A 63691-nucleotide genomic window follows, 5' to 3' on the forward strand; every position below is an offset into this window, starting at 1 on the left:
CATCGCTAGGCAGTTGAGGGAGGTGATTGTCCTGCTCTGCTCTGTGCTGGTGTGGCCTCACCTCGAGTACTGTGTGCAGTTCTGGGCACCACAGTACAAGAAGGACATTGAACTGTTGGAGAGTGTGCAGAGGAGGGCGACAAAGATGGTGAAGGGCCTAGAGGGGAAGACGTATGAGGAGTGGCTGAGGTCATAGGGCCTGTTCAGCCTAGGGAAGAGGAGGCTGAGGGGAGACCTCATCACAGTCTACAACTTCCTCCTGAGGGGGAGTGGAAAGGCAGGTGACCTATTCTCTGTAATCACCAGTGATAGGACCCGCGGGAACGCTGTTAAGCTGAGGCAGGGGAAGTTTAGGCTGGACAGCAGGAAGAGGTCCTTCACTGAGCGAGTGGTTGCGCATTGGAACAGGCTCCACAGGGATGTAGTCACTGCACCAAGCCTGTCTGAATTTAAGAAGAGATTGGACTGTGCGCTTAGTCACATGGTCTGAACTTCTGGGTAGACCTGTGTGGTGCCAGGAGTTGGACTTGATGATCCTTATGGGTCCCTTCCAACTCGGGATATTCTATGATTCTCTATATTGGTGGGGGGAAAACGTGATATGAATAAAAGCTGAAGAAAAGACACTGTGTGTGATCCATGATGCCTATCTGAAAGAGAACAATGAAGGAACAGAATCTTTATGACTTGCTCATCCACAGGACATCAGTGTGGATCCACTGATCACTGGAACCTGCCAAGGATTGTACCTTTCTCTCATAATGAGCAAGAAACAGAAATGCAGTAATATATCTCATTTAATCACCTTGAAAGGGATGTGAATAGAAACCCCGTGAATGTTACTACCATCTAGGCTTCATTTACAGAATCACCGAGTTGTCTAGGTTGGGAGAGACCTCCAAGATCACCTAGTCCAACCTCTGACCTAACACTAACAACTCCTCCACTAAACCATATCACTAAGCTCTATATCTAAATGTCTTTTAAAGACCTCCAGGGATGGTGACTCCACCACTTCCCTGGGCAGACCATTCCAATGTCTAACACCTCTTTCAGTAAAGAAGTTCTTCCTAAGATCCAACCTAAACCTCCCCTGGTGCAACTTTAGCCTGTTCCCCCTCGTCCTGTCGCCAGGCACACAGGAGAATAGACCAATCCCCACCTTGCGACAGCCTCCTTTAATATACCTATGGAGAGCAATAAGTGACTCAGAGTTGGCTGAAATCTGTTGACTCAGATTTAGTGACTCAGAGTTGGATGAAAGCTCATGTCGAAGTGTTATTTCAGGCTGGAATTGTTTGTTGGCTAAGTAGCAGTGTACTTAGAGAATGTTGTTGAAAACATGGAGTGTTCTCTCTCTCCCTCTCCTAGGGACATCTCTTTTGAACAGTGGAAGCTTCTACTAAATGTATACTGAAATGGTTATCACTTAAATGTGAATGCTCTTTGTTTGCAGAATGCAAACAAAGCATTTGAATGCAGAAACTGATGTGTCGCTTTCCATTTTCTTTGACCTGGAGTGATAGTTCAGGAGTGAACTAGTGAGAGTTCATGCTTTATAGAAAAAGAAAAAAAAAGGCTGGAAGACTATCAAATAATTCTTGACATAAATTTCTCTTGGAATCTAGATGTCGTTCTACTGAACAGAACACTGCTTTGTATGCCTTTATTAAAAAAAATAAAAAAATCTCTTTAACATGCTGCTGCTTTTTGAGACTGGAGATGATTGTTAGTAAAATTGTTTACAAGCTTTATCAGGGATTTAATGTTACTTGATGAAATCCTCTTGGAAAAACTATTGGAAGAAGCTTCATTGCCTTTAGTTATTTCATCTTTTGGGCCAATGATTTGTGGCAGTTATTCAAGCTCAGGACAGAGGAACAGGTGGTAATGGGGACTGAGATAGGGAACTGGCTAACTTTACTATGAAATTAGAGTTTAATTGCAGTACTAGACAATGCTTTTTTTTTTTTTTTTTTTTTTTTTTTTTAATACTATCTTGTCACTCTCTTGAAAATGTAGCTGGTAAATTACATGTTGTTTCTTTACATTGAGACTCATCTATTGTCAAATATCCAAAGGTTTCCTTTTCAGCTGGGACCAGAGATGTCGTCTTCAAAGATTGTATAGGCTTTTTTTTTTCTCTCTTTAACTGAAATGTAGATATTTACAAGAAACAGACTTCTGCAAATGTGAAACTTTAGTTTTGATTTGCAACCACTGTCATGTGTTTCTTTGAAGGCAGTACTGTTGGTTTGTCTTTTTTTCTTAAGGCTCTCAGGACAGCAGTACAGGTAATGTGCAATATGCTTTTACTGACATGGAACAATTTTTCAAAGTCATGTGTCAGTGCTGTTTTAAATTATATTTTTAGAGAATTGTTTTTAAAGGGTGTTTTAGGGTGGAGGGGAAAAGATTAGCCTGCATGCTAATGTGTGTTTAATTGTCTTCTGAGAATGCAGTGTTTGGTATCGGGTTAATAACTTCCTGCATTGATCAGGCTAGAGGAATCGTTACGTATTTAAAAAAACAACAACAACAACAACAAAAAAAAAAAACAATCGTAAATGGAGAAGCAGTACTATTCAGAAATGGCTCTAGAAGCTTAGATAACTTGGTTCATCTTCTATTCTGTTGGATTTGTATTTGTATTAAACTTTATTTTTAGAAGACTAATGTATTTTTTGTTACAATTTGTCATTAACAAACAACATATATCTAGCAGTACAGTTGTATATGTTTTCTTTGCTTTATCACCCTTCTAATTCAGGTCACGTGTGCTGTTATATTTTGGACTGCCATCATGCTTAATTGTGAAAATACTTGCAAAGTTTTCAGTGAAAGCTTACGATAAACAAGCATATACCTGAAGTGCCCTTCATTTTTTAGTATTTTCTCTTAAGCTTTTAAGAGATAACAAAAAATACATGTCTATACCTTAAAAATTGATCTGAACACTCATAATGTTTTACAGAACAGTGGTAGGACAAATGTGGTGGAAGGTCCTTTTCAAACTATAAATTGAAAGGACTAGATAGATTGGGAACTTGGTCATTGCACAGGAAGTGAGCTGTTATTCAAAGTCTGAAATGTTAGTGTATGTTAGTGTATGTACCAAGTGGGCTGAGGAGATGGCTGAAGAAACAAACAAGATAGGATATATGAGCTGGAATAATCATTTCTTGGGACCAGGTGCAAGCTTACCTACGAAAACTGAAAAGCCAAATGGTTGCACATTCAGTCTTTCTTCCATTGACTCTATTTTAAATGTGAATTGACCACTGACTTCCCCAGTTTGTGTTTGTGCCTTTGTATCATGGGTGGAGTTGAGGCAGATTAAGTCCAACAGCAGACTCTGAAAGGGATGGGAAATATTTCAGAATTTAGAGTTGGTCTCATACTGTTCGTATTAACTGTTCTCTCCAGAATTCTTTAAATGTGAGTGGGAGTTCCACTCACTCAGTTTCCAGATAACATTTTTCTTTTAACTGACTGTCACTTTTGTTTTCTTTTGTGAAAACTAAGAGAGAATGTAGAACAGTTCAGACAACCTAAAGACACTCTTGTAAAGCCTTTTTTTTTTGCAACAACTATTTTTGCAGAGAGCTGCAGAGGTGCATTCAAAGCTGAATTCATTTTTAAACAAATTGATACAAAAATTTCCACCCCATGACTATGCTGTTTGATGCTGTCAGTTGCTGTGTAGTCAGTCATAGATCAGAATTTTTTTCAGTCTGATTAACTCGAACTTTGCAGGCAGACTTTTACAAGTTAGTTCACAGAGAAACGTGGCTGGGGAATAGAAAGTGCTAAGCTTAAATTGCCAGAATGGGATATAGCACTAGTAACCTCCTCCCTGCATGGGAGGAGGATGCAGAACTAACCAAGCAAATAAGAAAGATGACATCTTTCATCATGTATTTGTGAGTCCTGACAAGGTTCTCTGCAAGGATGCAGGTGGGGAAAAAAGTCTGCTAATATTTATTCAGGCATTAAGGGTTAAAATGAACATACTTAAATCTTACAGCTGCAGCTTGATGCTATGCTGCTGTTTTAAATGAGGAATGAAATATACAATTTCAATTTTTGTTAGAAAGACACAGTTTTGTGTTTGCAGAACTGTCAAAGCCATGGCAAGTTTTACAGACTGTAGTGAACAATTTAAAGGTGATATAATGCTCTCTGAACAGTATAACTGGCTACTCAGTAAAGTGGCCAGATGTTGCTTAATATAATTTAGCTTCGTGTTATTTTTTTGAGAAGTCGAGGTGCTAGCAAGTGTGTTCCAGACAGAGAGGGATTCTTAGTAACTTTTTTTTTTTTCTAAGGCATGTTTATTTTGTTTTCTGTGCTGCCATTTCAAAACAGGTTTAAAGAATGTCCTCCTTTTGAAAAGGCAGCAATGCTTTCTTCCCCCTGAGAAAACATCTCTATGTGCTCTCCAGAGAACCTAGATAAATTACACCCTTCCTCTCAAGGCCCGTCCCATGGTGTCTAATAGGGAGTTACCTGATCACGTGCAGAATGCAAAACCAAAATGTGACAGTGGTGCAGCGCCAAGTGTACTCACTTCTAGAACTGAAGTCAATGTTGCCTGCTTTCACTCTGTTTTCAAAGCAGGTAATGACCAGGTACCAGCATTGGCACCTTCAGAGCTGATTCATATGGGTGTGAATTGTTCAGACAAAACACCACCATCCCATAGCTCTAGTATGAGCTCAAAAAAGAACTTTATAGTGGGAGTCTAAAAAATGAAATCTTTGTGGACCAGGTGTTGGCCAGAAGTGATTTGGAATGGTGAATCCAAAACCTGTTATATCTAATTCCTTATGTGGTCAGTAAAATGGGTTTTCACATGTTCTTTGTAAATAAGCAGCATTACATTGAAGAAGAATGACTCCACAGTTTTCCACAACAGTCTGTCTGGAAAGCCTTAGATGTCCTCCAAGAGTGTGGGTAAAGAAAAGATACTGATGTTAATGAAGTAACTCCAAGAACAATATGAAAGCACATCTTTCAATGAAATTTCTTTTAAATCTCCTACATTTCTGCCTTCCAACCAACAATATGATGTAAGCTTTGGGCAAAATACTGTCCTGTTTTCTAGACAGCAGAATAGAACTATTAAGTATGTGATAGACAACATTTGAATATGCCAAGTATGTATTATATCCTGAAATATTTATACTGGAGCAGCATCACTAAGTCCTTGTTGTGTCTTGTGCTTTTTATGAGGATTATTTCTCAGATCTTCAGGAATTATGGGATAATGTTACTGGGAATAATGTTACTCTGAAAAACAATCGTTCATCTTTATAAAGAAAAGAGAGAGCAAAATAGGTCAGAAGTGTATTTTATTTAATTGTATTGTTGCATATTTTTCAGTACACTGGAAAATGTGCTTTAATGCCTTAAGCAATCTTTTTGCTGGTTCTCTTGTAGGTTACACCAGAAGCAGTAGAGAGCTGGAATAAACAAACCAAAAATTTGGTTGAACAGACCAGTTAAAGCTTCAATGTCATAAATGAAAATCCCTGTTAGCTGGCTCACAGAACCCATCCTTTACTGAAGCACATGTACCCTTTAGTAGAACATATCTGAAAAATAAGCTGAATGGTTTAATCTACTCAGAAACACATTGTGTTGCTAGACTTAGCAATCACCAACTCCAAGTTAGTATTGGGTTTTAAGACAGATGATTATTCTCCAAAAGCAGTAAATGATTGACAGTATTTCTTTCAAGGATGGTGAGAGTCCTTTCCTGACTCAGACAGTAATTTACTTGTGGATAGCAGCTACTGAAAACGTACTCAGGCATATGTAGTTGACACAAATACAAGTCACAATTCCGGAAGAGTTATCAAGCATTATGATTTCTGATTCTCAAAAAGTCTATCTTTTACAAGTTTTACTAAATAAATATGGTCAAAAACACAGTAACTCAGGAATAGCTCAAGTTCAACACTCCAGTGTTTTACAGCTGGAACACTGTGTCTAGGAAACAAAACATATTACAAGTTTATTAAAAATATGTAATTTTTGTTCATCTAATTTTCAATTAAGCCTGCGTAAAACTTTAGATGATCTAGACTGAAAGGGAAAGTTCATTAACAGCTTTGCTGTATTTCTTCTATTTTTTTTTTCTGAACTCAAAATTTTGATGCTGTAGATCTTACCTAGATTATTTTGTTAAAAAAAAAAGTTGAGAACTCACCTCCACTAGTTTTCCTCCAGCAATCTCTGCAGTGTGATGATAGTTGGGAAAATCAGCTACTACTTTTCCCCCTTCCATTTTAACAGTTGCCTGTAATAGAGAGAAGTTTAATATTCTCTGGGCCTATTGGCATTTATTTTATCAGACACTGTAAGCGTCTGTGTACCTGATGGTTAAAGTTTTTCCTTTAATAAAAGTAAAACTTGTCTATTATATAAACAGCTTAATGATAAAGACTAAAATCCTTGTGCTTTAGTTCCTAAATATAAGCATCCATAATTTATTAAATAGAAAAATATTCAAGTAACAATACATTCAAGTTCCATATTTACACAATAAATCATAAATAATGTTCACTCATAGCTCTAAAGATAGTCTTACTGCAGACTGTGTTCTCAGTCAACATTTTACGTGGTTCTTCTGTTTTGTCAGTAAAAAGTGAAATTGTATGAGTTATTTTTAAAGTAATGTTTTCATATACTGATAACCTGCCTGCAAGCAGCACAAAAGTCACTGTGGGCTAGTGATGTTAATCTTCACCCTGGATCCTGAGTTTCATGCCTTTAACTACACTAGAGTTCACCTATATCATTTAAGTATAGATGAAGATGACTGTACAGTCTGCAGTCACACCTTTATACTGTAACGTGTCAGTTGCTATACTTTCAGCAAGTTCCTGAGGAAGGGAAATGGAGAAGGATGTGCTGGTCTCTTCTCCCTGGTAACTGATGGCAGAACACAAGGGAATGGCTCAAAAGTTGTGACAGGGTAAGTTTGGACTGAACATTAGGAATAAATTATTTATCATGAGGGTGGTCAAACACTGAAACAAGCTTCCTAGCAAGGTGGTTGATGCCCCATGCCTGTCCATGGTTAAGATGTATTTAGACAATGCCCTTGATGCTTTAACTTTTGGTTAGCCCTGAAGTGCTGAGGCGGTTGCACTTGATAATCTTTGAAGGTCCCTTCCAAGTGAACTACTCTATTCTAAGAGCTACTTCTGTATGGGAGGAGCATGCCAGGATGTTAATATGAAGATTACAAATGCTCCAGCATTTCATCTGACTACCAAAACTAGCTGTGCAGAACTAGCTATGCAGTTCCATCAGAAAGTTAGTCTTGCCTCTATAACTAGTCAGCCTTTCCTGTGCTTTTAGTAATAAAGACAGATCAGCCAGTCATATTTAGAAAGCAAAAAAGTAACGTGCAAAGTGAAGAGGAAACTTTTTTTTTTAATAATTGTGTTTTATCAGATACAAGGAAAGCCTTACTAATTTATATATTGGTTAGTGACTCTGTGCTGAAAGGCAGTGGTTTCTCTGCTGAGTCGTTTACCCTGCATTCATCTTTGGCTACTTAATAGGATTTGGGATGCCAAAGTGCTCAAGAAGAAGATAAAATTTATAATATTTCAAAATTGTGAAGTTTGCAATAAATTGACCAAATAGAATTATGTTTTCTTCCATACACTTCATAAAGGTTTCTCAAAGGCAATGACATTTATTTTTTTTCCTCTCAGAATCAGAAAGGTATGACTGATACAGCATTCTGGAAATCATGCAATACTATTACTGTACTCATTTTGTCACAGGTCCCTGAAAAAAATTGCTGGTTTTCATGTCTCTTCAATATAAAGCATTTATCCAGGAATCTGTTGTATGGTTCCGGACACCTCACAACTGCTGAGTTTAGTTGTCCCAAACTATCCCTTCTAACGGAAGAGACGTGAATAAGGTAATAAAAGAACTGTTTTACAGCAGGTTCTGTATCAAGATTTTTTTTGTCCATGATAGGATCAGCTCAAGGTTGCACAGTCTCCCTTATCACTAAAGACTGTTCATGTTGCAAGTTGCTCTGTACTTCCAATAGTACGGAGAATAGAGAGGTGTTTTTTTCCCCTTCACTTTATGCAGTCCTTTGTTTAAGGCTCAGCACAGGTGACTTTAAAAGGGAAGCACTGCTGTCAGGCACAGGCAGAGCTAAGGATCACAGCACTCCTCATAGAGTGTGCTCCAGTTGCTGCATGGTGCTGGACAATAAAGACAGCTGTCAACCAGCTTGTTAGAATTTTAATTAACATTATGATTGCTTCAGCTACAACACCAGTAGGATGCTCATCACTCTGCCCTTGGTCTTTACTAGTAAATACAATGTTGAAGCTCTAGTGCTCATTAAAATCAGCTTTAGATGTTTTACTAGGGTCATCAAGAAATGGGGAAAAAATATGCATCCTTGGGACAGATTTGATTTTCACCCTACATTCAAAACAAAACAAAAAGCAACTGGGACAGCATAGAACTCGAGAGAAATTAATTTACCTTAAACTTTTTACCACCCATTGTCTCCATGTCTGCTTCCTTGCCAATAGTGAATGTATTAGTTGTGGTGCGACCTCCTGGGAAATGCTGTGTCCAGGTGAAGTCATTTCCATTCTGCACCACCTCAGTGACTATTTTACAATTCCTTCCCATCTCAACCTTCTCACCGGGAAGACCTTAAGAAATAGAAAAATACAGTTTATCAAATAAAATATCCTATCTGTATTGGAATTGAAGCATGCTAATAGCGTGTTTGTTGTCAGACATTGATGTTTGAACATCTGATTTGTGTTTTTATTTTGTTGTTGTTGTTGCTGTTTGTTTTACAGCAGTATCAAAGCTGAGTTTAAATTATTTACATAAAGGAAGGTACAGGGACATCAATGCATTTGCTAAAAGAATAGGTTTTAGTCTGGCTTTCTTTTCCCTTAGAAAGGATACACAATAAACATATATCTGCATGATATAAATACGTTCACATCTTTCTTTCTACTTGGGCTACATGTGCAGTTACATGGAATTTCATGTCTATAAACTTCTGCCTCTGCTATACAACTGGGCATTTCTATTTACTATTGTATTTAGTAAAGTATATTTACTTTGTAAATAAATGAACACAAGCATTGAACTTTTGCACGCAGGTCATGGTGTTCCTAAGAGATTTTACAGGGGTGATCTATCTCTGAAATGGGCTTACACAGTCTTCTGAAAGGGTTCACAGAAACCTATTACTGTAAAAGATTTTGACAAGTACTTTCATACTTAAAACTTTGCTTCCACCAATGAATACTTAGAACAAAAAAGGTGATCTTCATGATTATTATACTGCAAACATCTCTGCCCTTCATTCTGCTGCCACAGAAGAGGAATAACTGCTTCTGTACAATGGGACTATTTCCTGTGGCTAATAGTGCTTCTTATAAGAATGAAAACTGAATCTTCTTGCTGAAATGCTGAACACTCCTACCAAGACTGGTATTTCCTGTTGATCTCTTGATATTTCAATAAAAAAGTTACCTTTTAAAAAAGTATTTCTAACTAATTTATAATCTTCAAGACTTACGCACCGAGACATACTTACCAATTGCCTTCACAAAGTCATCGTAGTTCTCATCGCTTTCAAATTCGTATTTGCCCGTGAATGCCATGTTGCCCTGGAGATGTGGCTGGTAGTGCAGGATAGCCACTGAAACAAAGAAGAATTGGTAAGTGCAGATGGCCTGAGGCCCTCATTTTTATAAGCCAACCCAAGCTGTTCAGCCCACCTGTACTCACGCCCCTAGGAAATATACTTTTATGATCTATGTGAGTCACTAACATGGATGCCGTTGACCTATCTGAAAAGGGCCATAATTCAATTAAAGATCCTTGACAGTAATCTGGAGATCAGCAGAAATGAAGGGCAAAAGCTGGGTTTTCTTTCTTGCATATTTGAAGAAAATGATATATATTTCCCTTAAAGATCCCACTGATTTTGCAGAGGTGATGGAATAATGGTAAAATATTTTATGATGAAACAGGGAGAAAACATCTTCAAAGCAGCATCCTTCAATCACAACCTCGCTTTATTTGGAAGCATATCCTATATTAGTTAATATGTGAAAATAGGAAACAGGCTGCCCAGATTCCTAAGTTATTCTGCTGGGACCTGGGCAATGCCAAGGTTCTGGGTAAATTACTGCACCTGCACATCCTTCATTATCGCCATATGAAGACAAGAATTATGAAATTTTTTACACTACTTGGACGTAAAGTACATTAGAAGCACTCATGGCACCATGTTCCCATATCTTATATCAGACATCAGGAGATATCAGGAGACAAATCTTGCTTCAAATTGCTTAGCGAATGTTTGCATAAAGTACAAACATTTCAGAAATATATACATGTACTTACTTGGAAAAAGTAGAATCAGCACTCTCATTTCTGTAATATGCTAAAAGTGAGAGTCCATGGGGTAATTTAGAACACATACAAGAGCAGGGTAAGAAATTCCCAGCTACAGTGTGTTGGCATTGCTCCACTGGCTGATGATATAGTCCAACAGTTTTTAATCTGAACAAAAGCCTTCCTAGAATTTATGTGCTAACAGTGTCATAACATTGGAATACACAGAGTATCTGAGGTTTGAGTCAGAAAACGTTACCTGTCTTAGAAAAATCTTTACAGTTTTGAAATGTTTCCTTCCAGGGGCAAAATAAGAGGGATTCCAGAACAACAAACTGACTGGTGGGTTAAGAGTCTGAATCAGGAGAGAAGGAGACTTCTAATAGAAAATAATTTTCTGACCACAAAAAGCTTCAGAATGTATTGAGTCAGTTTTGTAAGAGATCATACCTATGGACTTGCCTCATGTTTATTACTTGGAAATTTACATTGTTTATTTTTTTTTTCTCCCTAGTTCCTCTTCTAAGATCTGGCAGAAAGCAACTTCAAAATCTTACATCTTTGTAAAAATATCTAAAACTTTATCATGGAGATGTGTTTTTGAGGTTGACAGCAGTCCTGTCAAAACTACTGCTTTTGGTATGTGCTCATGGCGGGAAAGCAGTTTTATAGCACAGATGCAGATGCAGAAAGTGAACAAAAGGGAAGCATAAAAAATCATGGTCAATTTGTAAAATAAAAAATGTAACAAATGCCCTAGGAATTACTGCCTTCCCACCCCTAACCCTTCACTCCCCCGATATTTACTCAGCTTTTAATTGTCCCATGCTGTGCAGCGGCTGACTGTATTGTGCTAGCGTTTGTGACGCCACAAAAGCCATACCATCTGCTGTCTGCTTGCCATTAAAATGATGTCTCCTTACTTGAAATAGTAAAAAGCCATATATACCTTTCTTCTGCGAACATTCTCCCTGTTCCATGATCAGCATTCAAGTACTTTTCTCTCATGCCCCTGTGTTTTAACACTTGTTTTTTTATATCAGTTACAAATTCATAAGATTCAGGAAAGGAACAGAGAAACTTGCTTTGCAGTCAGTATTACCTTTGGACCTGATTTTAAAGTGCCTGTAAAATGATTTTGACCCTTCTGCCACCATATTTGACACTTATTTTCCTTTTTTTTTTTTTTTTAATTAGAACTATTTCTGAATAGTTCTTAATCTGAAACTTGTGCAGGAGCAGATAACTGAAAGGGAAACTTCCTTTATCAGCTAGACCCAGGTCCTCAGGCCTCATCTCCATAAAGTAAAATAGCATTAGCATGGAACACAACGAAGTGGCTGCACACGCAGAGACCTCTGTTCCTATTGCCAGGGTAAAGCTAAGTAGTTACCAGTTAAGCTACAACAGTGCTAAACTCTGTGCCATTACAGAGGCAAAAAAAACCCTAGTAATTTCACTCACATAAATTCAAAAATTCCATTTACAGGAAGGTATTATCAACCCCATTCCATACATGGACAAGCTGAAAACTGAAAAAAAAAAAGAAAAAAAAAAAAGTGACCTATCAGTGCTTATAGTATAGTGAAAAGATGATGTAGTCAGTAAGAAATCCTAGGTCTATGCATAAATCCTGTGTCCAAAGCATGGCACATTAATTTAAACATTCTTATAATAAACAAGCCCTTAGAAGCAAAGGGTGAGAGCTCTGAAGAGCCAATTACTTTCAGTCACCCAAGGGAATTCTGCAGTTGCTCTACTGATGGGCTGTGAGAATCTTTATTGCTGCTCAGCACAACTGGCTGTGCAAGTCTTTATGTAAGAGACTTGCCTCCTTCACGTGGCTCCGTCTGCTCCACATACTGAAAGGTAACCAGGGTCCTGCCACCGCTGTGCTTTTGGGGAGTGGGCAACCAGTGAGACCATCCTCAGGTTAGCTCAGTTTTGAAGGCCTCTGTCTTGCACTAGGCTCTCAACATTTCAGAGAGACATGCATAACGCCGTAAAGAAGGTAAATGAACTTGAGCCATAAACTCGTCTGTTTACACAGAACTTAATAGGGGACAATGCCATCAGCACAGTAACACCACACAGGCCTTGGAAGATAGATCAAACTGGATAAAGAAAACGGCACAGCTCTCTGAAACAGGAAAAAGATAATCAGATTATATGAACAGTACTTGGGCTTTTATGTTCCCTTTCTTTATAAAGATCAAATTATATTGATAATTATCTTGTGATGTGATATAAAAATGCTGACATATACACAGCTATACAACACTTAGAGCTTGTCTGCAGTGGGAATGTGGTGGGCATAGTGCTGGCATGTAGTACAGGAAATTACAGGTGAATAGTTACTTGGCTGGGTGGGTCATTCTTGCTACACTAAGGAGGAGTTTATTCACCTCCAAGGAGTTGTAATGCTATGCTGTACATGAGAGTTGCAGAATGTATTAAAAACATCCACATAAAAAATAAAGGTAAGACTGCACAGTGTCAATAACCGTGCTTACTCTGCCTGGCTGCTTGGGATCCAAATCAGTTTAGAACAAGTTGGGAGCAAACATACCATCTGTACCCATCTGTGCAGAGGAATTTCTAATGTGCATTTTGTATTTGCATCCATTTTCTGCTCACTCATTCTGAAATAAATCTCTACTTTAGTTCCTGCCTTTTTGTTATAAAATGTAATGAAATTCAAGACTGCATTGGAGAATGAAGAATTTCATTGAGTAGTCTTTCAAATATTGAGTCAGGACAATATTTATTCCAAGAGTAAAGGTATGGAGGCCTTCTGACTTTACTGAGGTGATGGTTACTTGCACAATTGTTAATGTTAGTCATCCAAGTTCCTCTCAGTTTCAGCTAAAAACTTCATTCATTTAATGACCTTACACTTTGTATTTACAATACTCATGAATTTCCTGCCTCTTCAGAGCTGTAAGCCTGTAAAGTTGCTTTTGCATTCCTCTACAGCAGTGCTTCAGCCTTGGTCGGCTGGGCACTTAGCTAAACGGTGCAGAATTACTTAGTTAAACAAACAAACAACAACAACAACACTAACCACAATAAATTAAACCAAAATTATCCACTTTTTTTTTCCAAAATGTATACATGTATATATACATGTATGCATACATGTATACATCATTACATATGTAATCCATTCCATCTACAGCAATGTGGGTAGCTGCACACCGCTGCAAACATCCTTGTTTATGTCATGTTTCTACTTAACAGAACTGAGTTGAAATTCAACTGAATTAACAGCTATAACTGAGACCAGTGGAAAAAATGAGAAGCAGTTCCCTCTACACATACAGGGGTGTAAGAAGAAGGCATGAGGTAAGAGCTGTAATGGAGAAAGACAAAAGAATAAAAAGCTCCAGGTGTAAAAATTAAAAACAGTTTTCAGAAAGGTTATTAACTTCAGGGTACCTGGCACTATCAATCATTTTCAGGAGGAAGATGCAGCTGCCCTTTATGTAGGTCAAAGAAAATACCATTATTCTATAGGGGACTGTGCCCTCTGGTGGCCAAATATCTGGTGGCCAAGGCCTGTACGCCAATCAGCGTGTCCTACAGCAAGTCCCTACCTCCCCCATAAATCCCCCTGACTTCAGTTAAAGCATACCAGGGTTTCTAACTAGCCCAGTGCCACAGCTGAAGCTCCAAGATCAGTCTCCAATCTCCTTGGTCTCTGACTGTTTGAAATGCAAAATCTCCTGCCTGAGCCAGACAATCAGTTCAGTAAGAGTATCAGTACAGTATCAGACAATCAGCTCAGTTAAGTGTATCAGTATTTATAAAAGCAATTATCTTCATGTTTCATTTTGGGACATATTTCTAAATGATAATGATTTCCTAAACACTGGATTATGGCAACACTGAAATACCATATATTATTAGCTTTTGCTTAAGTACATTTTATTGCTATCTGGGCAATCAATAATACGCAGGGCTGCTTCATATAGATTTAATTAAACATTATAGAACACAGGCCAAATGCTTGCTTCCCTGAATTCAGCCTGAGTTCTTCAGCTTCACCTACAGCAAAGCTACAACTTCAACACAAACAATTTAATGAATCTAACTTTATATGCAAATGTTATTTGTAGCAGACTAGCATTTATGAACCCCTCTGAGTGGATTCAGCTGTCACAGAAAAACACAAGGGTTTGCATACTAATTTGGAGCCCCACTGTCAGCAGACAGACTGCAAGGGAAGTGGTATAACCTTGTTCTGTGAGACTTAAGGCACACAGGCTTTTTATAATGAGTTTGTCTCATAGAATAAAAACAAACAAACAAAACACAAAAAGCACAACAAAACACTCACAGTAAAGCTTATCTAACTGATGGTTCTCTAAGGCACCTCTCTAACACCAGCACATAGCAAGCCTCCTATCTAAGTACACATTGACAGCACTATGGGAAGGAATCAAGCCACTAGGTACAATGAGAAGTTATGCAGAAAGGCTCAACAGTGCATTTAAATTTATTAGGATCATGTGAGTTGAAACTGTGTGGCTGTTGCAGACACATAGCATGAGTAAGTTTTCAGGGAAGTAAAACCCTCATTAAAGCTTATACCCAAAGGAAAAATTCATCTAAAGAGAGTAGTTAATTCCCTCTGCCTCCCAAATCAGCTACTTCTGATATGCAAAACAGCTGAGTCTTCAAATGCTGGTAGGAACAGAAGGAACTTTCAGGAACCAAATCAAAGGCCGAGGATACCTCTACTTTCAGAATTTACTTGCCACAGTCATAAATATAACGCCTTTGCATTCTTTTTGTCATGTTGGAGTCACCCTGCCCTTGAATGTCTCCCAACATGCTTTAAAGTTTATTAACCTTTCAGACGTGTAGTATAAAGCCAACTGAGATAATTTAAAGACAAAGTGGAGATAAGGAAAGTAATTCCATTAGTGAATGAACAAGGTTGAGTGACTATCTTTGAAGTGCTTTTAAAACTGGAATGCAGTTGAACAAGGAACAAGGATTCAGAATAAAAGTAGAAGCTCTCCCCTGAAAAGAAATGATCCTTTCAGAATTAATGCTGATCAGGAAAGCTTGTAAATTCCTAATACAGCTGTAGCTGGCAATTATTCAACAACTCTCCACAGAAATGGCTGATGATTATTAATTCCTTTGGTACTCAGAGTAATCATTCATAATAAATTCAGAATGAACTCATTTCGTATTAACGTAATGTGTAATTCCATGGGACTTGTATTATAATTTTGCCTTAATTAATGGGTAGTTAATAGTATCCATTTAGCGTAGTACTAGGTGTTATTATTCTAAACTCATAAGCAGTAGAAAAGTAATTACCAACAAGATGTGGCTGAATTATTGAAAAGCTAATGCTTGTACAGACTCCAAACATTTAACAGAAATGCCCTGGCCAGCTCTACAAGATTTCTATAGGTGACTCAGTACCGATGCTGCTCTTGCCCACAAGTGACATTCTGAAAGGTTGAATTTGCCTCACACACACACACAAAAAAAAAAAAAAAAAAAAGATCCTACTACTATTTGAGGAAGACTCAACTCCTTCAGAAAACTAGTATTTTGGGGACTTGCATAAAGGAAACTTGCATTATTTCCTGCCAAAGCACTGTTATCAGGAAAACCTTCAGTCTGTTTGGACCTCCAGTGAGCAAGATAATTAACTGGTTCAAGCTGGCATAGCTTCTGTAAGAAGTGGTTGGTTCTGCTGCCCCTGACTGGTGTTCCTGATCTCTGACTGTTATCTCAATAGGACTGCTGAGGTCTGGTTTTGGACAACTAAAAAGACAGAAAACTAAACTCACCCCCCCAAAAAAAAGTAAGAAAAAAATAACTGATTAGTTTTCAGGTGGTTTTACCAGTTTTCAGCTGATTTTGTTCCCTGAACTGTCTCAGGACGTGGTCATACCCTGCTAGTACAGCAGGAGGTACAAGAGGATGAGAAGACCAAGGGCACCAGCACAATGAACAACATTTAGCCCTTTCATTGGTCTAGAGATGTCTGCAAACCATGCAGTGATTGAGAGCAGCCTGAGGATATGAAGGCACTGTTTAAATTGTTCAAGAGTCACCTCTTGCCTTGTGGTGGCACAAGTGTTTATGCAGTAACACAGCAACCAGAGCAAGGGCCTGATCTGAATTAAAAATACCCCAAAATATAAAGCTGTTTTTCAGCTTAATTGGTGCTGTGATCCAGTTACTCAGATGATCACACCAATACCTGTGTTGGCAGAGTGGAAGTATTGGCATGGAGAAGGAAACAGCTGCTGGGGGAGTATCCACAAAAGGTACATATAGCCACCAAAAAATGTTCATTGCGATCGTGATCTGAGTTACACTTCATTATGCATATTAGGAGAAAAACGAAGGCCATGCTAACAGAGTTAGTGGTACATGTCTAGTCTGGCTTAACTGAACATTTTTTCTGCAAGCTTAAGGCTCAGTATAAATTCTCTGAACTTTGTACTACACATTGGCTTTTCAGAATCTAACACCTAAGCAAATTAAATCTGCACTCCTAAACTCAAAAGCACTCAAACAAGGAACTGGAAGGGATATTTCTGTTATCATTTCAGATTTTTAGAACTGATAGCACTCTATGAAGTGCTTGTCTTTGTTATTTTAGCAGGCAGTTTACTCCCTAGTATGTAAAATTTTTCTTTTAATTTATAGTTTAAATTAATTCATTGTTGTACTAAATCTGTACTTGTGCCAGAACTGCCCCTTCTTTCTCTGAGTTTATCCCAAATTTCTTTAGTGAGCACCTTTTTGTTTGTTTGTTTTAGTTAGACTAAAGCAATCAGGCTAAGCCATGCCAAACTCTGTTAAGACAATTCTGAAGTGACGGACTTTTTCTTATTCTTATCATCCTAGTACTCCACTTACCCCAATTTTACTAGGATCTCAAATGTTTTCCAGCTCAACAAGTTTCGCTAGTACACTACCCACCTTTAATAAAAGGCCATTAATGGATATACTAACATAACTTACATAACATACAGTAAGACTGATACTAGCGACTTCTTTTGAATCTAATTGTTCTTTTCTTTCTTCAGTATTCTTTCTTTTAATAGTTATCTTACATTTATTTTATCAATTGTATGCAAAACAATGGTAATGGGGACTGACAGTAGAAACAGGAAGGTATCTTTTTTTTAAGTTTTAGTAATGACTTCAACAAAAGACTTGAAGATTTTTGTTATGCCACTTTTGACATATAAAATTTGGAAGTGCACAGTAGAAAAATGACTGGCTCCCATCACTCTGGGTCACACAAACCTGTTAAGCTTCCTTTGAAATATCATATTTGGACTAAAAGCCACTATGGAACATTTTGTACCTCAACAGTTTTGGTCTATTACAGAGAAGTTTTTAAAAATTGCTAAAACAAGATTATAATTCAGCCTTATCTGCAGTCTTCTGGTAAAAGCAAACTGAGTTAAAGATACTACCTCTATATATTTTTTCGACATACTTATATTGAAAGTCCCTAACACACTGTAAGTATTATTCTAATAAATTAGTATCTGACATTCCTAAAGTCAGGAATCGTTGTAACTACCCCTTCTGACTTTTCTGACCAAAAAATAATAGTCATATCCCCTTTATCTACATAGTTTATATGATGTGTTATAAAGATTTTATTACTTGATAGTATCGATAGTATCTATATGATAGTACTTGCTGACACATCAGAACAACGTAACTTCAAATTGGAACTTATCTTCAAGGTAATCTAGTCTAATTTGGAGGCTTGTCACATGGCTGTGGTCTTCTAAACAATCCTCATTCAGCATCAAAAGGGGGAAAAATGTCTGTATCCCACTGCAAAATGAAGGTGCGCTGTGCCTGCAGTTAATGTTAGCAGGAACTGCTGGCAGGAGGGTAACTGGATGCAGGTTTCTGAAATAGGCTGTCACCACCATACAACACCACCAAAAATAACTTCTTCCTTAGTCACCACATGTTTCAAAGGCATCAGTAATGCCCTGGAATCCCTCTCTGGAGTTACAGTTACCCAATGAACTTCTTATGTGATTGTTCAAGTTTTATCAAATGAGGCTTAGGAGACAGTGGGATAAATGTGGGTTGAAACCAGGACCCAGATGTTTCATGAATTTACCCTGCTTCTAGAGTATACACTGGAGTTCTGCCTGAACTCTGTTGGCAGTGGGTTTCTCATGATAGCTGGACAACTTTCTGAAATCAGTCCTAGAACTTCTGCATTTTCACAGGCACTGAACCAGTTCGCTTATTTTACTGTCATTCCTTCTCTCACATCCCTTCTGCAGCTCCCTACATGCTCCACCTAAGAAACCAAGCAACTGACGATTTAGTCTATATGACATTGGTTTAGGTTTTCTTGAAGGCAAGCTCTGTGTAGCATTTCTTAAGTTTACTGAAGTCAATAAAAAACACTATGTAACAGCATGTTTTAATTTCTTCTTTCTGTAGGAAATCTGCTAAGAGCTTCTCTGGTTCTTCACAGACATCATAAAACAATGAATCAGTTTTTAAATGCTAGCTGCTGTATAGATGACAGATTTTCAAAATCTAAAAATTTAATATAATGAACACTAAGAACTGAAAATTCTTAAAAAATGAAAATTATGATGATTTGGCCTTTCTCAATTTCACTCACATTATTGGCTTATTAGCCATAGGCTACTAGCATGCAGCTATGGTTAATAAGGAAGTAAATGATGGACTTTTAACAACAAACGTTATGTAATTAACGTAAGGACACTACTAGTCTTCCTTGCAAGACAATGTATTTCCTTGTGTGAACTAAGAATCTGACAAGAACTGGAGGTGCTAAGTATTTTGCAGCACTTTATCTCTATTAGCTTCACTGCCATATTTACTTAATACAAAATGTTTATTTGCATTGGTAAGGAGATGTTTTTAAAAAGATCATATTTTGAAGCACAAGTGCATTTGATTTTTCCATTTGTATCTGTTTTGACTTTATACCATTTATACTCATTAATTCTAAGTAGCGTTTCGAGGAAGAACAAAGACATTAAGGACTGTCTTTTCCTTGTCTTTCCCTTGAATCAATGTGTTGAGAGAGAGTGATAGCAATCTGGAGAGACATGAAAGGATCTCAAATAACACCAGCGATGTCTAGTGTAAATTGCTGCCATATCCCTGGCTATCCTATTTTTACACAACACAGCTAAAGCTGCTGCCTTAGAAAATACCTGTAACAAAGTGTAGATGCTCAACCACATTATTTCATGCACGCTTCTACAAATCGTGTATATAAAAGTTTATATAAAGCTAGAAGTTTTTTTTTTGTTGTTGGAATTATTTTTTACAAGCAAAGCAACTTCTGAAAAATATTTACATGTATATATAATATCACAGTTAATATTGAAACAAACAAACAAACAAACAACACATTTATTTTGTCTTTGCTTTAAAACAAATCCAGTTTAAAAATGTGTGAAATGTCTGATTTCAAATCCATTAGTGATTTATATACAAATGCCATTTTAATAATTGTACCTTGATAATAGTCCCACTCCCTTCATCTTCCTCTAGCTTGGGACATCTGGAGCATTTTCTTTCATACGTAGCAGAGTTTGTTTCATGATATGCATGGTGAATAATGCAGGCTATCAATGAGTCCTGAGCAAGTGCTGAGGAAATAAATGGAAAGAAAAATCTTTTGACTTTGAAAAATGCTGTTTCTTTGGAAAATACCAACATGTTTTCATACTTCTGACATGAAAAAGACTGGTTTTATCTTCCTTATGATTTTGCAGTTTCACAGCTTCCTTATTTTTGTGCATCTTTACTTCTGTAACTTTAGCATTTCTGTATCTGTATCTGGATGGTTACTGAAGCCAATACAGAAAGCAGCTGAACTAAAGAAAGGCCAAATTCCCCACTTGGCCTGCCAGGGGAACTTCCATACTGCAAGGGTTACTCAGAGTTCAGTATGCATGGAATAAACACAGCATACTTTATTAAGCATCCTGCTTTCCAGACTGCTGTTCCCCAGCCCTTCATTATTAAAGCAATAGTACTGTATTTTAAATACAGATTATGTAGTTTGCCCCAGGTCATATGAGATGGGATTAATAGCCAGAAATCCTGATTCTCTGCTGTCTGTTAAAACACTAGGCATCCCTCCATCTTTTAGATATAATGGGTTCTCCAGCACATTGCCCTGTATCTCCACTGATTTTCCTGAAATGTATTAACCTCCACATACTGCACTTGAAAAGCCTGCTGCTTTAATGGTGCACATAAGCCCCATGCACAGTTAAATTTTGCTACTCCTTCAGCTGCGGTTTCTGAATCTGCTAAGGGGAACATGAAAATTAGATTATTATTTTTTTTGTAAGGTATATCTGCTTTGCAGTTCATCTTCCTTATATTTTAAAACCATGTTTACTTGTCCCCTCCCATCTCTTTCAGTCTCTCAAGCTTTTCCTCTATTCCCAATTCCTGCGGCTCATCTAAAGAGATGAGTTAGATGGAACAGACAGCTATCTGGTGATGTTATTTACTTCCCTATAAACCAGGCAAAAAAGGATTTTGTTTTAAAATAAAGAATCTCAAAGCCAGACAAGGGAAACCGATATTTGAATATATTTTTATTATGCTAGCATAGTGCTTACAGTGTGCCACAATGAAAAGACTGATGCAAGTTAACTGTGCAAGAACAGAAAGTTTTGAAAAAGTGATGCAGAGGATACATTTCTCTTCTGGAAAAATAAAAAATAATAATAATAATAAAAAAAAGCTATTAAAAAAGCTATTTTTCTTTGCCAGTAAGTACTTTTTTGGGCTTTAGTTTTGCATTGATGTGTCTGATACACCATAATATGGCACTCAATATTTTACAAAAAGCTAAAACACAGACAATGACATCAATGACATAGGCACAGCAGAGACGTTTAACGCCTTCTTCACCTCCATCTTCAATACTGATGATGGGCTTCAGGACCCAGGGTGTCTTGGACGGGAGGACCATGATGGTGGGAATGACAAACTCCCAACCAACCCTGAATGTGTGCAGGACTTGCTGCTCCACCTCGATTCATACAAGTCCATGGGTCCGGATGGGATCCATCCCAGGGTGCTTAAAGAGCTGGCTGATGTCATCACAGGACCTCTCTCAATTATTTATCAATGGTCTTGTGAATCTGGAGAGGTCCCAGTAGACTGGAAGCTGGCAAATGTTGTGCCTATTTTCAAGAAGGGTAAGGAAGAAGACCCTAGCAATTACAGGCCTGTCAGTCTCATGTAAGTGCTTGGTAAAATTATGGAGAAGATGATCCTTGAAGTTATTGAGGTGCACCTGGGGGACATTGCAGTCACTGGTCCCAGCCAACATGGGTTCACGAGGGGTAGGTGCTGCCTAACAAATTTGATTTCCTTTTATGATAAGGAAACCCATCTAGTTGACCAAGGGAAACCAGATGATGTGATCTTTTTGGACTTCAACAAGGCTTTTGACACGGTTTCCCATAGGATCCTACTGGACAAAATGTCCAGCATAAAACTTAGCAAAAACATCGTACGATGGGTGAGCAATTGGCTGATGGGCAGGGCTCAAAGGGTTGCGGTAAGTGGGGCCACATCTGGCTGGCGGATGGTCACTAGTGGGGTCCCTCAAGGCTCCATTTTAGGGTCAGTCCTCTTCAATGTCTTTACAAATGAATTAGATGTAGGATTAGAAAGTGTTTTGAGGAAATTTGCCAATGACACCAAACGTGGAGGAGTTGTGGACTCTGAGGGTCCAAGGAAAGGCCTTGCAGAGAGACCTGGACAGATTGGAGAGCTGGGTGATCACCAACCACATGAAGTTTAACAAAAGCAAGTGCCAGGTCCTGCACCTGGGTTGGGGCAACCCTGGCTTTACGTACAGACTGGGCGACGAGACGCTGGAGAGCAGCCCTGCAGGAAGGATACTGGGGGCTGTGGTTGACAGCAAGTTGAATATGAGCCAGCTGTGTGCCCTGGCAGCCAGGAAGGCCAACCGTATCCTGGGGTGCATCAAGCAACAGCATCGCTAGGCAGTTGAGGGAGGTGATTGTCCTGCTCTACTCTGCGCTGGTGCGGCCTCACCTTGAGTACTGTGTGCAGTTCTGGGCACCACAGTACAAGAAGGACATTGAACTGTTGGAGAGTGTCCAGAGGAGGGCGACAAAGATGGTGAAGGGCCTAGAGGGGACGACGTATGAGGAGTGGCTGAGGTCATAGGGCCTGTTCAGCCTGGAGAAGAGGAGGCTGAGGGGAGACCTCATCACAGTCTACAACTTCCTCCTGAGGGGGAGTGGGGAGGCAGGTGACCTATTCTCTGTAATCACCAGTGATAGGACCCGCTGGAACGGGGTTAAGCTGAGGCAGGGGAAGTTTAGGCTGGACAGCAGGAAGAGGTTCTTCACCGAGCGAGTGGTTGCACATTGGAACAGGCTCCGCAGGGATGTAGTCACTGCACCAAGCCTGTCTGAATTTAAGAAGAGATTGGACTGTGGGCTTAGTCACATGGTCTAAACTTCTGGGTAGACCTGTGCGGTGCCAGGAGTTGGACTTGATGATCCTTATGGGTCCCTTCCAACTCGGGATATTCTATGATTCTATGATATTTGTTTAGATACATTTAACAGAAGTAAGAAATATGCTTTTGTAACAGAGAAAATATCTCATGCCACTTCTTCACCATCTCCAAAAAAGGCAGTTCTTTACATTTGCTTTTTCTATTAGATCCTTATATTAAATCAAGCCTGTGGTGTCCCTCTTCCAACGGTTTTATCCTGGTTTTATTTATTCTTGGTCAGCAGTAAGTATGCTGCTATTACTCAAACAATGCTGATGTAATACTGAGAAAATGAGACCATATTGTTAACAACTGTGATTTTATTATTAAATCCTGGAATAAGACATATTTATCTTAAAGTTACCTTCTGGAATCAAGAGAAAAATCTGGACAAGAGTTGAAAATCTGAACTTCATGTCATAATACCATACCACAGCTTATAAACAAAACCTATTTTCTTCATAAATGATGAGAAAACATCAGGGAACATAGAAAGACAACTGATTAGTTTTTTAAAACTTCATTTTCAACCTAAATACACATTTTTGAATGGCTCAGTTAGGTAACACATACAGATCAGCTACTATTCTCAGGATGCTTAAAAATCTGGACACTTAGTTCAGTGACTGGAGAAGGTGTCAGCTTGCCAATATTCTGCTTCCTCAGACAGAAACAGACAAAATTTGGGTGAAGTTTACAAACCAGCTGCATGCACCAATAACGCAGGACTCTACCACCCAGGATTATCCTGGTGACTCCCTTGGTGAGCATGACAAAGTGGTTCTAAATCCACCACCTCTGAATTTCTCTGATTTTTTTTCCCCAGAGAAGAAAGGCATGGCCTTTCAGAGCAGCCTCTGACAATCAGGTAGAAAAGTCTGAGTCATAAACCACTCTGCCATCTAGTGATAACACTTTAATTCTGCTCCTCGGCTGAATAAACGTTCAAGTATGCTACAGATGGATTTCTGTGCAAAAATCTCTGGCTTACAAGGCTAGTTGCAGCTTGTGTCCTGAGAGACAGGAGACAAAGAACTACAAGACTTAAACTCTTATTGCACAATATTGGGATTTTTACACTATTTACAAAACCAGGATTCAGACAAATTATTAAATATATAGATTGAAGATGATGCACTACCCACGTTAAATCGCAAGTCTTCTGCACGTAAAGCTCTTTTTTCTTTTTCCTGGAAGCACCTGATGAGATTCTGTAATCAAGTCACTGTATCTTTGTTCTTGTTTACTCACTGAACACATAAGGGCTTCTGCCAAAGGTCTGCCTTGCAATACAATATTTATCAAAACTCTTGGTTTACCAGAAAATATAGCAATTACATAATGGCTTTATAACAGTGATTTGGTGTGGCAAAATCAACACAAATTTTCACTGAAAAAAAAAATATGTATATATTATTTTATATACATATCCACAAAGTCACAAAAAAAAGACCTTTCCCATTTAAAATAAAAAATATGTTTTTCTGAGAATGCACATCATCCTCTGAGATAGTATTTGTCTCAAAAGTCCTAATTTTTGAAAAGATGGTTTAAAGTTATTGCTATCTCCAGATACTGTGTTAGAAAAAAAAAAAAATGTTGCTAATCAAACATGCATGGACTGTGATACAGAATCTGGGTACCTAAGTGGATTTTAAAGCCAAGGAAAAATTATTTTCCTTGCTGATTTCCAAAACAAAAACCTGCACTTCTAATGCAGCTTTTCTACAAGCAATTTGTACTTTTAGGCCCAGATTATTCCTTTATTTTTTCCCACTGTCACCATACAGCATTACTATTTGCAACCCACGTGTCACTAAGAGCTCTGTAGCCGGAGGCATTTAGACCTTCTGTGCCCTGACTCTTTACAGCTGCATCGCCGCTTCCAGCTTCCTCTCCTGAAAGAAATGCTTATTAGATTACCGTTCCATGTCAGTATTCTGGCACTTGCACAAAGGCTGACCACAGGGCTGGGCAGAAGATCTGCTTTCCTTCCCCTCTTCGGGCTACTCAAAGCTCAGAAAAGATGGACTGTGTAGATCCCTGCAGAAAGGAGTCATTCTTGCAAAGCAGCACAGAATCACTACAGCAGCTATTTACCCTGGCTGACACTCACAAGTGTGGGAGCAGCAGGAGAGGTTTTTGTCCAGATCCTGTAATTAGGGACTGAGGGAAACCAGAAACAGACTGTATGGGGAGCTGCAGTCAGAGGTAGGTGAAGCTGACTCACATCTCTTTATTCCTCAGGAAGGATAATCAAACTAGATTTGATTTATGTGGGGTCATCATAGCACAGAAAGTCAGGAAGAAAAATGGCTTGAATCAGCTTCCTAGCATCTCGCTGCTGTGTACTGGGTAAGCTTGCAAGCAGGAGCCGGGCAGGCTGAGGACACAAACAGTGCAGGTCCTCCTGCTCAGTCTCTGGGAAATGAAAACCCAACTAACTGATAGCACTGAACACTGAAATTCTTTCAGTACTGATTTTCAGTTGTCTGATTGAGAAAGAATCCTTCTCCTATGATGGTATTTTTTTGAAGGTTTTTGTCTGGTCGGTGCCTTCTCTTAAGTCCTTGTGACCTACATACAGACATGATACAATTAAAGCCCTCTTTCTCTTTATTTTTTATGTGACATCACTTGGCTGAGCCAGCCCTGGAGTTGCTGAGGCCTTTGTTTTGTTTTCTCACACAAGGTCAGATATGATTTTTTATAATACTCTGTTATCTTCATAGTGAAAATGAACATTCAAATCTCTCTCAAAGAAATACAGGGTTTAGATGCTAGCTAGCAGTGGCATTGATGGACACACCCTTGCTGCTGTTGCTATCCTGAAGTATTAAAAGAAGAAGCCCAGAGTTAGGCATCCCTCTGCAAAAAAACAGGACTGAGGCAGACAGGAAGTTACTGTGAGCTCCCACATTGCCACTGAGCACCAGTAACTGATACGCACCTTCCCCGAGCTGCTGGCCAACATGCAGTACAACCTGCTAACCTAAATCATTTTCACTGAGACACTTTGATGAGGTTTGAATGGCACAAAAAATTACTCTAGGGATATGGAATCCAACCCCCACTATTTAAATCAAGATTGGTAGGATCATTACTACCTGATGACTGTTCATTAAGCCTGGGTGAGATAAATTTGGAAGTCAGTTGAACTCCCAGTGGCAGGAGATTTGCTGCAAACTGATTTCATAGCGCTAAGGTTTATTCCATTTGGAATAGACTCAAGCTTTGAACTGATCTCTGTCTGGATCGCTAGCTGGAAACAGAGAGGCATCCTGCTTTTCCAGAACATGCAATTCACTCCTGCAGCTGGCATCATTTTGACAAACAAAAATAACCAAGAACTGAGCTGCCCTGCAGGAGCCTCTGCCTTGTGACTTGTCCCTGCAGGTTAGAGTTGAACCTCAGTCCTGCAGCGAGGGGCACTGTCAGGGCTTGAGCTTTACCTGTTGGCTGGATCTAAACAAAGCAGCGCAGAGCCCACTGCTGTCAGTCTGGCACCTTTCACCAGCCCTACGTTACTCAGCAGTTAGAGAAACAACAGGCATTTCAGCATAGTAGGGGAGAAGCAGCTGGCTAGAGGATGAAGGAATAGAAAGAAGCAATTATACTATTATGAGTATCAAACAAGCCCACATCACTCTTACTTGTGCTTGGGGGTGCAAGGCCAGCTCATAACCACCTTTGTTGCTGATTGTTTTTTTGACAGAAATTGCTCCCTAAACAGTCATGTTCAGTGATTATTTGTCTCCTTCCTTCTTCCTCTGATTACAGCCAGACTGGGATATCCCTGATCTGCATAGAAATGAATATTTTAAAAGTCAGTGCTGTCCTCAAAGGGGCTTGTGCACCATTAGGTCTCCAGATTTACTGCACTAGCAAAGAACACTGCAGCAATGAAGCAGCAGCAATAGTCTATAACAAGGAGAAAAGATCTAAAAGAAAAGGATTTTGTCTTCACATGTTCATAACTAAAAATTAAAATGATCATTGAGGTCCTATTTTTAATAAGGAATTTTCACCAAATTTTGTAACCACACTGACAGAGCCAGCTCTATATTACATAGTAATACTTCTTGATTCAGCACCTGCGCTGTATTTTACCTGTGATCATGAACAGTGAACCACTATCATCAAAAAGCAAAGTATATTGAAACATGATGTTTGGTGGGTTACTTTCTTATATTAAGGCCTCATGTTTTCTAAGTCTGCATGGGAAATTTTCCCACAGCCAACAGCAGCTTGTGCAAAATAGTAACTGTGCTGTGATGCTTGACAGTAGCACAGATTTTCCCAGAACCACTGAGAAAGCAGAGTTATTAATTGCAATATGTGTACCCAGGCTGATACAGTTGGCAACAATGGTAATGAGCGTACCAAATTGTGTTCTTACTGTGTAAGATATGCCAGGGTCTCATCACCTGCTTTCAGAGTTTTGAAGTCCCCTGCCTATTTCCATATTGTTAATTATCTCAGTCTCCCTGCAAAAGAAAGTCCAAGTCACAGATCAAATCTATTCCCTTCTGGATGTTTCACTTTACATTAATCCAAAAGCAATCACACAACATAAACATCTGTCCATTTCTCCTCCCTGTCCATGGCTCTCATACCTCTCTTTTAGCTCTGCTCTGCTTTTCAGCCCTGCTAAAAGACAAGCCCTGAAATCCAGTTACATTCAACTTTGACTCATTGGGTGGACCTTCTCTCCCACTGCACCGTCTGCAGCTTTGTGGTTGTTTTATGCCTATGACTGTTTCTACGTGCTTAACAACTCTCTGAATTGACTCATATTTTCCATCATTTTAGGAACAATTCAAGAGCTTATTTTGGCTTGACCAGATCTGACTCACCCTGGGTGACCTCAGAAATTAGAATCAAATTCAGATTAGTGTAGAAAAACTAAAACTATAGTCAAATTGCAACTACAGCAAAGATGTAATTGCATCTTTACTAATGTGACAAAAAATTCCTGGCCTCCAGTCTGAACATATAACCAGTGTTTACCTGGTCTACCACTGGTCCAAGCCTGCAACAATTAGCCACTTCGGTTTTATTCTAAGGCAAAAACATAATGGGTATCATAAAGATCTTTTATACTCAATTATGCCGTGGAGAAAGAAAAAACTTAAATTACATAAATGTCACTATACCACAGAAATATGAAATTTAAGAAATTCATTCATGCACACGTACTTTGGAGTTTCAATCCATGATGAAAACACAGAGAAATAGCATAAAATTCCCCCAATTACAAGGTATTAAAATAGCCATCAGCATTTTGAACTATAAAATACTACTTTTTACTGTGTACATGTTCAGTTATTTGTCTATCAAGCTCTAGCTGAAATCTATGCGAGTTTTGCCTGACCAGAGACCTCAAGGAACGTAATACTCAAAAACAAGTAAACAAACAAACGCTTGTTATAAAACAGTTGATTAAAAGTACAAAAAGTCTACAATATTAAAATCTAATGTCCTTATGATTATGCATTTAGTAAGACTTGCACAATCTCTAGGCTTAAATAAGAAAAATAAGTTTTTCTCTTCCTGACTAGTTCCATTTTGTCTGACATTTTGTTAATTGTTTTGGGACACAGACATATGCTTACATCATGTGTATGATTCACTATACCCTTTTTGCCGCAGAAATGTATCACTTGACAGGACTCATCATGAAAGCGAAGCTGCATTTCAGAACATTTTTGTCATTCCAATGGATACCAAAGCAGAACAAACAGATCACCCAGACATACACCAGACTGAAGAACAAGGAGGACTGGTGGCAGAACATTCAGTAAACATAACATTGAACTGACACAGTATCCAGTGACAGGGGGATGGTGAAAGTAATACCAAAATTGCAGTAGTGTCCCAAACATTAACTATCTAGACTGCAGATCTAAAAAGCACAAAGAATGAACCTTGTATGCAATGCAGATTGCTTGGAAGCAGAGTTACAGCTTTAAATTGTTCTCAATCTTTTGCCCATAATAAATAGAATGACATGGTACATTTTCTTTTATGTATTTATTAACAGTTTCCCTCTCTTTTTGTTTAGTTTGAACGTAAATAAAGGAAACCTTTAGTCTTGCAAAAAAGCAGACATATGCCCTTCCTTTTCAGAATGAAGCATCACTTTTGCTGTTTGATTTATACATTTTTAAAATTAGTATAAACTATTCTGGGAAAACCAGTTCTGGTTTTGCAGCCTACCTATGCCGATTAGAAGCATGGCGTAAAATAAAAATGCTTCTAACCAACCATTCCAGTGAACAGAAATAAATTTAGGCTGGCAAAGGTATTGTTTGCTAGAAGAGTATGTGTTATTGGGCATGGTGGTTTTAACTGTAGTGGGAAGGAACTCCATCTGTTAAAATAAACTAAGATATACAGTTACATCAGCATATCCTAGGTACTGCACACTTGGCCCCTGTTTTGTGATAAGCTTCCACATGGGGAATTAGATTAATGTAACTAGACAGAAATGCATCATAACTATACCAATACACAAAGACAGTGAAACAACTGTTGAAGACTTGGATTTTTCTTTCTATTATTTGTTGGGTACATGTGAAGGGATAGTTTCAGTTGGACAACTTTGGAAACAAGAGAATTTGTATTATAAAATATGCTAATATTGCATTGTCCTTTATAGGTAATTCAAGGTTAGACAATACTGCTATTGCCTCAGTGAAATAACATGTTTATACATTCTGTACTATTTTCATACATCCTACTACCATTTAAGAATCTGCAGTATCCACCGAGCACCACTATTCGAGGTTCCTTCCCTAAGGCAGACATAGTACTTCACAACTTATTTTCTAGTATTTAAATAAAACAGAAAAAAAAAAAAAAAGTGGTGAAATTGTGAAATTGAGCATATGCCTAGAAAAATACAATGGTATATGCTTCAATTACAGCATTGAAACTCCTGGCATACAGATACATTGTAAAAAAATACTATACAGTCTCAGTAGACTCTACACTGAGAGTTGCTTTGACCAGCCAGAAAGAACAGGACATTAATTAGCACACAATAAAATACATTAATTAGTACACAATAAAATTTAAGTGTTTCTGATAATCTCTGCAATAGAAAAAATGGGGCTTCTGCAGCTTTAGAAGTCACTTGGCCAATGGAAGAATGGCAAAAATCTGAACTACCTCATTCCAGCTTTCTGACAGAGACACACGAAGTCCTGACTTCACCCTTACCATCAGGCTCCAATGGCCGTGCACAGCTCTGGTGAACAGCCTGACGTGGGTGAAAGCACTCCACGAGACAGTGCAGTCTTCCTGTTTACGTCCTGGTAATGACCACCTCTAAAATGCAACAGTTCAAATTTCATTGAAGTGTTCTGAAACCCTGTTCAATGTCCTAAAATAGCCTGTCAAAACTCTTCAAAATTCCTGCTAACAAAACAACTCTCTCTGAATATAAACTAGAATCCAGTTTTGCACATTATACTTTGGCAAAACTTCCACTGACTTCAGTTGTCAAACAGAACACAGACAATAATCATAACAACAAATGCTGGAGCTGAAATACAAGATCCAGCCACTCATATCTTATGAACTTCAGTTAAAAGGAACACACACCATGATTTTTAAATTGCCAAGATCAGTTTCAGCTACGTTAATCGTGTGCCTTTAGAGTTCCCAATGGATAGATATGCAGGAGCCATGTCTAACCACATGCTGAATGACACTGAGAGGTGATGTTATGCCTTGGTGTTTGTAATTTTATGGACTAGTCTGTGACAGGAGCAAGGAAAAGGCCTTCTTGGAGTGATGCAGTCAAAATGAAAACTAACTCCACATTCCCCAAACTTTTGAGCAGGCAGCATTCATTATCTCGCAGATTTTTCCACTGATCACCATGTGTCCTCATCAGCGAAGGAATAATCAAGCCTATTACATTAATAATCTCTGACATCATTTTGTGGACTGGCTGCCAAGCACTTACCCTGACCTAGCAAACCACTGTGGCTTACTGACCACAGTATCAGAATCAAAACCTACTTTATTTTGGGAACAATTGAATGTTGTTTTTTTTTTTTTTTTTTTTTTTCTTTTCTGTAGCTGAAGGCTTGAGTTAAAGGGACGATCTGAATGAAAGCAACACAATTTCCCAACCATTGCCATCTAAGCACACCCTTAAAAGAAGCATCCACTGGCTTGAGGGATTCACCCTCTTGATTTGCAAAACATTTCCAAATAGCTTTTTTTCAAAGTTACATGTTATCAACAGGTGACCCAGTAAATGCAATTAAGGTGACCTGACTTCATCAAAGGAAGTGGATTGCCATGGGCCATCCTGATGAACTGTCAGGAAGGCAGGCTGACCTTGAATTCTCCATAAATTGATCCTACCTGAAATTAGATTAGGTATTGGGTAAGAAAACATGCAAATCAAATGCGTAATACTGGTGGTGGACTTTTCCTTGAAATACACTTAGCACAAACGGTTCTATGACTTCAGATCCACAATAGACCACAACACTTTTTGTTGATAAGAATAAATATCTGTAAGAGAAGACAATGTGATATACTGCAAAAAACAAAATTGTTTAAGATCTAGACACGATTAACATTTTCAGAAGTTCAAACGGCAAGTAATATAGGACACCACTTCTGTATGGTTACTTCATTGTGTTAATGACTGAACTCTGCAGTCATGTGGCCAGACTGCATCTTAAGTGCTCTTATTTCAGGGGACACTGAAAGTCACTGCACGCCAAGCATATTGTGCTGCCAATGTGCAGGGACTGTTTGTGATTTGAAAGCAGGACAACATTTTCTCCTTTGCATACTTAATGCTCACAGGGTTTTAGCAAAGCAAGGTCTCTACACATTTAGCAAGGGTCCTCATTAGGGGCACAAATACAAAATTGCTGATGGAATTACAGCACGTGACAACAAAGCATTACAGCATAGTTCTCCTTTTTTATTAAGGGAAGGAAGGTATTTCCTACCTGAAACTAGGAAACACACCATTCTTCAATTCAAATGAAATGCTCTGCACACGAAAAAGAAATGAAGAGATTTTGCAAGATTAACATAATTGTTAAAGATGAGGTGGGATGACATCACTTAGCTTCAGCTGCTGACACTATATGCATCCCCTTAGGCAACTGAAAAGATGGCAACAATCTCCTCAACTAGTCCTCATTTTGTGGGAGGAAATGAAAGGGGGAGAAGGACCTCAATTTGAAAAGCTAAGGATTTGCATGATCATCCAAAGAAAGTGAGGACATAAGGACACAATGATCCTCTCTTCCTGCCACAATCTCCTTCTCTAAAAAACTTGATCAAGATCAATCTCTGTAGATTATTTCCTTATATATTCCTCCCTCAATATCTGTGGTATTTCACAGTCCGTAATAAATTTGAAATTTCTATTAAACAATAGGGTCCATTCATTATTATTATTTTTTAATCGAGAATGCAAAAATACACAGAATAGCCAGAGACATGCACAGTCTGATGTATGTCTTCAGCATCAGAAGAGCTGAAAACACTTGTCTATTACGACAGCATTTCTTGACTTGGTAAACCACGAACGTCAGATGAGGCCTGAGGAAATAAGAGGGTAGATAAAGGAAATTCTGTGGAAGGACAGAAAGAAAAGATAGACAGACAAAGGAAGAATGAGAAACAATCCTCTAGTAAATTGTCACCAATAAAAAAAAAAATCCAGGAAAAAAAAAAGTCTGGCATAAAAAATTGTTAACTGCAACTTTTTATTCTGCTTTTGGTCAAAGAACTGAGCATCTGACAAAGAGATGAAATGTGTGCATCAGCCGCAGACATTAGCATACACAAATGGGCCATGACCCCTCCAACTGTTGTCAGTGCTTTGTGTGCATGCGCGCTTGCAGACACCATGAGGGACAAATTCATCCTCAGTGTAATCGGATTAAAAAGTCAGTGAAATTACATCAGAATGAATATTACCCTGAATATCTTTGTATTGATGTGATTATATGTTATGGGAAGACTCCAGCTCAGAGTGGCGTTTTTGTCACATGAGACCTGCAGACCTCAATACTAGCTGCCTTGTTTTTTCCTTCTGTCTTTTAAAAAAAAAGGGAGAGCTTAACTGGATGACATTGCTAAGCAGTATTCTACAGCTTTCATTATGGGTTTGGCCTTTCTAGGTAAAGAGGAAAAGCCAGAAAAACTTGGATACATTGTAATTTATGCCACAACCCTTTCAACAGTTTCCAAACCTTTATCACAAGAGGAAGCAAGAATCAAGTTAGCATGGAATCCTAGGCTCCACAGTGTCTCCATTTTACAACTTTCAAAACATTAAAAAATAATTTGTAAATGAAGATACAATTACAAAAGGTACCAGTTATGATTGGCATGCAGTCAATAAGACAAGACAAAAGTTATTCATTGGGCTAAGTGTGATTTCAAGAGGGACAAGTATAAGTACACTTTTGAAAACTATCTGGAAAAATCACAATACTTTTTTTTTTTTCTTTTTTTGATGTTACTGTGGTGCTTAGCTCTCTGCCTTGTAGCCAATTCATATGCAATTGTTGCATATAAAGCAACATCTAGTCAGAAAATGCATTTACCTTCACTGTCCATTTTATTGAAATGCATCCAATTGGTCATCTAAACCAATTAGGAAGAAATCTGAATGTGTCAATAACTTTTAAGGACAGAAATTAATTTGGAATTCAGGGAATGACTGGAGACATCTGAGAGACTAATCATCTTGTTACTGTGTCTTCGTTAAGGGTAATAGTTAGCAGTTACAAAGCACTATTCATCCTCAAGTTGTTTTTAAACATTCATTGTAATTAAACCACATCATATCTCTGTGAATGAAAAGTTATTGTCTGTATTTCACAGCTAGCAACCCTGAAGCTACAAATAACTGATAAAAAGGACACAGTGTCAGATATGTGTTGGCAGCTTAGCTCTGCTTCAGCTAGGGTAGAATGGTTCCAAATGAATAATACTCAATGCTATTTCCTTTACTGTCCTGTATCCTTACACTGTGCCAGCACAAAATCCTAAATGATAACAGACTACGTAGGATTCATATTACTATACATAATCGAGGTCAGTTGCCATCCCTGTTATTGCTATTTGACATGAGGTTTATTTCCAGGGACCAGAGTTAAGGAAAAGCCACACCTCAACAGCTGAAGGTGCTGTTAATCTTGGCTTCAACAGAACTTGCAGATGTAGAACACAGCCTCAGAAACACTACTGCATTTCCATAACCAAAGAACAAGGAATTGCTTTGATATATTTTTATTCAATGCAAAGCAGATTTTTGTAATTTCATGCCCTGTGTAGAAGAACTGTATAGGAAATACTAAATTAACTGCCATGCTAGCTCTCCTATCTATAAGGTTAGGCCCCCTGTTTATCACTGGAGCTAGGATAATGTTGCCAAACAATGACAAATGAGTTAAGTTTGTGCATACCATATCAATAATGCATTACATGTCTGGATGTCAGTAGCAGATGCATTTCAACCCACAAGGTATGTCAAAACAACTAATTCTTGAACAGAGCAGCCATTAATTTGAAATAAGTATTTTCACACAGAAGGATGGATCAGGAGAGGAACAACATTTCAGGTAGGATCTGGGCTTGCTATTCAAGGATAAAAATGCAACACTTAAGTGTGATACAAATAATCTTTCTGGTACTGCAGGAGAAGCTGCATAATCTCTCAGTTCATATAGTTACTTGTTACATATAGTTAGAAGAGCTAATACAGCTCATGGAATTTATACACATGAACATAGGAAATACTGCAGAGAAAGACCAGACAAGACTCAGAAACAACTTTAAAGGTAAAATGAAGACCAGTGCTTAAGTTTCTTCTCATTCAAAGAGTGGTAGTATTAACAAGCTTGCATGTTCCTAGAAATAAGGGGAAAAGAGAGAGGGTAATTGAAAAAAAAAAAAAAAAAAGGAAGTACTTAGAAGCCCCAACAGTCTTTTTTTCTTGTTTACTTCAAGGTCTGAGGCAAGACTGTCATTTTTATTTATTTATTAATTTATTTTTTGTCTTTTTGACTTTTGAAGCACTACCCAGAAGTTGTTCCAGACAAAGATGCTGCAGCAACCAGATTCCTTTATCAATTCAGCAGAATAATTCCAGAACAACAAACAGGCTTGGGGAAGTAATACTGTTCAGAATAACTTTACAGTATGAAAATCCAGTTATCTATTTAGACTGAACTCTTTGCTGTGGTAAGTCAACTCATAGGAACAGATATCTGATTCTAAAGAGCACAGACATATCTACGACGTTATCTTTTGTGCATATAACGTCTGACAAAATATTCTAAGTTCTGCACAGCAAATCATCTGTATGCCCACAAAATGAGTTTCCTTACAGCACTAGTATGTTCCACCCCTGCCAGAAGATTTTTTTTTTTACCTGTGGGGCTGTTGACATGTTGAGGTGGGTGCAGCTGCATGTTTGTTCTACTTTTCTGAACTGGGCAAAGGTGAGACATAAAACCATTGTTAATCCACCGCGTTTTAGATATGTAAGTATACAATTGCCTTTGCAGGAAGAGACCTGTTCTGCCTGCAAGGCCCTTAATTCACATAGTTTCATAGGTTAAGCTAACCTGACACCATCTGAACATGTCCACATACACATGCTGTCAAGTTAGCTCCTGACTGGCCTCGTGTCATAAAGAAGAGGCATCTTTCAGATGCAGACAGTTATCTGAAAGGAAACGGATTGCAATCTAAATTCAATTTATGTAACAACATAATGTTCATGATTTTGGTGGCTGATAAACTGTTCTATGTTGAATTCTACGAATTGAGTTCTATTATCCAAAGGTATAATTTACCCATTATTCCAGCCAGGTCTATTTCTCCTTCAGAATGTTTTAAAACCACTCATACAACGTCACTGAGTGGTGTACAGTTTACAGTCAAATGTCTCATCTAATTTAGAAAGCTCTGTTTCTAGATGCATATTTCCACACTGATGTTACTGCAGCTGCCCACTAATCCTGCAATTATATCATTTTGCTTTGGTCTTAGCTCTTCACTGTAGGCCAGCAGGCAGGTCTCTGTGACAGACTATAACAAGTATTCATTTAAGACTATCATCCTTCTCTTCCTTTGTTTTTTCTCTTTCAAAGAACATAGGCTATGTAAGTCAGTTCTGCAAAACAACTTAAAAACCAGTGATCGTAACAAGCATTTTAAACACCAGCTCAATGCAATATTTAAGAGGAAAGATAATTACTAACAGCATTAAAAATTAAAAAGAATTTAAGAGGAAGTGTGAATAAACAGCTTGAGAATTACACAAAAGAACTAGATATACTTGACACACCTTCATCAAATTGAAGGTGTCTCAAGTGTTCATCATTTAGAAAAAGACAGTCTTGTTCAATGTATATTATTCATAGGTGACTAAGAAATATATGACTACAGAAAAAAGACAGAACAAAAGGCTGGATGAAATAAGAGCTATTTACAAGGACGAGGTCCAACTACAGAAATAAAAGAATTCCAGCTGATTCTCACAAATGAGCTGTAGCTTTGATGCTGAGCAGATGTGAACCAAAATCCTCAATTTAAGCCAGTTACTCTTACCTAGGCCTGCTGAGCAGTTAGAGGAACATGGCGGAGTTTTCACCACTGCCAATGATCTGCCATGTGACTGGAAGAAACACCTTTAAGTTTTCAAGATGACCACTTGCTTTGGACATTAAGGACCTCCACCAACTGGCTTAACATCTGCTTTCAAAGGCCCTAAAAACCTATAATGACATTCTAATAAATGGGTTTAATTCCTACCTTGAGGGAAGGAGGTGCTGGTACATCATATCTTTGAATATACTTCTCTATTTTGATGTCAATGATTTAACAAGTGACATAAAAATGTTTATTAACCTGTGCTTTACCAAACACATTAATATTTATGAAGGGGAAATTGAGAATTTATTCATTTGCTTTTCCATATGAAAAAAACACCTTATCTTTAAAGGAAGGCATATCCTGTTTCACTCAACAGGCACATTACATAGAATTTAAAGGTAAATATTCATATATTTTACTCTAACAACATAATACTATACAGATAGCAATGCAGGTGTTCATAAGAACTTTTGGGGAAGAAGGTATAGGAATAGCAGAGAAACATCTGAAGAGTACTTTCACTTAGAGCAATTTGGTCCACTCCAAACAAAAACATTTTAAAGTGGTTATGATCAAACACAAACAACTTGCAGCAGTTTAACAGATTGCAAGTAGTTGGCTGAGACATAGACAGTGGATTTCATTCCTTTTTTGTTGTGAAATGAATAACATTACAGAGTAGTAAAATATACTCCTGGTGAGGACCTGTAGAAGAGCTTTCTCTTCTAGAAGAGAAATAATGTTTAAAACTAGTGAGGTCTACAAGGTAGTTTAAGTGAATTCATACAGGCCATTACAGCAACTTGGGTTACACGGGGCCATGTGTTAAATCTGCATCCCTTAGTTACACATCCGTATCATTTACAAGTTCGTTTACAAGTCCCAGTTGAGTTAGGCAGTATATGGGCTTAGTAAAAGAAAGACATAAACACCAAAGTGTGTAAGTCAAATACTCAATCTACCTTTAAAATGGCTTATCAAGCTTTTTACCCCCTTAGTCCAGTCATCAGACAAAATTGGATGTAACACTAAGTGCTAACATTTTCTAAGAAAAATAGAGGGATGGCAATATCCTTCTGAAAACATTCTTTCCTCTGTCCTTAGGGGAACAGAGGGTCCTATTTGTCGGCCTGACCCTACCCGTAGGGAAGTCTGCTGCCTCCCTGGGGCCAGGGTCAGGGACGTTGCCAAGAAAGTCAAGCGCCTGGTACGGCCCACTGACTACTACCCGCTACTGGTCTTTCAGGCTGGTAGCGATGAAGTAGCAAAGAGAAGTCCGGAGGCGATCAAAAGAGACTTTAGGGATTTGGGGCGACAACTTAGAGGTTCAGGCGCGCAGGTTGTGTTTGCCTCTGTCCTTCCGATAGGGGGGATCGAAGCTGAAAGGTGTGCTGTTCGCATAAACTCGTGGCTTCGAGACTGGTGTGACCGGCACAACTTTGGGTTCTTTGATCACGGGAAGGTCTATGCTACACCGGGCCTGATGGCACCGGATGGGATGGGCCTCTCTCGGAGAGGGGTAAGGATCTTTGGTCAGGAGTTGGCAGGGCTGATAGATAGGGCTTTAAACTAGAGTCGAAGGGGGAAGGGGCTAAAACCAGGCACGCCGGTGAAGACCTAAGTACGCTAGAATCAGAGGGGTTGTGTACCAGTGAGGTCCTTCGGTTCGATCCACAAGGTGCTGAGTGTAAGGAGACGCACCTGAAATGCTTCTACACGAACGCACGCAGTATGAGGAATAAAATGGATGAGCTAGAAGTCCTGGCCCAGTCCCGCAACTACGACATCATTGGCATAAGCGAAACCTGGTGGGATGAGTCCTGTGACTGGGGTGTTGCGATAGATGGTTACAGGCTCTTCAGGAGGGACAGGCAGGGTAGGCGAGGTGGTGGGGTGGCGATGTATGTGAAGCAGGGGCTGGACTGTGTGGAACTCCAGGTCGGCGATGGCAAAGTTGAGAGCCTCTGGGTAAGGATCAAGGGACGAACGAATAAAGGGGATCTAGTTGTGGGAGTCTATTACAGACCGCCTGGCCAGGACGATAGCGCCGATAACTTATTCTTTACAGAACTAAGAGAGGCCTCGAGATTAACTCCCCTTGTCCTTATGGGGGACTCCAACTTGCCAGACGTTAACTGGGAGTGCCACACGGCTGACACGAATAAGTCCAGGAGGTTCATGAAGCACCTAGATGATAACTTCTTGGTGCAGGTGCTAACGGAGCCAACTAGGAAAGGCGCCCTCCTTGACCTGTTGCTGGAAAACAGAGAGGGTCTGGTGGGAGATGTGGTGATTGGTGGCCGCCTCGGTCATAGCGACCATGAAGTGGTTGAGTTCAAAATTTACGGTGACAGAAGGAAAAGTGCCACCAAAACCTCATCCCTAGATATGGGGAAGGCGGACTTCAGGCTGCTCAGGGAACTAGTCAGCAAGGTCCCCTGGGAAGCTGCTCTTGAAGGCCTTGATGTCCACCAGTGCTGGTCACTCTTTAAGCGATGCCTCCTAGAAGCACAAGAACAGGCAATTCCTAAATACCGCAAGTCAGGCAGGCGCGGCAGGAGGCCGGCGTGGCTGAACAGGAACATTCTTACGGAGATTAGGAGGAAACAGAGAGTGTTTCGCTACTGGAAGGAGGGCCGGGTGACATGGAAAGAATACAGGGATGCTGTTCGTGTTTGTAGGAAGAAAATTCGTGTGGCTAAAGCACACCTAGAGTTGAAGCTGGCTGTGTCTGTGAGAGAAAATAAAAAGGGTTTTTTTAGATATGTGAATGGAAAAAGGAGAACTAAAGAATACATAGGGCCGCTCCTTGATAGGGAAGGTCTTCTCACAGACGATGACATAGGCAAAGCAGAGACGCTTAACGCCTTCTTTGCCTCTGTCTTCAATGCCGATGATGGGCTTTGGGACCCAGGGTGCCCTGAGCTGGAGGACCGGGACGGTGGGGAGGACAAACTCCCAACCGACCCTGAACGTGTGCGGGATTTGCTACTCCACCTGGATCCCTACAAGTCCATGGGTCCGGATGGGATTCATCCCCGGGTGCTGAAAGAGCTGGCGGACGTCATCGCGGAACCTCTCTCAATTATTTTTCAACGATCCTGGGAATCTGGAGAGGTCCCGGTAGACTGGAAGCTGGCAAATGTTGTGCCGATTTTCAAGAAGGGTCAGAAAGAAGACCCTAGCAATTACAGGCCTGTCAGTCTCACGTCAGTGCCTGGTAAAATCATGGAGAAGATGGTTCTCGAACTTATTGAGGCGCACCTGGGGGACAAAGCAGTCATTGGTCCCAGCCAGCATGGGTTTGTGAAGGGCAGGTCCTGCCTAACTAACCTGATTTCCTTTTATGATAAGATCACCCGTATGGTGGACCAAGGGAAACCAGCTGATGTGATTTTTTTGGACTTCAGCAAGGCTTTTGACACGGTTTCCCATAGGATCCTACTGGACAAAATGTCCACCATACAGCTAAATAAAAACATCATACGATGGGTGAGCAATTGGCTAACGGGCAGGGCCCAAAGGGTTATGGTAAATGGGGCTGCGTCAGGCTGGCGGGCGGTCACTAGTGGGGTCCCTCAAGGCTCCATTTTAGGGCCGGTACTTTTCAATATTTTTATAAACGATCTGGATGTAGGAATAGAAGGTATTTTGAGCAAGTTTGCCGATGACACCAAACTTGGAGGAGTTGTGGACTCGAATGAGGGTGGAAAGGCCTTGCAGAGGGATCTGGATAGGTTGGAGAGCTGGGCGATCGCCAACCGCATGAAGTTCAATAAGAGCAAGTGCCGGGTCCTGCACCTGGGACAGGGAAACCCTGGCTGCATGTACAGACTGGGCGATGAGACGCTGGAGAGCAGCCTTGAAGAGAGGGATCTGGAGGTCGTGGTAGACAGCAAGTTCAATATGAGCCAGCTGTGTGCCCTGGCAGCCAGGAGGGCCAACCGTATCCTGGGGTGCATCAAGCACGGCATCGCTAGTAGGTCGAGGGAGGTGATTGTCCCGCTCTACTCTGCGCTGGTGCGGCCTCACCTCGAGTACTGTGTGCAGTTCTGGGCACCACAGTATAAAAAGGACATGAAACTGTTGGAGAGTGTCCAGAGGAGGGCTACGAAGATGGTGAAAGGCCTGGAGGGGAAGACGTACGAGGAACGGCTGAGGGCACTGGGCCTGTTCAGCCTGGAGAAGAGGAGGCTGAGGGGAGACCTCATCGCAGTCTACAACTTCCTCGTAAGGGGGTGTCGAGAGGCAGGACACCTTTTCTCCATTAACACTAGCGACAGGACCCGCGGGAACGGGGTTAAGCTGAAGCAGGGGAAGTTTAGGCTTGACATCAGGAGGAAGTTCTTCACAGAGAGAGTGGTTGCACACTGGAACAGGCTCCCCAGGGAAGTGGTCACTGCACCGAGCCTGTCTGAATTTAAGAAGAGATTGGACTGTGCGCTTAGTCACATGGTCTGAACTTTTGGGTAGACCTGTGCGGTGTCAAGAGTTGGACTTGATGATCCTTAAGGGTCCCTTCCAACTCAGGATATTCTATGATTCTATGATTTTCCACTTCCATGAGTAACTGGCCTCCCAGCATGTATGCAAAAACAAAGGAGTTGACTGATTGCCTGTTTAGGTAGAAACAAAACAAAACAAACATAATCCAATTTGTAAGTAGTAGTTGTGGCCACCCTATTCAGATATGAAAGTTTCTGTCCCTATCTTTGCCTCTTTATCACGTCACTAAACACAAACTTGAATATAGGTGCACTCTATTTCAGATTTCAGGACAGTACATCTCATATATATATATATGTATTTATTTTACCTGCAGCAGCAAGGAATTCTTCAACAAGAATTAAAAGAATTATTTAACATCTAATCAACACTCTGCAAATAACTAATATTAAGCCAAACTACAGAAAGAATCCTATACAACAGATTTCATGTCAGGTATTTTAAAATAAGAGGAATACAATAATGTGCAGAATCCTCTGTTAGGTAATACGATTAAGTACTTGTAATTGAGAGTCTAATGTTTCTGCCAAATACCAACCATTATTTGATTATTGCTTTTTCAGTTACCCTGACATACAATAACATTTCTTTTGCCAAAAAAGAGGTGGCTATTGTGGTGGTTTTACTCAGGTGGGCAGCCAAGCTCCACCACAACCGCTCTCTCACTCCCCCTCTCCTCAGAAGGAGGGGGAGAAAATACAACACAGAGAACTCGAGGTTTGAGATGAGAAAGGTTTAATTAAAGGGAAAGGGAATGGGAAGGAGAAACAGATACAAAAGAAACAATCAGTCCGCGCGGAAGCACAGAGAGAGAGAAAAATTATTCTCTACTTCCCATCAGCGAGCGGTGTTCGGCCACGTCCTGGGAAGCAGGGCCTCAAACGCGTAGTGGTTGTTCAGGAGGAACAGCCCCCTCCCCCACGAGAGCCCCCCCTTTTATTGCTGAGTGTGACATCAGGTGTTATGGAATATCCCTTTGATTGGTTTAGGTCAGCTGCCCCGGCAATGTCCCCTCCCCATCACTTGCCCACTCCCAGCCTGCTGGCTCTTGGGGGCTTAGGAGTCCTGATGCTGTGCCAGCACTACGCAGCAATAGACACAACACTGGAGTGATATCAGTGCTGTTCCAGCTACGAGTGCAGAGCACAGCACTGTGCGGGCTGCTGCAGGGAAAAGGTGACTCCAGCTCAGACAGACCCAACACAACTTCCACCCCTTATTCCATAACATTTGTGTCACAATCAGGTACAGTTTAGTATATAGATGTTCTCATCACCATTGTTTTCTGTCCATTGAAGCATTTTTATGTCTGTACTTCTCTTTATTCTATAGGTCTTTTCCCAAAATGCTCATAAAAACTGTTGATGGTTTCAGCTTCATCTGCCAAAGTGGTCACTCAGGACATGCGAAGTTGGTTTTCTTGACACGAGCACCAGCTTAGCTCACATCACTGTTGCACTTGCCCGGTTCCTTGCAAAGTTGACCTGTCATTGGTTCTGCAGTGTCCTCCTACAACACATAACTTGGATAACAGACTAATTTTCTCCCAGTGTTAAATCTCCTTGTGGCACACACTTGATATCCCCATCTTTCTGCATTACCCACCAGGTATACCCTGGTCCTTGGGCAAAGACAATCCCACGAGTGGGTTTGCCTTTTCCCATGGCAGGGGCAACCCACACTGCCTTCCCCATCCACTTCCCCACATGCACTACAGGGACTTTAGCTTCTCCCACAGTGTGTAGGGGTTTTGTTTTAGCAGGACCAGGACGGCTTTCAGACCCCCTGTTGTTAACTAGCCAAGTGGCCTCTGGTAGATTTATATCCCAATGTTTCCATGTCCCAGCACCCAATGCTCGCAGCATAGTTTTTAACAGTCCATTGTACCTCTCAACCTTCCCAGAGGCTTGTGGGTGATAAGGGATGTGGTACACCCATTCAATGCCATGTCTCTTGGCCCAGGAAGTGATCAAATTATTTCGGAAGTGACTCCCATTGTCGGACTCAATTCTTTCTGGTGTACCATGTCGCCACAACACTTGTCTTTCCAGGCCCAAGATAGTGTTTCGGGCCGTGGCATGGTTTACTGGATATGTTTCCAGCCACCCAGTAGTTGCTTCTACCATGGTGAGTATGTAACGTTTACCTTGGCGGGTTTGTGGAAGTGGTCCGATGTAGTCAATCTGCCAGGCCTCACCATAACGAAATCCAAGCCATCTCCCTCTATTCCAGGGAGACTTTACCCTCATGGCTCGTTTGATTGCAGCACAGGTCTCACACTGATGGGTAACCTGTGTGATGGCCTCAATGGTCAGGTCCACCCCTCGATCACGAGCCCATCTGTAAGTGGCATCCCTCCCCAGATGTCCTGATGTTTCATGGGCCCATCGAGCTACAAACAGCTCACCCTTACGTCCCCAGTCCAGGTCCACCTGAGCTATTTCAATTTTTGAAGCTCTGTCTACTTCTTCATTGTTCTGATGTTCTTCGGTAGCACGATTCTTAGGCATATGGGCATCTACATGACGTACCTTTACAGCCAGGTTTTCTACCCGAGCAGCAATATCTTGCCACAGGGTAGCAGCCCAGATAGGTTTACCTCTGCGCTGCCAGTTGTCCTGTTTCCATTGTTGCAGCCACCCCCACAGCGCATTTGCCACCATCCATGAGTCAGTATAGAGATACAGTACCGGCCACTTTTCTCTTTCAGCAATTTCTAGGGCCAGTTGTATAGCTTTCACTTCTGCATACTGACTCGACTCACCTTCCCCTTCCATGGCCTCCACAACTTGTCGTGTGGGACTCCACACAGCAGCTTTCCACTTCCGATGGCTCCCTACCACACGGCAGGATCCGTCAGTAAACAACGCATACTGCTTTCTGTCTTCTGGCAACTCATTGTATGGTGGTGCCTCTTCAGCACGAGTTACTTCTTCTGTTGGTGCTCCAAAATCCCTGCCCTCTGGCCAGTCCATAATCTCTTCCAGGATTCCTGGGCGGTTGGGTTTTCCCATTCGAGCCCGCTGTGTAATTAACGCTACCCATTTACTCCACGTAGCATCGGTTGCATGATGTGTAGTGGGGATTTTCTCTTTGAACATCCAATGTAACACAGGTAGCCGTGGGGCCAAGAGAAGTTGTGCTTCTGTACCAACAACTTCTGAAGCGGCTCGAATCCCCTCATATGCTGTTAATATTTCCTTTTCAGTTGGGATGTAATTGGCTTCTGATCCTCAATAGCCCCGGCTCCAGAACCCCAAAGGTCGGCCTCGAGTTTCTCCTGGGGTCTTCTGCCAGAGGCTCCAGGTGAGCCCATGCTCCCCAGCTGCAGTGTACAGTATGTTTTGCACAGCTGGTCCAGTACGGACAGGCCCAAGGGCTACTGCACGAGCTATTTCTTGTTTGAGTTGTTCAAAGGCCTGTTGTTGCTCAGGGCCCCACTCGAACGAGTTCCTCTTCCGAGTCACTCGATATAGAGGACTCACAAGCTGACTATAACCAGGCACATGCATTCTCCAAAATCCCACAAGACCTAGGAAAGCTTGTGTTTCTTTTTTGCTAGTTGGCGGAGACATAACTGTTATTTTGTTGGTCACATCCGTTGGAATGTTGCGACGTCCATCCTGCCATTTTACCCCCAAGAACTGGATTTCCTGTGCAGGTCCTTTGACCTTATTCTGTTTAATGGCAAAGCCAGCTTTCAAGAGAATTTGAATTATTTTCTTCCCTTTCTCAAAAACTTCTTCTGCTGTATTACCCCATACAATGATATCATCCATGTACTGCAGGTGTTCAGGAGCGTTCCCCTGTTCCAGTGTCGTCTGGATCAGTCCATGGCAAATGGTAGGGCTGTGTTTCCACCCCTGGGGCAGTCGATTCCAAGTATACTGAATGCCCCTCCAAGTGAAAGCAAATTGTGGCCTGCATGCTGCTGCTAGAGGGATAGAGAAAAATGCATTAGCAATATCGATTGTAGCATACCACTTGGCTGCCTTTGACTCTAGTTCGTACTGGAGTTCTAGCATGTCTGGCACTGCTGCACTTAGTGGTGGTGTGACTTCATTCAGGCCCCGATAGTCCACTGTTAGCCTCCACTCGCCATTGGACTTTCGCACTGGCCATATAGGACTGTTAAAAGGTGAATGAGTCTTGCTGATCACTCCTTGGCTCTCCAGATGGTGAACCAACTCATGGATAGGAATCAGGGAGTCTCGGTTGGTGCGATATTGCCGCCGGTGCACAGTTGTAGTCGCAATTGGCACTTGCTGTTCTTCAATCCTCAGCAGTCCTACAGCAGAAGGGTCTTGTGAGAGACCAGGCAGGGTAGACAGCTGCTTAATCTTCTCTGTGCTCAAGGCAGCTATGCCAAAAGCCCACCGGTACCCTTTTGGATCCTTGAAGTACCCTTTCCTGAGGTAGTCTATGCCGAGGATGCACGGAGCCTCTGGGCCAGTCACGATGGGGTGCTTTTGCCACTCCTTCCCAGTTAGACTCACTTCAGCTTCCAATATGGTTAGCTCTTGGGATCCCCCCCGTCACTCCAGAGATAGAGATGGGTTCTGCCCCTTGGTGGCCTGATGGCATTAGGGTACACTGTGCGCCTGTGTCCACTAAAGCTTTATATTTTTGCGGTTCCGGTGTGCCAGGCCATCGAATCCACACAGTCCAGTAAATCCGGTTGTCCCTCTCCTCCACCTGGCCAGAGGCAGGGCCCCACTAGTCTTGGTCGGAGTATCTATCAATTAATTCTTCCAAATGTGAAGCAGAAGTCTCTTCGTCAGGGTCAGGAGTAATACTATTCCTTCTACTGCCTCTGGGGGACTGTTCAACAGAAACTGGAGCAGCAATCCTCTTAGGGGCCCTCTTTGTTGCTGCTGTATCTTTCCGTAGCTCACGTACCCGAGCAGCTAGGGCCAAGGTCGGTTCACCATCCCACTTCCTCATAGCTTCCCCATGGTCACGTAAATAAAACCACAAGGTACCTCGCGGTGTGCGTCCTGGATTCTCCCTTGTTTGAGCCGGGGACTGCTGGCGCTTGATGGCCGAAAGATTTTTTTGTTTAGGTGAGGACGAAGCTATGTGTTCATCTAGCCGTTGGGACAGTTTCTCCACAGCTGAAATGCAGCCCCGTACTGGGGCAGAGAGATTTTCTTCATATTTATGAAGTTGATTGGACACGGTGTCCACAGTTGGCCCCATCCCCTCATCCCAACCCATTACTGCCAGTGTGCTGGCATGTGTTAGGGGTGCCGCCCGTACAAACTTCCGCCACATGGATGTTGTGCATTGAACTTCATCGGGGTCTGTAGGTGTCTGGGCATTATTTAAATCACTATAAAGCATCTCCAGCACAGCTAATTCCCGCAGCTGCTGGAGGCCCTGATCCATAGTGGTCCATTTGTTTACTTGGTAGACAATATCCTCTTTATGGGGATACCTTTCTTTCACAGCTGTTAGGATTCGCCTCCAGAGGCTGATAACTTGTGCCCCTCTTCCAATTACTCTATCAATGAGCCGTTCTCTGGAAAGGGATCCCAGCTGCTTGGCTTCATTGCCTTCTAGCTGTTGGGTATTGGCCCCACTATCCCAGCATCGAAGCAGCCAGGTGAGGATGTGCTCACCTGGATGGCGACTAAAATCTTTTCGTAGTTCTCGCAGCTCACTCAAGGATAGAGACCGAGTAGTTTCTGATTCATCTATGATTTCAGTCTCTCCTTTGTGATGTTGCCATGATAACGCTGCTTTAGAGCTGCTTGCCTTTTCTTCTTCTCCCTCATCTGTAGGAGGAGCTTCTTCCCGTACTAAACGACCTGATCTCCGTTTCCACTGTTTCGTCTTTACTACAGGGGTGACTGATACCATAGATGGTCGGTCCTCTGGGGTGGTCACAGCTTGTGCTGTCTCATCATCAAATTCAAGAACCTCCCTATTCCCTTGAGGGTGCTGGGCAATGTTAATTGACATTTGATAGGCGTAAGCCAGACCCCAGCAGAGTGCAGCAATCTGGTGGAGTTCTCTAGTATTGCCAGGGTCAGGGCATACGTCTTTCAAACATTGTACCAGTTTTCTTGGATTTTGTACTTGTTCAGGGGTGAAATTTAGAACCATTGGAGGAGAAAACTGTGATAGGTACCTGCCCAAATCCCCCCACACACCTTGCCACCCACAACTTTGTCTGGGGACAGGTCCTTGGATAATATTCTTAATAAATTGCTTTACCTTGGGGAAGAAGACAAACACAAGACCTAGTAATAGGAGGATAATATCTGACCAAGGGTATCCAAGATACTGAAAGGCTGCTGTAATTAGCCCACAGGGAGAAAAGTAGAAGGCACCACACCCAATATTATTCACTGATTGACTGCTAGGGACAAAAAAGAAGGCGCTGTAATTCTTAATATTTTCAATAAGATAATCTCCAGGAGACCAGGAGGATAACCATGCCGGGCCTGAATACCAAACAAAACTGAAGGCCAGTATGTTACAGCACGACACGATAAAGAAAACAAGCACAGACTTCAACACTTTCTCCGATCGGATGTAAAGGAAAAAAGAAAACAGAGAGTAGGCTACATACAACATATCCACACAGAAAAGTATTGCCAGAAAACCGAGCATTATGACTATCGATATGTTAGTTGTAAATACTTCAATCAATGCTATTGTTATCTCAACCCTCGAGCCCCACGTTGGGCGCCAAAAAGGACTGTCGTGGTTCCGCTCGAGTGGGCAGCCGAGCTCCACCACAGCCGCTCTCTCACTCCCCCTCCTCAAAGAGGAATGGGGAGAAAATATGTGAAAGGGGCTCAAGGATTGAGATAAGGACGAGAAAATCACGCAATAATTAGTGTAACGGGCAAACCAGACTCAGCATAAGAAAACAGATAGTAAGATTTATTGCTCATTACTAACAAGCTAGAGAAGTGAGAAACAAAGGCAAGAAACCAAAAGCACCTCCCCCCCCAACCACCCTCTTCCACCTCCTCCCCCCCGAGCGGCGCAGGGGAACGGGGGAATGGGGGTTATGGTCAGTCTACAGCACTTCTTCTCTGCCGCTCCTTCTCAGTCACTCTCGTCCCCTGTGCTGTGGGGTCCCACCCACGGGATGCAGTCCTTGACGAACTGATCCGGCGTGGGCTTCCCACAGGCAGCAGCTCTTCCAGAACTGCTCCAGATATGGGTCCTTACCACGGGGTCCATCCCTCAGGAGAAAACTGCTCTAACCTGGCTCCCCCACGGGCAGCAGCTCCTGCCAGATCACCTTCTCCTGCGTGGTCTCCTCTCCACGGGCTACAGGTCCGGCCTGGAATCTGCTCCGGCAGGGGTCTTCCACAGGCGGCAGCCTCTGTCGGTGCAGGGCCACCTGCTCCACCGTGGTCTCCTCCACGGGCTGCAGCGTGGAACCCTGCTCCACTGTGGTACTCCATGGGCTGCAGAGGGACATCCTGCTTCACCATGGTCCTCACCACAGGCCGCAGGGGACTTCTGCTCCGGCGCCTGGAGCACCTCTCCCCCTCCTTCTACACTGACCTTGGCACCTGCAAGGCTGTTTCTCACTCCCTTGACTCTCCCGGCTGCTGTGTGGCGCAGCGTTTTTTTCCCTGTCTTAAATATGCTCTCACAGAGGCGCAAAACAACATTGCTTATTGGCTCAGATCTGGAAAACAACGGGGCCCTTCCCAAACATGGGGCGGCTTCTAGATCTTTCTCACAGAAACCACCCCTATGGCCCCCTGCTACCAAAACCTTGCCACGTAAACCCACTACAGCTATCAGTAAATAGCGAACATTTTTTTTCAGAAACGCTATGCAAACTCTTTCAGCTCCCCTTTTCTGGTACAACCTGTGCTCAACCTGTAAGAAAATCTAGTTGGATGTGATCTGATAGACACAATGAAGCCCACGAGCTGTTACAAAACTGCTAATGGGCTCAAAGGAATTCGAAAGATTTGGTATACTTGCAGATTTACAGCAAATATTTGTATAATATTTTCTCTCGCTGTTATCTTTATATGGGTAACATATGGATAAGGGATATATAAATATTCCTCCATCTTTCATAGTTCTAAGATTCTTTAACTCATGTGAAATATGTGGCCAGAAAAACTTCAATAAATACTTAATGCTTTGATTATTTGCATCAAACATTCCAAGGAGCGTTCTCACAAATTGCATTCTTAAATAATTAAGGGAGATTGAAGGAAAAAAAAAAATAATGGAGTAAGATGATGTATACATAGAGAAAATAATTGTATTTACACCCTAATTAGAAAAAAATAACAAGTCAAAGAACAAAAGACAGAATTTGCATGGGTAAGAACAGAAGAGTTAGGCAATGCCAAAAGTAAGATTGGACACATCTTTTGTCTCCTGGTATGCATTTGTTTAGATAGCCTTTAAATAACTGGTTGTATTTTTCAGTACTGTATAATTCATTTTTCAAACCTTTAGTCAAATAGATTGGTCTATTTCTGAGAAAACATTCTGAAACTCACTTGCATATAGAATATCACAAGATCTATTGCATTGAATGAAATATAATTTGTGATCATTTAATCATGATGCGATTTTGTTTTGCTGACTGGAATGGTTGAGACTTGGAGCCAGAGCGCTTGGCTTTTGATAAATTAGCCTTTCATTTCCATTTAATCACTTTACACTTTTCATACAAAACTTGAAATTTTCTCTTCCATAGGTGTCTCAAAGAACTAGTTTGTAATGTAAATACTTACATAGCCTTAGTTACAAGTAGCTCCTTTCATGGTAGAAAATACCTTAATAGCCATGCATAATGCACAGAATGTATTAAATTAGACATTCTTGACTGGAACTCCAGAGCCAAGGAAGGAGGAAACAGATTTAAGAATCTGTTCTGTATTGCTTTTGATGCAGCATCAAATCTGGCAGAACACTGCTACTTATATAAATAAATCTCTGGGTGATTCAAATGCATCATAATCATAGCTTGATGCAGTACCTATGATGAAAGAGGACATGATGACAGGGAGATAAAGCCACAGAGAAGCTTCTAAACCTGTCTCCCAGATGGGCTAGAACCTAACCCTGTTCCAGAGCAGGGCTTAGAACGTTCCAACTGTAACTTAAGGCTACTGCATTCAGTTCAACTAAAGAGAAAAAACAAACAAACAAACAAACAAACAAAAACACATACACAAAAGAAAATATCAAAGTCATCAAAACTAATATCCTAACTCTTGGAAAAAATAATGGGAGAAACATTAGTTGCCTCTTTTGCATTTCCTGTTAAAGACAGCACCTCACTTGAAGGGCTTGTTTTGCCAGGGAAACTGCGCAGAAAAAAAAGCTACTCTCTGATACCCAGTCTGGATCAGCTTTCTTGGTGGAACGAGCTTCAATTATTCTTGGATAACTACTTTCAAAATACACAGAGAAAACAGTGCATTTAATTCTAGAGTAGGTATTCCAGTTCAAAGAGAGCCACTCAGAGGATAAAGCCTCAAGCTAAAGCTGATTAACATTAGCAATATCCTGCCCTCAAAACAAACCCTGGAATTGTTGCTTGCTGCTATGCAAAGTAAAAGAAAACTCAGTTAGCAACTAGAACCACAACTACAGAGCCCTCCACAATGTATGACCGTAGCATCAAGGTCATCTCTACTGATGATAATGCAGTCTGTAGAGATTCCACCACAGTTGCAAGGGTACCTTGCAAACAATTGTTTCAGGTAAAATTTCACTATAAGAAAAAAAAGGTGCATGGCAAGGCCTCACTTCGGAAAGCCTTATTCCATCAGAACAGAGCATCCATAAAAAGGATTGTTCCGTAATACTTTTCATGAGCAAACTCTTCTGCTGCATGATCCATTACTCAGTGGTAGGATGCTGATGTAGCACTGATTCAGGGAAAGACTGAGTCATTTAGTAAATCATTTGAGTGTTCTGTAGGGATCTGCTATTCAAATCTAGGTAAGGCCCAGACCTGTTTACCATGTCAGTGTGTAACTGACACACACTATGCCAAAAACCTCACTGAAGGAAAAACAAACAAACATAAATAAGGAACGGTTAGTTTCCACTTAAAGTTTTCTCTTCAATTTAAAAATTGAAGGGGTAAAACTCCACAGAATACAGAATAGTTATCTATCAACTAATTTCTGGTAGAATGTCAAGGGAGATGGTACCATCAGGCATCAAAGAGGAAAGGAGCTAGAATCTAAAAACCAAAGGGAAGATCCTGAAAAGATTGCCATGGTAAATGCTTAAATAAACATAGGAGCCAAACCTAAACAAGCATTCTGCTAAAATAAGCTTCCAGAAAACCTATGGACTCTTAATGCTTCAACTGTTTTAGAGTTATAGAGTTAGCTATAACTACAGTTAAAGGACTCTGAAGAACTACAGGAGAATTTCACAACTAAGTGTCTACACAATGTTCTTGGCAAGACATAGTAGCTCTTTCATTCCCCATCAAATCTAGGAAGTTTGATTAGAAATATTTCAGAGTTTGAAAACATTCCTTTGATTTTCCCATAAATTTATCATCTTGGAACTGAGATATAAGTTCTCACTTGTAAAAATCTATAAATGTGAATGGACACGTGATTGGGATACAAAAGCAGCAGCTAGACATGGTAAAAAGGAGCATATACAAGTATTCCTATTAATAAAATTTAAAATAATTATGTTGAGCCACAAACTTAGAACAGAAGACCATATCCAAGGCAGAATATATAAAGGTTTGCATTCCCACAGAAGGGAAGAGCACTGTTTAGAATACTTGAAGCAAAATGTTTCCTTTTGTATTAGATTTTTTTTTCAGTACCACCTTTTATTTATGCTAAAACACTGAAATTCTTGCTAAAAGATCATCTAAAACTTGAGTAATGATTTATTCTATTGTGTTCATTACACAAGGAAGACTTTAAGCAAGAAAAAAAGAATTTAACATCTAAAAGAAACAAGTTCTTGATTTCTCCAAATCTTAAATTCAGTAACAGTCCCCAAGCATGCTGCTCTTGGCAGTAACAGAGTCACCCAAAGAGAATATCCCAGTTATAATTTGCAAAACATGGAGAAACAAAACACACGGCTTTGTTTTAGAACAGGAAAACTAAACTTTCCTAAAATCACTGGTGAAACTTAAAAAATAATAATAATAAAAAAAACTGTCGAGGAAGAACAATTCTGTAATACTTACGTCTGTTTAAAAAACTTAGATTAAAAAAAAAAAAAGTTTATTTCTGAATAAAGAATTGGAAATTGTATTAAGTACTGATTTAGTTACAAAATCAATAAGAGCTGAAAGCCTTTATGCTTTCATGAATACTTGGCCTTAGTGCTCAAACTGAGACAAAATGCAGCTAGATGCCTCACCCCATTGGTCACTAATTGCCCTACCAGACACTCATTAATGTTTGCAGACCCTTCCTTATCTATTCCAAATACAGCAGTGCTCACGATAATCACAATTTTAATGTTTAAATTGAGAAATGAGCATACTTAGATAGTCAGAAGGACAGATGTAAGGGGGTGTCGAGAGGCAGGAGACCTTTTCTCCATTAACACCAGTGACAGGACCTGCGGGAATGGGGTTAAGCTGAGGCAGGGGAAATTTAGGCTTGACATCAGGAGGGAGTTCTTCACAGAGAGGGTGGTTGCACACTGGAACAGGCTCCCCAGGGAAGTGGTCACTGCACCGAGCCTGTCTGAATTTAAGAAGAGATTGGACTGTGCGCTTAGTCACATGGTCTGAACTTTTGGGTAGACCTGTGCGGTGTCAAGAGTTGGACTTGATGATCCTTAAGGGTCCCTTCCAACTCAGGATATTCTATGATTCTATGTTCATCCGAGGAGATTTCAAAGCTAGTTTAGAGTACCTTTTTGAATCACTCTCCTGAGAGTGTTTCCTTTCTCCACACAGAGCTCCTAAAATGGCTGTTTAATTTACGCACCTAAAACTAGGTCATATAAATACCTCCCATTTTGGCTAAGCTGCTCTTGAAAAATGAACTTTCTTAATCATCTAGGTCCACGTTTACCAATTAGCATATTCCAGACCAAAGATACCCTGTATATCAGAGCAGCAGAAGAGAAGTACTTTCCTGCCTTACCAGCTCGATGAACAAGTCAGATGGGCTGCCAGTGCACCACGAGGTTTGCACCTCCAGCAAGAAGGAACTGGAGTATTTCATACCCACCTCAGGCACAAGGCAGTTCATGTGCTGGCAGAGTAGCATCCTAGCCCAGCAGCTTCTTCTGGGTACACTGATACATGTCATGTCCACAACACTGCAAAGGCTCACGTCCTGAGATGATTTGTGAAACTCTGTGAACTCTACTCTTCAATTCTTTGATTACATCTTAGACTAATTTTGCTTTCCTTACTCTCCAAGTCTCAGTGAAATTGATCACTCTAGCAGATCTCTAGAAAAATGAATCATAAATGAATTCATTCATTCCACACCACAACTTTTAATACTGATAATAAGCACCTGTGGAAAAGGAAGGACTAGCGTACATGTGTGAGAAGAGAACTGGCACTTGATCTGTTAAGAATAAGTTATAATCAATAAGTTAATGATTGAATAATAGTGATCAGGGTTTGTGACAGTACATACCCTGCTTTTAGTGCATGTTAAGTGTAGGTCTTTTTCTTTAGCTTACACTACTGAAAAATTTATTTATTTTTTGTTAAAGACAGTTAAAACGTATGTACCCTTAGAAATTAGACATAAGGCTTTTGATCCTGAAATATGAAACATCAGTATTAGCGACTTTACATCTTCAGAATTGTTTTATTTTATTTGAATGGAATATGCGGAGATATGGCGTAGATATCACAAGTACCTACAGAGGCAAAAATTTCAGAGGATGGCAGAAATCAGATTACAGGATAAGGCAGGAAGTAGTTTCAGACCCACACTTCTTTAAAATTATAAGAGAAGTGCGAGACATGTCAGCAGTGAGCTAATGCCAGTGCTTTGCCCCAAGGGCTCACTTACATTTGCAATTTTTTTTAAGCAACAGAAAGAAATTTAGCAATGTAATTAACTTTTCAAGTTCCAGGGTAGACTTCTGGGGTACACATGCACACATACAGTGAGATTTTATGAATTCTTTAAAACCATTCATAAACCTAGTAAAATAAACTCAACATTCTTATAGCCACTAAAATCAGTTACCAAACATAAATGGAATGAGGGACTTTTTTTTTCCCCTCCACAATCAATAATGACGTTTGAAAACAGTTTAAACGTACAGAAAATAACTCCTAAGAGCGCTACTTTCCCAACTTGTTATAGAAGCACCAAGACTGCAGCATATGATCAAGACCCAACTTTTCCTTTGTTACTTGCTTATACTTCTCTGCCTTGCTTAGATACATGAGCTTTCCTTGGTTACACTTTTTCTTTTAAGTAGGAAAGCCTTGAATATATCACAATAGGAGACCATGACTTGGAAGCACTGAATAATGTTGCAATGGATTTAATAGCACAGTATGAAACTGTAGTCCCTAAACTCTGACTTGCAGATAGTTTTTGACACCCTCAAACCTTGCTCAGGGTTACAGGAAACTGTTGCTGCTATGGCAGCCTCAGGAATCTATTGCCACTATGATCCAAACTGACCAAGGGAGAAACCTTATGTTTCCCATACTGTGCTATGTCTCAGCGCTGCTGCTGAAGGGCCAGCAAAGACTGGAGCTATTGGTTGTACATAACGCAAAATCCCTTGTCCTGTGGAGCCACAGAATCTCAGCAAGTTTGTTACTACTTCAAAGCGTAAGTCTCTAACTTAAAAATCTTTCGTAAGTGTCTAGATACTAGAAAAAAAATCTGCTATCCTACCAAGACACTATAAACACTCCTTATAAATAATCCATAAAACGCATAAACCCATATATCCACTTGTGAGAAACACTCCGTAGCCAATAACTTAGGCTCAGGCGAGGATCTCAGTTGAAGTAGTGATTTATTCGCGATTGCAATGGCAGGTGCCCCACAAGCAGGAGCACACCTACCGGTCACACAGTACGGTTTAGATACTTTATTTCTCAATGACCGGGACCCTCCCCTGTTTCCCCATTGACTGGGAAATCCAGGTTCACAACCTATCCAATGCTTCACAAACAATGCATGGCCTTCAGTTGCCGGCCTGTTAAATTTCAAATTTCTTTTGACTTTTTTACTGTTTGAAGTGGTAATGTTTCTTCACTTATCTGACTTGACACCATGACCTTCACCTAATTGTTCTAAGGAGTGTGGTTGTCTGCATTTTACAAGGTCTCCTGCTAAGTTTTCTTATCACTGCAAGCATATCTCAGTACCACATTACTTACCTTTAAACAATGTAACTCTGCAAAAGCAACATGTTTATTCCCACAATTCCTCCCTTCTTTTCTTTTTAAATTGTTGATTTTCGCAAAACTTTTCTCTAAGGTGTAATTTGGTAGATATATTCCTCTTCACTTTCTTTGCTTTCCATCTCCTCTGATATCACCATCTTATCTGAGTGAGGTGGTGGCTCCATGGTCACTTGTTTCAATAGTGCACTTTCAATTAACCACTGTACTAGTCCTTTTACACAGGGGATAACGCAACAACCAACAGCTGTCAAAACTCCTGCTACTATGATGAAGGATTGACACTACCATCCCTTTCCATTCATCAAACCAAGATTCCAACCATCCAGTGATAGAAGTGCCTGTTCCTTATTTTCCTGCCAATTCACTGGCAAGGGTGGTAAGCCCTTGCAATGCTCTAGTTACTGTGCCATCCAGGGCAGTATTGTTGGGTATAAAACTGCAACAGTGGTTGCTCAGTATCACACACACACACCTCCTTTCCCTGCAAGCATCATATCTAATGCTATTCTGTTTTCCCAAGCCATTTTGCTGGTGGCATCCAGTTGTTTAGCAATTCCTCTTATCACATCCACTGTATAATTTATGAATCTCTGCTGATTATAATAAATATAATTAATCCAATCCACATTCTCATTGATTGTTACCCACCAGAACAGTGACTGGAACCCTACAGCAGTTTGATTCCTGGCTTTCTGTTCATCGGGAACTCCTCTAGGCACCCCAATAGAATCTATGTATACTCTTACCATCAAATGATACACCTAAGCTTCTTTTACTTCTTCTGGGTATTTGTGATGCTTCTCTTTCAAATGCCAGGGTGAAGGGTATAGCTAATTGAACAAGTGCACAAGTACCTCCCCAATTAGATGGTAGGGTGGACCGTAAGATCTTCCCTCCACAGTACCACCAGAGATCTGCCCTGGGGGCCTCAAGTCTTGAGCAGTTTCCCATCAAGTCCTTAGTAGCGTTCAAGGTCCTCGTGCACAAGGCAAATTCTCCCAGATGCCGGGTACCACTCACACCCTGCCGTGAGAGGCACACTGTATGGTTACCTATAGCTGTAGAGAATGCAGGGGGAACCCTGATATTGCTATCATGCAAGGAAGGGAACAGCAAAGAGAGAGACTTACAGGCCTCATTTTCCCAGGCAGTCTTCTCTTGGTACAATGCAATCATACACCACATCTCCTGGGAATCCTTGGTCCACCCCAATGGGAAGGGCACTATCAAGGCAATTGGTCATCCCAAGGCACAAGCATAGCAATTGCCATGGCTGAGACTCTGGACGGTATATTTGACCTATTCTATCCAGGCATTCACATCCCCATACCCTGTTTCAATCTCAAATGTTTGAACTGCTGCATTTCAAAGAGGGCCTCCTGTTTTCTCTCGTTTTCTCCTTGAGTTTCTCCCTTTCTCTGATGGCAATAGAGGACCGTTTCCATACAGCCATTCTCAATCTGTCTGTTGGGTCTCTCCCAGTTATTTGTTCTCTCTACTCAATTGTCGTTGGACAATTAAATCTCCACAAGCTAACACCTCACAAGCATCAAATATGACAGATTGTAGTATATAACCCTCTGTCACATCCACCCATATTTTTACAGGGTATCCTGTCTTACTATCATCTGGTCATGTCTTTTCCAAGCTGCCAATTGACTAAGGCCTTCTGAGGCCTACAATCACTGAAAAAATAAAATCGATTTTTCCCTATCATTATTTTTAAACCTTTTGTTTCCAAATAATCATCAATACAAAGAATAAGATGTAAACTACTACTGTAACAACCCCCCCTTGGGAGCACTTCAATTTGTTATAGGTCTGTCCTTTCTCTCAATCACAAGTCACACTCATTAGTTGTGAAAATAAAAGGTTAGTTTACAATTGTAAGCTTTTATCCCGCTCAGAGTCCACAATGAGATTTTACTCTTCGATTTCAACTTCCAATGAGTCTTCTGTAGGAACAGTTTCCCAGGTACTAGGGTCAACGGATGTCTTCACTCGAGTATAGTGAGTCCAACTTTTTTCCTCAGTTCCTATGGCTGTTTCAGTGGTTAGTAGTACTTGGTTAGTAGTGGTTTGTGTCCTTCCCATTCAGGCTGGAGTTGATCCTTTCCAGGTCCGAATCAGGACCCAATTTCCTGGTTGATGGTGGTGAATGGGGAATTCCAAAGGTGGGGTTTAAGCCAACAGCCCACGGGTCCTGAGAGATGACAAAGAAGAGGACAACTCCAGAATACAGTTTTTAAGAAAACTCTCTTGTTTCAAATTGTGGTATCTCATCCCTTCTGCCCAGATAGTGTAATCCAAACAGCATCTCATATGGTGAAATTCCTATATCCTTCCTTGGTGCTGTTTGAACCTGTAGAAGTGCTACAGGTAAGCATTCTACCCAAGGAAGTTTGGTTTCTAACACTAATCTAGTTAATCGCTTCTTTAACATCTGGTTCATTTGCTCCACCTTCCCAGAAGAAGAGGGGTGCCAGGGGGTGTGAAAATCCCACTCAGTCTCTAAGGCCTGCATGAACCCTTGCTGTACTTGTGAAGTGAAATGACTTCCTTGATCTGAATCAATGTTTTCAACTATCCCATATCTAGGGACTATTTGCTCCAGTGATACCTTAGCCACTGTGATCACAGTGGCAGATACCGAGGGGAAAGCTTACACCCATCCAGTCAGATGGTCAATTAGGACAAACAAGTACTTAAGTCTCCCTACTTCAGGTAACTCAGTAGAGTCTACCTGTATACTTTGAAAAAGTTGAATCCCTGGCTTCCGTCCCCCTCTAGGTGGGTTATGGATGACCTTTTCATTTACCTTTTGATACGTGGTACATCCTCTGCATATTTGCTTCACTGAAGTGTATATTCCTACACAGACATACATGTACTTGGCACATCACACACTGCTTGCACCTCCCAATGACTCTCTTGATGTAAAACAATTAATATTTGCCTCATTGGTGCTTTATTCAGCATTTCTCTCCCATCAGGGAGTATCCATTTTCCTTCAGACTTCATGGCTCCTGATTCCTTAAAAAAAAATCTTTCTTTTAAAACTTTTTAGTTCTTTCTTAATTTTCAACAGTTCCCTGAATCCTCTCTGGATTTATTCTTCATTTTCCTTCAGATATTAAATGCCTTAAATACCTGACTTCTCTTTCTACATATTGTAACTTATTTTTCAATACTCCCAAGCCCTGCTTTCCCGTAAAGTTGAATAGCTTGTTAGTCGCTTCCTTCACAACTCTTTTCTCCTGTCCTGACAATAAAAAAATCATCTACGTATTTGTAACAGTAATACCTCCTTGGGAGGTTGCAATTGCTCCAAAATCTGTTCTAGAACTTGCCCAAATAAATTGGTGGCCCTGTAAACCTGAGGTAAAACTGTCCACCTACATTGCTGCTTCCGCCCCCATTTCAGGGTCTTTCCAGTCAGAAGTGAATATATCTTTGCTCTCAGGGCCTGAGAGCGCTCCATTAATAACATTGTTATTCCAGTCTAACAATTTACTATTTGAATGCCCAATTTCATCATCAAATCCCTTCCCAACAAGTTAGTCCTTGCCTTGGGTACATACAATAATTGCCCAGTGATCATTTTATCCCCTAGTCTCAGCTTGGAATCCTCCAGAAGTGGCACTGTTATCCCAACCCCTTCTACCCCCATCACTTTTAAGGGTTTCATTAGTTAATTTAATCCCTGATACTTTACAAGCCACTAATGACCTAGCTGCCCCAGTGTATTGGGTTCGATGGCAAGGTTCGGGGGGGGGGGGGCTGCAGCAGCAGCCCACACGAGAAAAATCCAGAAGCCTCCCCGTGGCAGATAAGGGACAATTTCAGTTGTCCCCAAAGGGGCCTACCGCTGCCCAGAGCCAAGTCATGAGCAACATAGTCTGTGCCTCTGTGACAGCACATCCAAGAAAACAAAAAAACCAAAATCCTGCTGCTCAACAGCAGCTGGGAGAGTGAGGAGCAAGAAACCTTCCCACAGACACCAAAGTCACGCAGAAGGAGGGGGAGGAGGTGCTCCAGGCGCTGGAGCCAAAGCCCCTCTGCGGCCTGAGGAGAGGCCAGTGGTGGAGCAGGCTGTCCCCCCTCGGGAAACTGACCAAACACCACAGCAAATATACCAAAACTTCTGGACTGTTACTTAGACAATGCCTACATCCTATTTCCCTGCTCATTCAACTTCAAACAGCTCTGTCAGATGCTACATGCCACACCTTTAACACCTTCAGCAACCCTTTTTAACACTTCTTTCTATCTTTCTCCAGCCTGTACTTTCACCAAAGGCTCCATCATTGGCCAACTTAATTCCATACCTTTCTCCCTCCAGGATGCTGAAACAACATATCAGTATACCATATTTCATCCCATTTTCCTTCTTTCCTCTCGCTTCCACTACGGATATTCCTATTTGAAGTGGCCAGCCTGGCCACACTTCAAAGCCTGTCCCTGAGCTTTCCTTGCCTGCCATTCCTTCATCTCTCTTCCTCACTTTTCCATCCTGGCCCTGACGCCCTCTGAAACTTTTCTTCCTCTTTCTCCAACCCTCTGCCTCACTACCCGGTACACTGTCAATACCATTAGTTTTGCTCTCTGCTTTTCCTTCTCGTCTCCCCTCCTGACATACACCTTCAGGGCTTCCTGCAGGAGACCCCCCCAGTGACTGTTCATTATATCCCCCCACCTTCTGGAGCTTTTTCTGTGTATCTTGCCAGGCTTTAATCACAAAATGAACTTTCAAGACCCCTTGGTATACTGAGTCCTCGGGACTCACCCTGAGCACTCCCCCACCCTGACTCCAAGTCTCCCCCACAAGCTCTGTGCCTATCACCACTGTCACCACTCAAGCCAGGATGGGCAAATGGGCACCCCTGCTCTGCTGGTATTACCCCCAGTCCCAGAGGATGAGCTCCTTCCCATTCTTGTACAGCAGCTCTCCTCCTGATCATTCTCATTTCTTCCCCTGTAAACAACATACTTAGTATAGACATCATTTCCCCCCAAGAGTATACATTAGGTCCTAGGAACTGGTCTAATAGTTCAGCTAGCCTGATGGGGTCCTCAATTAAAGACTTAACTAAGATCTCCTTCTTAAAACTCCTAACCTCTCTGCTGGTAAGGAAGGGGCGGAGTTCACCTAAGAGCATACTCAGTTAGTGTTAGTACTGTTAGCATCAGGGAAGGCAAAATTCTCAGTATCTCTTCTACCTTGTTCTAATTCTTGCCAGAGCCTAGAGTACACTCTTCTCTAGGGACAGTGTGAATTGCAGTCCCTGTCTCCCTTCCTGGAGAGACTGCTGCTGGAACCGGCACAATATCAGGATTATAAGGACCATAACTTGTCTCCTTCTCCAAAAAAAGTAATCTTATTGTTTACATATAAATTTAAAGCCTGAATTTTCATCAGACCCATGTTTTGGCCAAAATACTGCTATTTCCTTAATTGTTTCTTGTGTCCAGACTGATACACAATATTTAACTTTTTTTTTCCTTTTATCATCTCCTCTAATTTTGAGATTATTTTTCCGATTTCTTATCATTCTTCAGGAAGAACTGTCAGTAGGCACTCCCCCAAGGATATCTTTCTGTCCACTGGAACTCCTATTTCCTATTTTTCCTAGCCCTTGTCAGTGTGCTGCTACAGAAATTTCCCTCCTGAAGGGCACCACACACTAACGTTCCAATTCTGGAAAATGGGGGTGTCCTGCCAAGCACTTCCCTGTGCAAGGAGTACCACACGCCTATGAGCTTACCAGATTCCCTGGTGTACTGCCAAGCACTTCCCCATGCAAGTGTTTACCGTACACCAAATTTCCCAAGACTCATCCTTTCTCTCCCTCACCTCATGCGTCGTCCATCTCTGGCTGTGCCCCTCGCGGAGCTATGGAACCCTCCTTCCCGGTCTTGCAGAGCCATGGAACTGTGGATCAGGACTCCACACTTCCTTTGTACAAAAGTACGTCTCAGTCACACACCATGCAGAGCCTCGCCTGACCCCCAAGGCAATACTTAATATTTCTTACCTTGGTCTATGCACAGAGTTACTGGATCGATTCTTAAAACCCGGAGTGCCTACCTTCTTCCTTTCCCCACTACTTCACGGATCCTGCCTCTTTAATCAGTCTCTGGCCCCCTGTCAGCTCTCCGCAGAACCGCCACCGTCCATGCACAGGGTGGCAGAAATTAGCGGGGCATGCCTTCCTGCTGCTGCACTGGTGGGGCTCTGCAGTAGGTGACTGGCTCTTGGACAAGCCCCCAAATTGTGAGAAACACTCCGTAGCCAATAACTTAGGCTCAGGCGAGGATCTCAGTTGAAGTAGTGATTTATTCGCGATTGCAATGGCAGGTGCCCCACAAGCAGGAGCACACCTACCGGTCACACAGTACGGTTTAGATACTTTATTTCTCAATGACCGGGACCCTCCCCTGTTTCCCCATTGACTGGGTAATCCAGGTTCACAACCTATCCAATGCTTCACAAACAATGCATGGCCTTCAGTTGCCGGCCTGTTAAATTTCAAATTTCTTTTGACTTTTTTACTGTTTGAAGTGGTAATGTTTCTTCACTTATCTGACTTGACACCATGATCTTCACCTAATTGTTCTAAGGAGTGTGGTTGTCTGCATTTTACAAGGTCTCCTGCTAAGTTTTCTTATCACTGCAAGCACATCTCAGTACCACATTACTTACCTTTAAACAATATGTCTCTGCAAAAAAACCATGTTTATTCCCCCATAGTTAAGCCTTTTATATGCCTACATTAAGACAGAGCAATCCCAGCCTGAATGGACACAGAGAACATGCACGTACCCAGCCATCTTGGATACCAGTAACAACACAAATTCTGGCTACCAAGCAATTACCAGGGTGCAGCCCATTCTTGAGTCTGCTATCACAGCTTCACTTGTAACAGCGGCTAAATCAACTTACGGGATGACCAGTGTTTCTGCATATGCTGCAAAAATCCATTTTGGCTTCACTATAATCCTAATTATACTCTGTTTATGTACGTTGTTCCATTGCAACCTTGCAGCACAGATGTGATCTGTTGTGTTGTCCCCTTCCTGGTAGTGCATTTTATGGAACTTGGTGCAGACAGAATGACATCGTTACCACTACACATCTTAAAACTGTTATATATGGAGTGATAATTCATGTCGAGAAAATGGTTGATATTAATAAAGAAGGGGGAGATTTGGGAGTGTGGCCATGGGGGTCAGAAAGCCCGTGGTTGATGATAACATCAGACTTTTAACGATGAGGCCATCAGGAATGTAAAAGAGTTTAGAGGGAACAAAGAAGGGTGATTCAGGAGACCCCATGCAGTCTCCGGTTTCTTGTTCTCCAGACATTAAGGCATGGAAATTTCTGGGTGTTTCCGTTGCTGTTATTTCCAAAGTTGTTTGACCAATGAAAAGTTGTTTTGAAAAGAACTGCTGTGGGGAGAAGGGTATAAGAGGGGAGCCTGCCCTCAGGATAAAAAAAAAAAAAAAAAAGGCAACACGATTAAGTTACATCATCAATAAAGAAGCAGGAAAAGGGAGTGAAGAGGAACAAGCTAGCAGAATGGAGACCAGGACGGGAACAGGCACTTTGATTGCCTCATGAAGATAGGTTCGGCCAAACTCAGCAAACTGCTCAGAGAAGCTCGTACAGAAAGTCGCTGGAAATAGGCGCACTGGAGCTGGAGAGAAGCTCGAGCTGAGAGAAGCAGACCCGTGCACACAACTGCCTCTCACTGGTAAGCAGTTGCGCATTATGGGGAATCATACATCCTTAGGAACAAAGACTGTCCTGCTAACCTTACAGCTTATTCTCCTTATTAACAATCAGACAGTTTATGATCCTGAAACATGGGACCAAATTTATGTTAAGGTGTGGGACTCTGCTACTAAAAATGGCAGGGTTGCAGTGGGATTGCTCGGCACCTGGCGAGCAGTCTCAGAGGCCTTAAAGAGCCATGTGGAGCCACAATCACAAACGTGTGGATGCCAGACAGTGAGGGAGCTGCGGGCTCCTTTACTGATCCGACTGCTACACCATGGGCCCCTCTGCTGCCACAGCCATGGAAGGCTTTTGCTGTTATGCCCCCTGCTGCCCTGAACGCGCCTTTTGACCCAGGCCTATTGGCCTTGAAAAGGAGATGGATATGCTTTTCTTCGATCCAGGAAGAACGGGA

The 63691-nt window shown here is 41.0% G+C and overlaps 1 protein-coding gene and 1 long non-coding RNA gene across 2 annotated transcripts; one reads left to right on the plus strand and one right to left on the minus strand.

The window, feature by feature from the left end:
- Positions 1–5337: 5337 nt before the first annotated feature.
- On the minus strand, positions 5338–13876 carry FABP6 (fatty acid binding protein 6). The gene is made up of 5 exons (XM_013093975.5): positions 13858–13876; positions 9614–9718; positions 8533–8708; positions 6215–6304; positions 5338–5465 (listed from the first exon to the last, which is right to left on the minus strand). The coding sequence occupies exons 2-5, from the start codon at positions 9678–9680 to the stop codon at positions 5412–5414; spliced, it is 387 nt and encodes a 128-aa protein (XP_012949429.1). The 5' UTR covers positions 9681–9718; positions 13858–13876; the 3' UTR covers positions 5338–5411.
- On the plus strand, positions 12160–28884 carry LOC119718353 (uncharacterized). Its single transcript, XR_005269363.2, has 3 exons — positions 12160–12288; positions 13660–13764; positions 28640–28884. It is a non-coding gene; the product is annotated as an uncharacterized lncRNA (long non-coding RNA).
- The last annotated feature ends 34807 nt before the right edge of the window (positions 28885–63691 follow it).

This window comes from Anas platyrhynchos, chromosome 14 (assembly GCF_047663525.1).
Source record: "Anas platyrhynchos isolate ZD024472 breed Pekin duck chromosome 14, IASCAAS_PekinDuck_T2T, whole genome shotgun sequence".
NCBI classification, from domain to species: Eukaryota; Metazoa; Chordata; class Aves; order Anseriformes; family Anatidae; genus Anas; species Anas platyrhynchos.

Coding starts and splice junctions, on each gene's coding strand:
- FABP6 (XM_013093975.5), bottom strand. CDS start 9,680: ATGGCATTCACGGGCAAATACGAATTTGAAAGCGATGAGAACTACGAT. Junction 6,305..8,532: donor TGGGTGGTAAAAAGTTTAAG/GTAAATTAATTT, acceptor TCTCTATTACAG/GCAACTGTTAAAATGGAAGG. Junction 5,466..6,214: donor CTGGAGGAAAACTAGTGGAG/GTGAGTTCTCAA, acceptor TGTTTATTCCAG/CTCTCTACTGCTTCTGGTGT.